The 71,897-nt window shown below is 53.0% G+C and overlaps 1 protein-coding gene across 1 annotated transcript; it reads right to left on the reverse strand.

Annotated features, from left to right (window-relative positions):
* Positions 1-4,936: 4,936 nt before the first annotated feature.
* LOC144951396 (cAMP-regulated phosphoprotein 21-like) lies at positions 4,937-32,613 on the reverse strand. The gene is made up of 18 exons (XM_078881635.1): positions 31,760-32,613; positions 28,986-29,027; positions 27,262-27,354; positions 26,135-26,276; positions 25,079-25,157; positions 24,033-24,092; positions 19,273-19,410; positions 18,958-19,069; positions 18,004-18,041; positions 17,194-17,247; positions 16,523-16,806; positions 14,306-14,569; positions 11,636-11,796; positions 10,661-10,750; positions 9,125-9,451; positions 7,659-7,803; positions 5,897-6,048; positions 4,937-5,407 (listed from the first exon to the last, which is right to left on the reverse strand). The coding sequence occupies exons 1-18, from the start codon at positions 31,922-31,924 to the stop codon at positions 5,009-5,011; spliced, it is 2,745 nt and encodes a 914-aa protein (XP_078737761.1). The 5' UTR covers positions 31,925-32,613; the 3' UTR covers positions 4,937-5,008.
* Between the last annotated feature and the right edge of the window lie 39,284 nt (positions 32,614-71,897).

A 71,897-nucleotide genomic window follows, 5' to 3' on the forward strand; every position in this document is an offset into this window, starting at 1 on the left:
TATTGTGGTCTATGTAAACATGACTCCTTGTAAAAAAGGTGTCAGTCTGTTGCCAGATAGAAGGGTAAAAAAACAATTATCATTTTTACTGGCAAATGAGGTTCTAATGGTGTAAAATTATTTTATCGGTACCGAGGCTCCCACAATGCCATGCGCGGGAGGGCGTGCGGCAGATTGGCGCCAGCTATCGTAAAGTCCGGTCGTGTCGCTGCGGTTCTTTGCGGCGAGTACAACGGCGCTACGCCTCTCTAAATAAAATTAACGCTGGACCGCTCGCGCGTTCCGAGATCTGGCGATGACCGGGACACCCACCACCCTGCCAACTTGCAGACGTCTCGGAGCGGAAAAGGGACAGGCTTCCACCCTCCACGCGCGTATTGTACAGTGAACATCTTTCGCGACGTGTGTAGCCAAAGCGTTGCTAATCGGAGGGTGCGATCGATCGTCCGCAGCCTACGCGACGTCAGACGGCCGCGGAGGGACGAGTCAATAAAATAAACCCCGCTGTCTGAACCCCGACGTTTTACGGCTTCCTAAAAACGTGCAAAATCCACCGGCGTGTGGGACCGCCACTCGGCACGCACCCTCGGTTGTACGTGCCGCCGTCTCAGCGTGGACGTGTGTGCGTAGAGCATCCTATCCCGCTCAAGCTTTATCTTCTTGATTCTTTCGGTAAAGTCACGTAGAAGGGAAGTAAAAAAATAATACAAATAAAACATAATAAAATACAATTCTCACGACGTTTCGGCCACAACGCAAGCAGCCGTCCTCAGGTGGAGAATCATTCTTCACCTGATGACGGCTGCTTGCGTTGTGGTCGAAACGTCGTTCTTCACCTGAGGACAGCTGCTTGCGTTGTGGCCGAAACGTCGTGAGAATTATTTTATCATGTTTTATTTTTATTATTTTATTACTTCCCTTCTACGTGACTTAACCGAAAGAATCAAGAAGATGAATCCCTGCAGTCACGAAAGCTTTAAATCGAAATTCAAGCTTTATCGTCGCATTGTTTTTTTGGGGGTTGGGGAAATTGTCGTCGCTTTAACGCAGAACTTTTTTCAGGAGCATCTACCGCGACCGCTAGGAGTGCCGAGCTCGGGGCGCCGCGGTGGTGAGATGTTAACTACCTCGCCTGGTATGCGGGAGGTCGTGGGTTCGATCCCGACCCTGACGCCTGCTGCTGTATATTTGGAGTTTGCGTGTCTCTTTCCGTTGTGAGATGTTAACTACCTCGCCTGGTACGCGGGAGGTCGTGGGTTCGATCCCGATCCCGACGCCTGCTGTACGTGGAGTTGGCGTGTATCTCTCTCCCCGTGGCTTTTTACTTCCCTGGGTCCTCCGGTTTTTACCCTCCACATTGAGAGCCAACATCATGCGTTCAAGAGTATTTGGCTATTGCTATACATTTCCACTTGACGATGACGACGATAAGCCATTTCGTTGCGCTATCGTTTGCAACAGCCGGGCCGATTCTGACAAAAGAGCTATAGAGCAGCCTTACGCCGGGTGAACTGAAACCGTTGTTTTAGTTTTAATCTCCGCTTCATAACCCGCCACCGTTTCCGCTCCATCTTCATATTCGCAATACACGGCTACCGCTCATTAACCGCCGTTAATGAGCCATGCCTACCACCGCCGTTCGTTCCGTGGGTCTCTGTGTGAGTCTGTGGGTCTCTGTGTGAGTTTGCGGGTTCCTGTGTGAGTCTATGGGTCTCTGTGTGAGTCTGTGACTCTGTGGGAGTCTATGGGTCTCTGTGTGAGTCTGTGGGTCTCTGTGTGAGTATGGTTATCTGTGTGAGTCTATGGGTCTCTGTGTGAGTCTGTGGGTCTCTGTGTGAGTCTATGTGTGTGTGTGAGTCTATGGTCCTCTGTGTGAGTCTATGGGTCTCTGTGTGAGTCTGTGGGTCTCTGTGTGAGTCTGTGGGTCTCTGTGTGAGTCTGTGGGTCTCTGTGTGAGTATGTGGGTCTCTGTGTGAGTCTGTGGGTCTCTGTGTGAGTCTGTGGGTCTCTGTGTGAGTCTGTGGGTCTCTGTGTGAGTCTGTGGGTCTCTGTGTGAGGCTATGAGTCTCTGTGTGAGTATGTACATATGTTTGTTGAACTTCTTTCGTACCGTACAAAGCCAACTGTGTTAATCGGAGGTACGGGCGGGGGGGGGATGACAACAAGCTAATGCACCCAAAAAAATGTAATCCGTTTTAAAATAAATAAATACGCATCTCTCATCGATAAACAACAAAACCCACAGTTTAAAAATGAGAATTACACTCTTTTTAAATCGGACTCGTGCGGGGTAAACGTACGCGTCTGCGCGCTGTGCCCACGTTACGCTCGAGCGGCGTTAATTCTCCACGCCGAGGGTTTTTTTGCGGCCTACCCCGAGCGAAGTCGCGTTTTTTTTGTTCCAACGCTCCGGCACGCGCACCTCGCGCGCAACCGGTGCGGCGATTTGCGTGGGAGGAGCGCGCTCCGGGAGGCGCGGGAAACGACGCCGTCAGACGCGCGATGAGCGAGCTGGGAGGGATGGGGGGGCGGGTGGGGGGAAACGCTCCCGGTGTCCGGATTAATCCAAAATTGGGGCCCAGATGTGAACATTAGGACGATCTCCGAAAGTGAAAACGTCGCGTGGAGGTGACCTCGTCCCTTGTGCCGACTCCTACCAAACGCGGTGTCAGTGGGCGCCCGTCACCGCCGGCGAGATGGCAAATTAAATGCGGCGCGCAAATGATTCTAAATAAATACAAATTGGGGAAAAAAATACGTGAAATTGTTCTTAAATCTCCAAACTCTTTAAAAGTGCCACTCATCCCAAACACAAAACAAAGATCCCCCCCCTCCTGCCGCGTGGAGCCTTTGACTGCCGGTGCAAGTGCCATCAGCGAAGTGGCAGCACCGATGAAAGGCCGGCACGGCACACCAAGAGGGCGGGTGGCCACCTTTGCCGCCAGATAGTGCCGATGTTTACACGAAGCACGAGGTGCTCATCCGAGGGCGCGTCGACCTACGAGGGGAAGGCGCGAGCGGGAATCGAACTCGGGTCACCAGGTTCGTAGCGCAACGTACGACCGCTCCCCAACACACGTGCGTGTATCTCTCCCTATCTCTCTCTCTCCCCATGGATTTTTTCACGGGGAGAGAGCCAACATCACGCGTTCAAGAGTATTTGGCTACTGCTATAAATGTCCACGTGACGACGATGACGACGATAAGCCACTTCGTTGCGCTATCGTTTGCGACAGCCGGGCCTAAACTGACAAAAGAGCTATAGAGCAGCCTTACGCCTTGCGAACTAAAACCGTTGTTTTAGTTTTAATCTCCGCTTCATAACCCGCCACCGTTTCCACTCCATCTTCATATTCGCAATACACGGCTACCGCTCATTAACCGCCGTTAATGAGCCAAAGAAGTTCAACGTACGAACATACATGAACATGTATGTTCGTACGTTGAACTTCTTTCGCACCGTACGTAGCCAGCCGTGCTAATCGGAGGTGCGGTGTGTGTACGTGTGTTGAACTTCTTTCACGCCGTACGTAGCCAACAGCGCTAATCGGAGGTACGGGGGAAGCACAACAAACTAAACACGACAAAAAGCAGTTCTAAAGAAATTAGTTGTCAACTTAAGATTTTAAAAGTGCATAGCTCACCAGTGGCTTCCTAATATCGGACAGAAGAGCGGCGTTCCAGACGGCCCGGAGAAGCAGCGCCTGAAAGTGCCGCGTGACGCTGGTGACAACCGTCTTTGTTCGGCGGTTAGCCGGAATCCCTCGCCGCCACCCGCTGCTGCGAGGACGACCGGAGTTTGCGCGATGAAACAAGAGCTTCCCACCCTCACCCCCCTTGCCCTCCTCGAGTGTGCGCGCTGCCGACGCATGTACGTACGCCGAACTTCTTTCGCGCCGTACGTAGCCAACTGGTTGCTGAATCGGAGAACGACAGGACGCAGAAATGGCTCAAGTCCGAAGCCTAAACCCGCAGGCCCAATGCCCGTCACCGACCGATATGGCCCTATTTTCGCAACGACAACAACAACAAAAAACGCGCAGAAAACAGTCCAGCTTCCGTAAAGTGCAATTTTTACGTGTGTGTGTGTAAAAAAAAAATATCTATACGGAGCTGAAATAAAATAAACGTACTCGATAATTTATAACCACTGACCCTGTCCCCCCCCCCTCCACCACCAATGACGTGTGGTCGGCATGCAACATCATCGGACATGCAAGCAGAACCCCGGGGAGAGACCCGAGCGGGTAGCTGAGGCGCATGCAGTCTACGAGGGGAGAACCGCCGGGCGACCCAGGGGCACCGAGGTCCCTTGCCGAGCCCCGCCGAGAGGGAGGGGCGGCGGCAAAAGCCGCGGCGGGCAAAACGAGAGGGGCAGCAACTTGTACCGCGCGGGGATGAGCGCGTCCTGCACGTCCGTCGAGCAGCACTTAAAAAAAAGTGCATCCAAATCACCGGGTGTAAAAGCACGGGCCCCAAAACGCGATCGCGGGGTGTGAAAAGATTTTTTTTAAAGAATTAAAATTAACCCCGGTTTGAACGTCGCTGCGGACGCCGATACACGTTGTGGTGTAACACGCGGGAAACGTGCAACCCGTATCCTACATAAAATACGTAACAACCTCGGCCCGCGGTTTGCAAATTGGTTGTGCGTCAACGGCGACCCGCAGAAGGGTGCCGCGGACAACGGCGTCGCTCGGGGCTGGAAGGGGGGGGGTGGGGGCGGGGGAGAAATAAATAAACTTACGCGAAGCGCAACCCGGCCGATCGTGACACCTTGAACCGACAGCATCCGCGAGTCACCGCCGCCGCTGCCGTAAACATTTTCGTTCGTTTTTGTTGTTGTTGACTCCACCGCACGTGACGGAGGAGCGCCCGCGGTCGCGCCGCGCGAGTGCCGAAAACTCAAGGGGAAACACATTCGGGAGAGGTGACGTTCATATCAAAATCTGGTGGTGTGGTGGGGGCGGTGGGGGGGGGAGCGAACCTCAGGTCCCTACCGAGCGTGTCAGTATCTGAGCTGAGTCCACGGCACACACACGGCCGTCGTGTAGTTGGCCCTGCAGCCGCCGGGCAGAGGGACGCCCGCGGAGTACGACGACGGGGGCGCGCCGCCGCCGCCGACGGAGCCGGTGGTCCCCGGGCAGGCCTGCTGGAGGCCCGCCGGGACCCGGGCTCCGCCGTGTCCCGGCACGGCCGCCGACGCCAGGCTGCAGAACATCGGCATCGTGCGGCCGGCGTCGTCCGAGGAGCCGGGGTGGGGCCCGCCGTCTCTGGACGGGCCGCGCGGGGCGGGCGGCTGCTGGATGTGCTGCTGCTGGTGCTGCTGCTGCTGGTGGTGCTGGTGGTGCTGCTGGTGCTGGTGGTGGTGCTGGGAGTGCGAAGCGGCCTGAAGCTGGTAAGGGACCTTGGGCGAAAGGAAAAGCAGAACGGGGCAGGAGCGGAGAACGGGGGGCCAGGTCAGGTGGTGGCGAGGCCCCCAGGCAGCCCCGCAGGGTACCCCCCCCCCTTCCTGGTTCACCCCCCCCGCCCCCCCCCCCCAAGAGAGAGAACTCCTTTGCAGCGGCTGTCAATCTGACGCGACCCAGAGGAGGCGCGCGTTCGGATTAATCGCTTAAAATCGACATTAATTCATTGAACAGCTGCATGACGTGCAGACCGTTAAAGCGGTGCCAGAGTTAATTTCTCACACCGCTGCCACCAAAGGTTTTTTTGTTTCTCTTTTTTCCCTCCCGCGACCGAGCTGCACGGCTCTCCGGCGAGCGCTCCCCGTTCGCGCCGCCCTTTCGCTCGGCACAACGCCTCGCCGCGACGTGCCTCGCCCCGACGTGCCTTCGGGCTCCCGGAAGCTCCCGCGCGGCAACGGCGGGCCCCGTAACATCGGGAGCGTCAGTACCTGGTACGATGGCATCGCCGCTGCCGGGTACTGGAGCAGCAAGCCCTGCAGCTGGGCGCCGTCGTTGGCGTGCTGGGCGCCCGCCGACTGTTGGTGGATGCTCATCACGCCTTGAAACTGCTGCTGGCTCGGAGGAGGGGGACCCTGGAAACCTGCCGGGCCACGAGGCGAAATACGGTTGAATAAAAAATGAATCGGCGGCAATGCGTCGCGAGAACGTCGTTCTTTCCATTCGGGAATGCTTTTCGCAACAACGCGGAACGCGCAGCCGTTATAACGCAGAACTCTCAACCGTTACAACGTTGAAAGTGCAACCGTTATAATGCAGAACGTGCAATCATTACAAAGTTGAAAGTGCAACCGTTATAACGCAGAACGCTCAACCATTATAACGCAGAACGCTCAACCGTTATAACGTTGAAAGTGCAACCGTTATAACATTGAAAGTGCAACCGTTATAACGCAGAACGCTCAACCGTTATAACGTTGAAAGTGCAACCGTTATAATGCAGAACGTGCAATCATTACAAAGTTGAAAGTGCAACCGTTATAACGCAGAACGCTCAACCATTATAACGCAGAACGCTCAACCGTTATAACGTTGAAAGTGCAACCGTTATAACATTGAAAGTGCAACCGTTATAACGCAGAACGCTCAACCGTTATAACGTTGAAAGTGCAACCGTTATAACGATGAACGCGTAACCCTTACACCGGTGCTCCGGCGAGCACCAATTTACACGCAACTTTTCGCCGGATCGCCACTGTGCCATAAGTTCTGTTTTTATTACCGCAATTATTAGTCGTGAAAAATGTATACAGTGCAGTCATTTCATTGTTTACGTCGTTGTATATAGCGTACTGTATATATATATAATATTTGACACAAATCAAGCATGGCTACTGTGCCGATCGCCGGACTGGGTTACAGCCTTTGGAGCGGTTTCGCCGGTTTCGCTGGATCAGCCCGGGTCCGCCGGATAAAGTCGGAAGCAGCCGGATATTAGCGCCGGTGCCGATTAATCGGTGATCAACCGCGTGCAGGCGGTACAGCGGCGTCGTCGAACGGGAGCGCCACCGCGGGGCGGAGGCTACAACGGGACGTGGCGTGCGATCTCTTCCTTTTAGCGTCGGACGAGAGCGTGGTGCCGGGGAAAGAGACCGGTTCACTGTGAGAGGAAGCAACGCACACTCACAGACAGTGGCACGGCCCCCTGCCCCGGAGGCACGGTGATCCCTTGGTGGGGGGGTGGGGGGGGGAGGATTTCATTGCGGACAAAAGAGGCTCGTGGTTAAAACTCCACAACCGCCGGCCCTGGTTCATACCGCCGGGTCGAGTGAACCGGTAATACTGGTTGCCGCGTGGCGAGCTTTGCGCGTTGAAAGATTCCCGTGACGGTGGCTAGGAGATGTTAACTGCCTCGCCTGGTATACAGGAGGTCGTGGGTTCGATCCCGACCCTGACGCCTGCTGCTGTATATTTGGAGTTTGCGTGTAACTGGAAAGCGCAAACTTGTTGTCCTCCCCTCCGAAACGAGGTAAAGCTTTTTTGTGTAAACAACTGTAATCATTGCAGCCCCCCCCTCCCGTCCTTAACCTCCCCCCTCCATTCCTTTCAGACGGCCGCAAGAAGCTGCATCTGAGAGCATCTCTGTTCCCTAAAAGCCGCCGCTGCTGCTGCTGCAGCTGCGAGGATGACCGCCGGAGTTCGCGTTGTGCGGACGTGTGGAAGCGTGCGCGCGGCGCGGGTATCTCGCCAGACCGTGTGTCTGCGACGGATGCTGCCCGTGCTGCCCTCGCTGCCCTCCGTACTGCGTGGGGGTCGCGGGGCGGCACGACTGCTGCCCCACGAGGCCGAGCTGCCCCGGGGCGTAGACGAAGACAGGAATCTGCAACGGCAGCGAGCGGCGGCGTTAGCGTGCTCCCCCCGTCCGCGACGCGAGCGATGGTGGCAAAGCCGCCGTTTGCTTTCGTGAAGACGGGGCCACGTGCCCGTTGGGACGACACGTTAACGTACGTGCGTCGTCATCGTCGTCGTCATCGTCATCGTCGCTGAACTTATTTCGCACCGTACGTAGCCGACCGTGCCAATCGGAGGTGCGGTAAGGTCCCTCCCCGTCTCTTTGACTGGAGACCTCCGTCACGGCGGCAGGCAGAGTCCACGCGTGATAAAAATATGAACAGATTTGTCACGTGTACAACACAAAACGCCCCCCGCCCCACCCCCCCCCACCACCACCGTTAGCAACAGGGCATGGACTGTGAAGGCTAAACCCCTCACCTTGAACCCCCCCCTCACCTTGATTTCCCTGGAACTCTTTCATGGTTACTCTCAAATGAGCTCTCTCTCTCTCTCTGAAAGATGTCAACGATCACGGCCTCACTTCCATTCGGCTCTGTCCGTGATACAGGGGGTCCTTAAACAAAAATGCCAACACTTCTGAGAAATTGCAACGACACCACAAGAAATGTGACTTCAGGCTCTGGAGACCACCTGGAGAAGATTCCAGGCAATGTGTTGACAACGCTGGTGAACATTACATTTGTTATCATGTTACAGTGTATTATGCCTTCTTTTTCCATTAAAAACTATAGTCTCATATAAGTGTTAACGTTTTTTTGAAGCACCCTGCATTCACTCACCAATTTCGCCATTGCCTCCAATTGTTTCAGCTTGCTAACCCTTTCCCGTTCGGAGACGTCTGCAAGTCGCAGGGTAGGTGGTGTGCCTCCTCGCCGCTGAATCTCGGAAAGCGCGAGCGGTTCGCCGTTAATTTTATTTAGCGGCGCGTATCCGCAGCGTCGTCGTTTTTTTAAAGACGTTGGTGCTCACCGCCGCACTCCACGATAGCCGGCGCCAACACCGTACCACACGCCTCTGCCGCATGGCCTTGTGGGAGCCTTGTGGTACCGATAAAGTTTCTTGATTTTTTTTTTACGGTTTTGTCTTCACCGTGTACACCTACGTCTGTCATCGGATCGGGATCGGAATCGGAAGAAAAGCCGATGACGCACGCACGCACGTCATCGGAAACGGGTCAACTCGCCGTCTCTCCTGCCTTCGTCTGGGTACCCCGTATCGTTCCCCGTCAAAAAACCACGCTGCTACGAGGAGTCGAGGGCTTTCGTCACACGGCCGGCGGTAGGCGCATGACTGCAAAGCCAGAGGCGGCGCTCCTGAGCCGCGCCCGCCGGGGGCTCTCTCTCCTTAGGGCGCGAGGCCCTCACCTGCTGCTGCTGCTGGTGCTGCTGGTGCTGCTGCTGGTGCTGCTGGTGCTGCTGCTGGTGCTGCTGCTGGTGCTGCTGCTGCTGCTGCTGCTGCTGCAGCGCGTACACCTGCGGTTGCGCCACGGACGGGTAGGACGACCCGGCGCCGCCATAGCCGTTGGGGGTCACAGGCAGCCCCGCGGACGGCGACGCTCCGTAGCCCGTCGGGTGCTGCTGCTGCTGGTGCATTATGGGAGGCGGGTAGGGGGCAGCCGTGGACTCTGGGATTTCGCCGGCAGCAGAGTGGTGGCTCAGGGCGACGTGGCCAAAGTGCAGGCCCAGTTCGTCCTAATTGAAGCAGAGCGATCGATTTAACGACTCGTTCCAGCGTATATGCGTACGGCACAACAGTACATCGCAGTGGCGCCACGGAGCCAAGATGTTAACTACCTCGCCTGGTGTACAGGAGGTCGTGGGTTCGATCCCGACCCAAACAATGCTTGAATGCTATGAGACCTCTTTTACCAGTGGCAAAATATAGTAGTAGGTTTTTACCCTTTTAAACTGGTACAAAACTGACACCTTTATACAAGGCATCATGTTTGCAATAACCACAACACAAGTAGTCAAAAATGCAAACAAAAAGAAGCAACTCTGATAATGATAATAATATGCACTGCCCTTGAAGTTGATTGGTGTCATCTGGTCCAACACCAATGGGGACTAGGCTCTAAAGAAAGCCATCTCGGGTGTGGACCAATCAACTTCAAGGTCAGTGCATATTATTATGATTATCAGAGTTGCTTCTTTTTGTTTGAATTTTTGACTGCTTGTGTTGTGGTTATTGCAAACATGATGCCTTGTATAAAGGTGTCAGTTTTGTACCAGTTTAAAAGGGTAAAAACCTACTACTACAATGCTTGTATGTTTAGAGTTTGCGTGTTCTCCCCGTGGTCACATGGATTCCCTCCACATTTGGAATGAACATCACGCGTTTAGAGTATTTGGCTGCTGTACATTTCCACGCGATTGTAAGCCAATTAGTTGAGCTATCATTTGTGATAGCCAGCTCGCTTCTGAAAAAGACCTAGACAGCTCAGTGGGCCTTACCTGGCAAAACGTAAATAGTACTTTTTTTTCGTAAGTTCGGTTTACAATAAGTTTCATCGTAACTCCGAGTAAGCAAGGCAGTTACGGCTCGTAAAGTGGCTACGGGATAATCTCACGAGTTGGTCAGCGCCGCTTCTAAGTGAACTGTAACCGGTGATAATTAGGAACGGACAAGAACAACACTAACATCACGCACACCGTCAGGAACGTTAATAACGTCAGCACCGGCAAAGGCCAAGGCATCAAAATCCATTGTCGGACTGCACTTCTGTGCTCCCACGCGCATCTAAGCGTTCAGCACCATCGCCAACGCGCGCGTGGAGAAGTACGGCCAAATAAACCCCCAATTGGTGCGAACGGAACTTGTCCCGACAGCCCGTCGAGGCTGTGCGGGGGACCTTTGTCTGCCTTGCAACGTGAGCGTGCGAGCGTGCGAGCGTGTCGTACCACGCTGTACTGCTGCGGAGGGGAGAAGGACACCACGTGCTGAGGGTAAGGGTGCTGAGCCGACGTTGGAGAAGACGCTTGCCCGTGACTCTGCGAGGCAGACACACTTAAGGTCAATCAACGAGCAACAATCATCACGAATCTGACTGCGACGATGAAAACGTTCCGCAGGGCGTCGCCGTTCATGCAAAATTGCACCTCAAGGCGCGGTAACGCTCGGGCGTGCCCTCCGATTCTTTACAGCCCAGAGTCGTTCTCCTCTCTTATTCAGAAAGACCATGGGGCCGAAAAAGTTGCTTAGTGTGTAGATTTATTACTGGTAGAAACCTCCTGGTTACACCAGCCCACAGGGGATTATTGTGTCCGTCCGTCCTGCAGGGAGGGGCTGGGTGGGGAGGGAGGGGCTGGGTGGGGAGGGTGGGGCTGGGTAGGGAGGGGAGGGTGGGGAGGGGCTGGATTATTGTGTCCGTCCGTCGTGCAGGGAGGGTCTGGGTGGGGAGGGAGGGGCTAGGTAGGGAGGGGAGTGTGGGGAGGGGCTGGGTAGGGAGGGTGGGGCTGGGTGGGGAGGGGAGGGTGGGGAGGGGCTGGGTGGGGAGGGTGGGGAGGGGCTGGGTAGGGAGGGTGGGGAGGATGGGGCTGGGTGGGGGGTGGGAGGGAGTGGGGCTGGGTGGGGAGGGGCTGGTCACCCCGTGGTGCCCTTATAAAACTCAACGTTTAACCTACTCACGCCGGCTTGTGCCCGCCCTCACAGTCGGGCATATTTGCGGAATACACCACGCCGCCGTTGACCCTGGCCATTGACCGAGCAACCCAACGTTCCTACCAGCTCCCTCCGCAGTGACATGTGGTGGTAGTGGTGATGGTTGCCCAGGGGCTGATGGCAGTAGCATCCAGTAGGATGACCTCACCAGTGACATGTGGTGGTGGTGGTTGCCCAGGGGCTGATGGCAGTAGCATCCAGTAGGATGACCTCACCAGTGACATGTGGTGGTGGTGGTGGTGGTTGCCCAGAGGCTGTTGGTGGGCTGTGGCGAGAATCAGCTGTGACGATTCAGACAGCTGACCCCTGGCTTGCTGCTGCACGGCCGGGGGATTGTAAACCGCTGGGGTACCGTCGGGGTTCAGGAACGGTTGGCCTGGGGGGAAGAGGGAGATGCGGTCGAGAAGTTAGCGACGCACAAAAGAGACAAAGATCCCCCGTATAGCCTGTAACAGACGGTTGGGGCAAGTGTTGTCAGCGAGCAGCACCAATGAAGGCCGGCACGGCACACGAGGGGGTGGGTGGCCAGCACCACTCCTGGTCACCTTTGCCTCCCTAGTGCCGATACCAGGTACCCATTTGAGGCTAAGTCGACCTAGGGGAGGCCCTGAACCGATTCAGATAATCGTCACTGCGTGTTGGCCATGAGCGGGAATCGACCTCGGTTTGCCGAGTTCGTAGCGCAGCGCACTAACCACAACATGACTAGCGACACACACACACACACATACACACACACATACACACACACATACACACACACACAGATACACACACACATACACACACATACACACACATACACACACACACAGATACACACACACATACACACACATACACACACACATACACACACATACACACACACATACACACACACATACACACACATACACACACATACACACACATACACACACATACACACACATACACACACACATACACACACACATACACACACATACACACACACACATACACACACACATACACACACATACACACACATACACACACATACACACACACAGATACACACACATACACACACATACACACACACACATACACACACACAGATACACACACATACACACACATACACACACACATACACACACACATACACACACATACACACACATACACACACATACACACACACATACACACACACACACACATACACACACATACACACACATACACACACATACACACACACATACACACACACAGATACACACACATACACACACATACACACACATACACACACATACACACACATACACACACATACACACACATACACACACATACACACACATACACACACATACACACACATACACACACATACACACACATACACACACACACATACACACACACACATACACACACACACACACATACACACACATACACACACACATACACACACATACACACACATACACACACACACACACACACACACATACACACACATACACACACATACACACACATACACACACATACACACACACATACACACACATACACACACACACATACACACACATACATACACACACATACACACACATACACACACACACATACATACACACACATACACACACATACACACACAGATACACACATACACACACACATACACACACATACACACAGATACACACACACATACACACACATACACACACACACGGGAGCGTTAACCCAAGCACGACAATGGCGAAGACCGCCCAACACCGAGAAGACAAAGACCCCCCATATAGCCTTAAGAGGCTGTTGGGGCAAGTGCTGTTATTGAGCACCTATTAAGGCAGGCGCCGGCGCACGAGGGGTGGGTGGCCAACACCACGCCCGGCCGCCTTTGTCTCCCCAGCGGCGATGTCTACACACCGCACCAGGTACTCATTTTAGGCTGAGTGGACCTAGGGGAAGAGACCCAGGACTGGTTCAGATATTCGTCACTGGTGTTAGCCGTGAGCGGGAATCGAACTCGGGTCGCCGGGTTCATAGTGCAGCGCGCTATCCGCTACACTACCGCTCCCCAACGATGCACGCTCACACACACACACACGCAACAGTTAATTTCGTCAATTAAACCAGCCATGAATGTTTTCGTCAACCCACCAATACTACGAACACCATCACCACTAGACTTTGACTACCCACCAATACCATGACCACCATCGAAGTGGCTCATCATCAAGTTGAAACTTATAGCAGCCAAATACTCTAAACGCACGTAGTTGGAGGGAAAAACTGGAGGACCCAGAGAAAAATCCACGCAACCACGGAGAGAGAGATGCTTCTCCAAATATACAGCAGGTGTCAGGGTCGAGATCGAACCCACGACCTCCTGCATACCAGACGAGGTAGTTAACATCTGCTAGCCATCGTGATGATGATGAGAGAGAGAGGCACGCAAACTCCAAATATAAAACAGGCGTCAGGGTCAGGATCGAACCCACGACCTCCTGTATACCAGGCGAGGCAGTTAACATCTCCAAGCCACCGTGATGATGATGAGAGAGAGAGACACGCAAACTCCAAATATACAGCAGGCATCAGGGTCAGGATTGAACCGACGACCTCCTGCATACCAGGTGAGGTAGTTAACATCTCCTCACCACCGTGATCATGATGAGAGAGAGAGGCACGCAAACTCCAAATATAAAACAGGCGTCAGGGTCAGGATCGAACCGACGACCTCCTGCATACCAGGCGAGGCAGTTAACATCTCTTGACCCACGTGGCGCCTGGTCCTCTCAAAAAACATTTGGAGGCAAAACAAACAAAACGAGGAAGACCGCCCACGCCACCCACCGCGGATACGAGCGAGCGCGAGCAACGCCCACCTGTCTGCGGATTGACGAGGATGCTCCCAGGAGGGATGCCCATGCTCTCAAGTGGCAGCAGGCAGTAGCTGGGGCCCGCCGGGCAGACCTGCGCTGCTGCCGATGCTGCGGCGGTGACGGAGTACGAGGGCACGGCGGGAGCGGCGGGTGACCTACGCGGCTGCTGCTGCGGCTGCTGCTGCTGCGGCTGCTGCTGCTGCCCGTGCCGAGTCCGAGCGGGGCACGCCGTGGGGGACGTCCCCACGCTGTTCGGCGAGTCCGAGCCTGGGGACAGCAGTGGCCGGGGCGGGGGGGGGGCAAGGCCGATCGCGAGAATTCGTGACTCTGACGCCACGGTGTTAGGGGCTAACGCGGTCGCGCCCAACGGCTGTCCATCAACTCATCTTCTTGGTTCTTTCGGTAAAGTCACGTGACTTTACCGAAAGAACCAAGAAGATGAATCCCTGCAGTCACGAAAGCTTTCAATCGATGTCCATGAACTGTTTTAACGAGGGCTTCGCGACCGGCATTATCCATCAGAGGTGTTTTGGGTTAGATCGCGTGGATATGAATGTGTCGTTAAACCCGCCACCAACCGACACAGCCAATTAGTGAGGTTTGTCACATGACACAACGAATTGGCCTGCTTTGTTCTACGTGGCAAACCTCACCCCAAAAACCTCTATTATATCAATATTGATTTGTAGCTTTCGTGACTGCAGGAATCCATACTCTTTGGTTCTTTCGGTATTTTATACCTACGTGACTTTACCGAAAGAACTCGATTGTATCGATAAACTATTTTTCATTTTACCAAGTAATCCCCACTGAGCAGCTCCATGGCAAATGATAGTTCGACGAAGTGGGCTTATTACCACGTGTGGACATGCACAGCAGCCAATTGCTCTCACGTCGAGCGTAACTGTCGAGGGAAAAACCCGGAGGACCCGGGGAAAAATCCACGTGACATTGGGCGGCGAAACGTACTACAACACAGCGGCAAACCACGCGGTAGCAGCGCTACGCAGAGGAAACTTCAGAAGCGGTTTATTTATTGACACTGCAGGAGGAATCCGATGAGCTATGAAAAGCTCTTTTTTCACAGATGTCCAGTAAAGGGGCACGGGCTAAGAACCTTCCAACAACAAACAGTAGAAAAACACGCTAGCAGTGCAGAATATAAGGTCAACAAATCAGTTTAACACGTAGGCTTTCGCGACCAATATTATTCATAATAAAGGTGTTTGGGTTAGATCGCGTTATTTATAAATGTGTCGTAACCCTCCACCACCCGACACGGCCAAACACACCGGTGGGGCTAAAGCAGTGAACTATTTTGTTCTTTGTAAACGTGACACATTTTTTTACCGTTTGGCCATGTCGGGTGGTGGAGGGTTACGACACATTGATAAATAACGCGATCTAAACCCAAAAACCTTTATTATGAGTAAACAAATCACCCTACGTGACTTTACCGAAAAAAACCAAGAAGATGAATTCCTGCAGTCACGAAAGCTTTAAATCGAAAATTAAATCACCCAAACACACACAAATACATCACTACACCATCCCCACCCTACCAGGCACAGCCCACTGAGCTATTAACTTATTTTTCAGAAGCAACCTGCCCACAAAGCATAGCTCAACAAAGTGGCTTTTCACTTGGACATTTATAACCTATAAAAGCTCTTTCTCACACATGTCCAACAACAAGGAACGCAACAAAAACACACGATAGCAGTGCAACGGATAGGGAAGGTAAACAAATCACTCGCTAAAAATTGTACACGAATAAAAACTGAACTTTCGATTTAAAGCTTTCGTGACTGCAGGGATTAATCTTCTTGGTTCTTTCGGTAAAGTCACGTCGAATGGAAATAATAAAATAATAAAAATAAAACATAATAAAATAAAATAATTCTCAGAGAATTATTTTATTTTGTGTTATTTTTATTCTTATATATATAAGAATAGAATTATTTTATTTTATTATGTTTTATTTTTATTATTTTATTATTTCCATTCTACGTGACTTTTCCGGAAAGAACCAATAAGAAAAAACTGAACTATTTTTGTTTTAATCTTACCAAGCAAAGCCCGCTGAGATATCAACTTATTTTTCAGAAGTGCCCACAAATGAACAGCAGCTCACCAAAAGTGCCACATTACTTGGACATTCAAAGCATTGGGGTCGAGGGGAGGTCGAGGCGCAGGGGGGCGGGGGGGGCCCTCTCTCACCCGCGTTGGCCAGACCCCCGTGGCTGTCTCCGCGCATCAGCACGGCGGAGATGCCGCTGAAGCTGCTGGCCTTGACGACGGCGGGCCGGCGGGCCGGCGCGGGCCCGCCGTGCGAGCTCTCCGAGTCGGTGCTGCTCCACGGCCGAGGCCCCCAGCGGCGAGGCGGGGTGCCGCCGCCGCCACCGCCGCAGTCCGTCTCCGTGCTGCTCTGCCAGCTGCCCGAGCCGCCAAGCCCGCCGCCTTCGCCGCTGCTGCTGCCGCCGCCGCTGCCGTCTCGGTGGCTCCTAAGGCCCGTGGTGGGGTGGGGAGGGGGGGAGCGCCGTTGTCGTTGCGGCGTTAGAGAGAGCTAGAGAGCGTTAGAGAGCGATAGAGAGCGATAGAGAGAGCGCTAGAGAGCGCTAGAGAGAGGTAGAGAGCGATAGAGAAAGGGAAAGAGAGAGGTAGAGAGAGCTAGAGAGCGCTAGAGAAAGGGATAGAGAGTGATAGAGAGTGCTAGAGAGTGCTAGAGAGAGCGCTAGAGAGCGTTAGAGAGCGCTAGAGAGTGCTAGAGAGAGTGCTAGAGAGCGCTAGAGAGTGCTAGAGAGAGTGCTAGAGAGAGCGCTAGAGAGGGCGCTAGAGAGCGTCAACACAAGGGACCGGCAACACACGGGACCGACAACACCAAGGCTCACCGGAACATCTGCCTCCGCTTCTGCGTGCTGGATAAAGGCGACGGCTCTTGGATCCTGGTCACAAAGGGCACGGGGGGGGGGGGGGGACACGACGATTGCCGGTTCAGCGGACCGACCGACCGACCGACCGATCTCCGCGTCGACTGCAAACACCCCCCCAGCGTTATTTCGCATAGTCAAGATCCAACCTTTTGTATGAACGCAACTCGTGGGTGGGGTGGGCGGGGGGGGGGGGGCGATGATTTGCTGCCGTGGGCAATCCCGACAGAGCGTCAATTAATCGAATTTGCTGTAAAACGCGTGACGTTCATTCTAAATGTGGAGGGAAAAACCGGAGGACCTGGAGAAAAATCCATGCAACCCCAGGAAGAGAGAGACATGCAAACTCCAAATATACAGCAGCAGGCGTCAAGGTCAGGATCAAACCCACGACCTCCTGTATACCAAGCGAGGCAGTTAACATCTCACCACGGAGAGAGAGAGACACGCAAACTCCAAGTATAAGGCAAGCGTCAAGGTCAGGATCGAACCCACGACCTCCTGTATCTCTATGGATCTCTGGAACTCTGTGGATCTCTACGAATCTCTACGTAACTCGCAGCCAAATGATCGAAAGCGTTCCTCGGAAACCAGAAAGCCTCCGAGACGACCGTGCCCCCCACGCGCCCCCAGGGTCCCCCACGCCCCCCCCCCACCGTGCCCCCCACCGGCTCTGCGACCACGGGAGGTGCGGATTCGGTGAAGTGAAACGAAGCGCCGTGCGCGCGCCGGCGGCACGAAAGCTCCAAAACGACCGACGGCGAGACTCACCTGATCTCCGCGAGACGATACTCCGGAGCCGAGGGCTGCTGCGGCGACACACACACACACATCCCGAGAAGAAGAAAAAAATTACACGCGCGCATTGAGTCAACGCAACACATGACCCGGGCACACCACGCCACGCTCACATTATGATACGGCCTGCATCAAGCAGTGGCTAGAACATGGCCGATGGTGATAAGCCCTTCATACAGTGGTGGCTAGACCATGGACGGTGATGATGACGATGATGATGATGATTATGACACAGCCTTCATCATGGCCTTCCATGGCTGATGATGACGATGACAATAATGACGATCATGATAACACCTTCATCTAGCAGTGGCTAGCCCATGGCTCAAAATGATATGGCACTCATTTAGCAATTAACAGAGCATGGCTAATGAAGCTAAGCCCTTCGTCTGCTCATGGATGATGATGCTGTTCACGACCGTGATCATGATTATGATGAACAGTGGCTTCATGATTGATGATGACGTTCGTGACGACGGCGACGACAATTTGCAGCGTACTTGCGGCGGGGTGGGGGGGGATGGGGGGCCCATGCCGATGCTGCCGGCATTATCCACCGCTGTCCCCGCGGCACCGGGACGGCGCCACGGCAGAGGTCACAAACGGGTTTTGATTCCTTACCCGTACCCGGCCGCATCAGGGTCGCAAACGGGTACCCGTACCCTACCCGATACCCGGCTACCCGTACCCGGCCGGATGAAGCCATGTTGCAGGCGCAGGTGGGTTGATTCTAGGAACTTGAATTGTGAGAAGAGACAAGACGTTGGGAAATGAGTGACAAACGGTTACTCACTAGTGACTCACGGCCTACCCGTACCCGTACCCGGTCGCACCAGGGTCGCAAACGGGTACCCGTACCCGGCCGGGTATCGGGTAGGGTACGGGTATCGGGTACCCGGTTGCGACCTCTGCGCCAAGGCGGCTCACCTGCCTCTCCTCCTGCTCCGCGCCGTCTCCGTCGCGCTTCGGCGTCATCCGCTTGGGGACCTCCACGCTGGGGCCCTCCTCCGTGAAGTGCTCGTTAAACGCCTGCTCCGGACTGAGACGCACGGACGCGTGTTGCGATCGAAACGTCGTGATCTATTATTTTGCTATCCACGTGACTTTACCGAAAGACCCAAAAAATTGTTGAGGTTAAGCAGTTGCAGTAAAAAAAATAAACAGCGAACGTCGCCACCACCACCGCCACCCGCCACTCTACCCGCCACCGCTCCGTGACGCGTCACGACGCGTCAAGCTCACATGCGTGTGCCGGGCGTCTTGTTGACCACGACGGCCTTCCCCGTCTGGTCCACGTTGTGGTCCATGCCGAAGTACGCGGCCACGCGGTGCACTAGCATGCGGTGGTACGACGTCATCTGCGGGAACTTCTTGTACTGGCTGTTGGGTGGGTGGGGGAGGGGGGGGTGAGTTAGGGTGGGATGGGGGGCAGGGTGGGGGGTTAGGGTAGGGGGGTTTGAGTGGGGGGCAGGGTGGGGGCCAGGGTGGGGGGTTAGGGTGGGGGGTTAGGGTGGGGGGGTTAGGGTGGGGGGTTTGAGTGGGGGGCACGGTGGGGGGCAGGGTGGGGGGCAGGATGGGGGCCAGGGTGGGGGGGTTAGAGTGGGGGCTTAGGATGGGGGGTTAGGGTGGGGGGCAGTGTGGTGGGGAGTGAGGGTGGGGGTAGGGAGGGTGGACAGCAAGGTTCAAAGGGCACCATGATTGGCGCGAGTCACAAACGACTTTCCCCAGCGCCAAGAGGTAACGACGGTAAAGGTACAGCCCTGCAACTGCTTTGCTCACGCCACTGCCGGCGGAAGGGGCCTCCAGTGGAGTGGCGAGTGTGCGACCCGCACCTTGCTACACCACACGCGACGTGACGGACGCGGTCGGCTTGAATTTTGAAGGGCCCTGAATTTTGAACGGACCGCTAAAGTCCCCTTTGTCAGCGTAACGGCACAGCGCTGGCTGCTGGCGGAAAAGGGTATCTGCAGTGTACGTCAGCACTGACGTCAGCAGGCCACGATAGACACGAGAGGGGGACAATCTAGGGGATGGGTCACAGACAGAAGTCGCAAACGGGTTTTGATTCCTTACCCGTACACGTACCCGGCCGCACCAGGGTCGCAAACGGGTACTCGTACCCGTACCCGGTCGTACTCGTACCCTACCCGTATCCGGCCAGGTACGGGTAGGGTACGGGTATCGGGTACCTGATTGCGACCTCTGGGATGAAGCCATGTTGCAGGTGCGGGTGGGTTGATTCTAGGAACTTGAATTGTGAGAAGAGACAAGACGTTGGGAAATGAGTGACAAACGGTGACTCACCAGTGACTCACGGTCTACCCGTACCCGGCCGCACCAGGGTCGCAAACGGGTACCCGTACCCGACCGGGTACGGGTAGCCGGGTATCGGGTAGGGTACGGGTATCGGGTACCCGGTTGCCACCTCTGGTCACAGAGGGGGGCCCATCGGGAAGCCTCGGAAACCTACTAGGAGGTTCCAGAGAGGGGCGCGTGGCCGGCACTGGTGGAGCCAGTGGAGAGGGGTGGGGTGGCACGTGTCCCCACAATGATACGATCGAAATCCCTCATTTCGATCGGATCATTGGGGTTTTTTAGTAATAAATCGGCATTTTGCGACCCCCACTGCCACTGTGTAGCATATTATTACGTGCCAGGGACTCTATGAGATGATAGGACAATAGTCTGAGTCCATAATTGGCAATAAGTAACGACAAAGCGGTTATAAGCGACTCACAGAATTGTGCGCAGTTGCGTCTACAGGACACGACTTCCCTGAAGGCATCAGCACCTTCAGCGAGCGCGATGCCGATCACACGACGCGGTAAGAATTCGACCCTCGATCGATGGCCGCGCCATCGCCGCACACGCGTCGAATGAAAAGCAAGGCACAACTCCTTACTCACTAACAACTCCTCTATAATTTTTCATTGCTGGAGGGGTTGCCCCCCCCCCCCCGTGCCTGAAAATCCTGACTCCGACATTGGTGACCGGGGTGGAGCGAGGCCACGCTATGAGTATAAGAGGGGTCCCAGTGAGGGATCTCGTCGCTGGTGCTGTTCAAGATCATCGCCATCGTCTCTGCCGTCTGCGCTCGACACTGCGCTGCGCGATAGTTGTTGGCGGTCTCCGCTCAACGCCGTCGGTGTTAGACGGTTCGTGTTGTGTACAGGCTAGCGACAGGAATGGTGTGTGCCCACCGAGGGTGTGCTGTTATACCGATGGCGCTCGTTAAATAAAAGTGCCTCCAAGTCTTACCGTCTCCGAGTTAAGCCACTACATCAGGATGACTCGCGCGTAGACTCCGATTCACATGTACGTGTGTGCGTGTGTTAGTGCGGTCGGGCGTGGTGCTGGCCACCCACCCCCTCGTGTACCGTTGCGGCATTCGTAGGTGCTCGCTAACAGCACTTGCCCCTACAGTCTGTTAAGGCTACATGGGGGATCTTTATCTTTATCTTTGTGGGGTAGTGCAGTGGTTAGCGTGCTGCGCTACGAATCTGGAAACCCGGGTTCGATTCCCGCTCACGGCCTACACCGGTAACGATTATCTGAACCGGTCCTGGGCCTCCCCTAGGTCGACTCAGCCTCAAATGAGTACCTAGTGCGGTGTGTAAACATCGCCACTGGGGAGACAAAGGCGGCCGGGCGTGGTGTTGGCCACCTACCCCCTCGTGTGCCGTGTCGGCCTTCATAGGTGCTGCTCGCTAACAGCACTTGCCCCTAACAGTCTGTTAAGGCTACACGGGGGACCTTTGTCTCTGTGTATCTTGCCGGCAGGGAAGAGTTTGCCACGAGGGCCAGGCATCGGGGAATGTGATAAGTCTCTTGTCTTTTCTAGAATCTGATCGATTACATGGGGCCCATGGTATCCGATACGGGCAACGATATTCACATTAATTATTGACGGGGACCGACTCTCAACTTTTGCGTTCCCTCCACCACCGTTCATGTCGACCCGTGCAGAAACACAACACGTTGAAGAGATTATTATTTTTGTCTTCTTCAACATTCCGTGGCTACACTCGCACGCTACGCCTCTACACGACAACATCACGGTGTCGACACACCCATCCCCTCCGCGCTATTCTCATAGGCCATGCGTGCTATGTGGGGTGGGGGGGGATTGAGTCATTTGTGTCATCAACTTTTCACAACTTTTCTAAATTTGGCCCGCAAAGGCAGCGCAAAACGTCCCGACTCTTGCGTGCCCCCGTAGGTTAAGGGCGCCACGGTGACTAGGAGATGTTAACTGCCTCGCCTGGTATGCAGGAGGTCGTGTGTCCGTTCCAGACCCTGACGCTGCCTGTATATTTGGAGTTTGTGTGTTCTTCACGTGGTAGCGTGGATTTTTCTCTGGGTCCTCGAAAATGTTAACTACCTCGCCTGATATGCAGGAGGTCGTGTGTTCGTTCCCGACCCTGACGCCTGCTGTATATTTGGAGTTGTGCGTGTCTCTCCTCCCGTGGTCTCGTGGATTTTTCTCCGGGTCCTCCGGCTTTCCCTCCACATTTAGAAACAAGCGTACAGAGTATTTAGCGGCCATAAATTTCCAGGTAATAGGCCACATCGTTGAGCTGTCATTTGTGATTGCCAGGTCGCTTCTGAAAAAGAGCTGCTGAGCTCAGTGGACCTTACCTGGCAAAATAAAACATAGTTGAGACGAGGCTCAAAAGAAAGCTGTCTCTGGTGTGGACCAATCAGTTTCAAGGACAATGCCAATATATTATCAGAGTGTGTGTTTTTGTTTGCATTTTGACCACAAGCATTGTGGTTAATGCAGACATGATTCCTCGCAAAAAAGTTTCAGTTTTGTTGCCAGAAAAAAGGGGGAAAACCCTATTATTATATTTTGGTACTGGCAAAGAAGGTCTAATTATGAAGATAAAAAATTGTTATTTTAATACACCGCGCAGTAATAACCGGGGCCACATCCCCGATTCTAACCGCGAACCTCTGCCACGATATCTTTTCCTTCCGATATTAGGAAGCCATGGGGAGCTACGCACTTATAAATCTAGATTTAAAAAAAAAACTCAATTTCTTTAGAACTGCTTTTTGTGTGTTCATTTTGTTGTCCTTCCCCCGGCACCTCCGATCAGCACAATTGGTTACGTGCGGTGCGAAAGAAGTTCAACATACATACATAGACTCACACAGAGACCCACAGACTCACACAGAGACCCATAGACACAGAGACCCATAGACTCACAAAGAGACCCATAGACATAGAGACCCATAGACTAACACAGAGACCCATAGACTCACAAAGAGACCCATAGACACAGATACACATAGACTCACACAGAGACCCATAGACTCACACAGAGACCCACAGACTCACACAGAGACCCATAGACACAGAGACCCATAGACTCACAAAGAGACCCATAGACTCACAAAGAGACCCATAGACATAGAGACCCATAGACTAACACAGAGACCCATAGACTCACAAAGAGACCCATAGACACAGATACACATAGACTCACACAGAGACCCATAGACTCACACAGAGACCCATAGACACAGAGACCCATAGACTCACAAAGAGACCCATAGACATAGAGACCCATAGACTCACACAGAGACCCATAGACTCACAAAGAGACCCATAGACACAGATACACATAGACTCACACAGAGACCCATAGACTCACACAGAGACCCATAGACTCACAAAGAGACCCATAGACACAGATACACATAGACTCACACAGAGACCCATAGACTCACACAGAGATGTACGTACATACAACGAGCTGAGCCAAGCCACGTCCTGAGTTCAGTGGTCCCCTGCAATCGGCACGAATGGGCCGAGACGAACCTGCCTCTGCACGGGTCTGTGTGTGTGTGTATGTCGGACCTCTTTCGCACCGTACGTAGCCGACCGTGCGAATTGGAGGTCTTGCGTGTCGCCGGCGTGGGGCTCGGTAAAAAGGGTGAAAAAAAATGCAAAGCACCGCACGGACGGATTGCTCGCGCCGCATGTCAGAACTCACGTCGCGTCGTGAATGAAGTCCATCAGCTCCTGCTCCAGCTTCAGCAACATGATTCTGTCCCTGGGGGCGGAGGAGAGATGGAGTCACAGCTGTGAGCTTCAACGGGTATGGAGTATAATCTTGATTTGAAGCTTTCGTGACTGCAGGAATCCATACTCTTTGGTTCTTTCGGTAAAGTCACGTAGCAAGAAAAAAAAAATTGCTGTGGTTTTCCCACCTGATGATGATTGCTTGTGTTGCAATCGAAACGTCGTGATTTGTTTTGATTTTATTTTATTTCTAACTACGTGACTTTACCGAAAGAACCAACGAGTATGGGAATGGAGTATTTTTTGTTAATTTAGCAGGTAAGGCCCATTAAGCTATGCAGCTCTTATAACAGAGGTGGCCTGGCAACAAATGGCAGTGCAACAAAGTGGCTGACAGTGTGGAAATTCACAGCAGCCAAATCATCTAAAGCGCACGTTGATTCTAAAGGGTGGAAGAGAAAACCGGAGGACCCGGAGAAAAATTCACGTGGCCACGGGCATAGAGAGAGGGAGAGAACACGTCAACTCCAAATATACAGCAGTAGGCGTCAGGGTCGGGATCGAACCCACGACCTCCTGCATACCAGGCGAGGTAGTTAACATCTTGGAGGACTTGGAGAAAAATCCACGCGACCACGGGGAGAACATGCCAACTCCACATATACAACAGGCATCATCAGGGTCGGGATCGAACCCACGACCTCCTTCATACCAGGCTAGTTAGTTAACTCTTTCGTGACTGCAGGAATTCATATTCGTTGAGTCTTTCGGTAAAGCCACGTAAGATAGAAAAAATAATAAAAATATCACGACGTTTCGATCGCAACACAAGCAATCGTCTTCAGGTGAAACGTCGTGATATTTTATTATTACTTTTTCTACCTACGTGGCTTTACCGAATGACCCAAAGAACATAAGGCAGTTAACATTTCGCCACCGCGGCGCCACCGTAACTCGAGTGGGGGGGCATCTGCACCGGCGGAAGGGGGGGGGGGGGGGTCGTGCGGTGGTTCTCACCTCGGGCTGCTCTTGAGCGTGTTCACCAGGAACTCGTGAACATCGATCCCCGTCGAGTCCGTGTAGTCCTGGCTCGAATCTGCGGAGAGGAGAATGAAGACTCAAGACTTTGTTTCAGTCGGTGGAGGCCGCGTCGGCCTAAGCAGCTCCGTCGCGAGGCCGTCAGCAGTGGCGGCAGTTATGTAGAGTTTCATCGAGATCCAGAGTTATGTAGATTCATAAAGATCCACAGAGTTACACAGAGACTCAAGAGACCACAGGCCAAGACAGTGGCGTTAGTTACGTAGATTCATAAAGATCCACAGGCCACGATTTGCTCGTCCTGAAATCAATGCCGATTGATTTCAACTATTTTCTTTTTATGTTACCAGTTAAGGCCCACTGAGCTAGACAGATCTTTTTTTCAGAAGCGACCTGGCTATAACGCAAACGATTTGGAAATGTATAGCAGCCAAATACTCTAAACGCGTGACGTCGATTCGAAATGTGGAGGGAAAAACCGGAGGACCCGGAAAAAAATCCATGCGACCATAGGGAGAGAGACACGCAAACTCCAAATACACAGCAGGTGTCAGGGTCGGGATCGAACCCATGACCTACTGCATACAAGGCAAGATAGTTAACATCTCCTAGCCACCGTGATGATGATGAGAGAGAGAAACCGCAAACTCCAAAGACACAACAGGTGTCAGGGTCGGGATCGAACCCACGACCTACTGCATACAAGGCGAGATAGTTAACATCTCCTAGCCACCGTGATGATGATGAGAAAGAGAAACCGCAAACTCCAAATACACAGCAGGCGTCAGGGTCGGGATCGAACCCACGACCTACTGTATACCAGGCGAGATAGTTAACATCTCCTAGCCACCGTAACGCCCCAAGTTATGCACTCCCAGAAGGCCGTGCGGCCGATGAGTTGTGAAAGAAATCGCTTCTTTTTTTTTTTACTACGCAGAGAGACGGACACGGGAAAGGAGATGTATTGCCCACTTAATTATTTTGTCATTTTCCGAGGGAACCGGCCGGCCGTGAACGTTCAGGCCAAGCGCTCACCGCGGGAGAGCAACTTCGTCGCCTTGCCATCCAAACCCGGTTTCTCATTTTCAACGCTGGCCTCCTCCTCCTCCCTCGCGGGCGTCACCTCCTCCTCCTCCTCGACGCTCAGCGAGCTGGCGACTCTCGCTTGAGGCTCCTCCTAAAGGGCACGCGAGCGCACAAAGACAGAGATGCCCCCCCCTCCGTGTAGCCTCAACAGACTTTTGGGGCAAGTGCTGTTAGCGAGTAGCATCCATGAAGGTCGACACCATAACCACAAAAGACAAAAGTCCCCCGTATGGCCTTAACAGACTATTGGGCCAAGTGCTGGTAGCGAGCACCTACAAAGGCCGGCGTGGCACACGAGGGGGTGGGTGGCCAGTACCACGCACATCTTCTTCTGTTTCCTAAGTACTGATGATGAATGTTGAACTTCTTTCGCACCGTACGTAGCCAACAGTGCGAATCGGAGCCGAGGGAGAAGGACAACGAACTAACACACAGAAAGCAATTCTAGATTTGAAGTTTTCGTGACCGCAAGGATCCATACTCTTGTTTTTTTTCCGGTAAAGTCACGTAGGTAAAAAAAGAAAACAAATAAATGAAATCACGACGTTTAGGAGGCAACACAGGCTTCCGTCTTCAGGTGGAACCGTCATAGCAAAATTACTGTATCATCTTGAAGACGGAAGCTTGTGTTGCCTCTGAAACGTCGTGATTTAATTGATTTGTTTTCTTTCTTTACCTTCGTGACTTCACCGGAAAAAAAACCAAGAGCACACAAAAAGCAGTTCGAAAGAAATTAGTTCGTCGATCTAAATGATTTAAAAGTTGCACAGCTCCCAGTGGCTTCCACACAACGGAAGGCGGAGCGTTCCAGACGGCCGCAGAAGCGCATCTGAATGCGCGCGATGCAGTGACCGTCTTTGTTCGATGGCTAGCCAGAAGCCGCCACTGCCGCTGCTGCTGCGAGGAATGACCGGAGTCCGCGCGATGGTGGTTTATGCTCCTACACGCCGCACCAGGTAGTCACTTTAGACGGGCTACCCCTGCCCGTTCAACACGTGGTACCTGAGCGGGCCACTCTTAACAGAAGGGGGGGCGGAGGACTGTGGGGGGGGGGGGGGGGGGGCACGACGTCTTACGCCGCTCTCGTGAGGTCCGTCGCCGGGGCTGCAGGCCGGCGGGGACTCCTCGCACACCGCCATGCTCCGCACGAGCCTCATCTTCCCCGACGCCTGCGACGAGAGGTCAGAGGGGTCGCGCGGGGTGGGGGGGGGGGATAAAGGTGCAGCCCCAGCAATGGCTTTGCTCGCAGCTGCCGTCGCCGGAGGTGAGATCCACGAGCGGCAGCTGCCGAGCGACGGTTTCGTTGGCCCAACGGGGAAATTCCACGGCGGAAGAGGTGGAGTTCCCACACTTTACCCCACCGCACGAGACCTGTTGATTGACTAACTGCACCGAACCCCATTTAGACAACCCAACAAGATCCCTCAGATCCTCTGGTCCCGGTCCTTTTGGTCGTCCCAAACGCCAGGGACCAAACCCTGGGGAGAAGCAGCCCTGCCAGAGGATCTGAGGGCTTCAGAACCATTAAGCATTTTGAAAATAAATCTAAAAACGTACTTTAAAAAAAAATTTGCTTTTAATTAGGATGTTCTTAATGCGTTGTTAATTTTATTACGTCTTGGCTAGAAATTTGTCACAACCTGATTTTATTTTGCCGACAATTTCACTTGCATTTTTCATGCCTGTAACGCACTATGATTTGCATTTTTTTTTTTGCACGAATATTGCTACAGAAATGAAGTTTGATCGACTGATTGACTGCTGGCCAGGCAGAAGCTGCGTGATAGGCAGTGGTGGGGGGGTGGATTAAAGAAACAATAACAATAATTTCATGCCCGTAGCAATATAATAATTATTCCAATTGCATTTTACATTCCTCTTCCACAAGGTCTTGTGGCCAGTGTGGAGAGGCAGGATAACATAACACGCAAGGTTCAGGAATAATGACGAAAGGGAGTTTTAGGGCTACACGAGGGCATTGACGCTGCTGCCGCTGCTGCTGCACAGAGCAGAGTCTGTTTCCACAGCGGGCGGCGGGGAGAGGGGAGAGGGTTCAAAGTGGGGGTGGCCACACGCAGAGGTCACGTGGTGTACAGGAGGCTTGAGCTGGTTTAGATGGAGGGACAGAGATCTATAGATGAGAGCGGAGAGGATTCAGAGTGTGGGTGGCCACACAGAGGTCACGTGGTGTACGGGAGGCTTGAGCTGATTCAGAGAATTAGTGGGCGACGCGGTGGCTAGGAGATGTTAACTACCTCGCCTGGTGTACAGGAGATTGTGAGTTCGATCCCGACCCCGACGCCTGCTGAAAATTTGAAGTTTACGTATTCTCGCCTTGGCCGTGTGGATTTTTCTCAGGTCTTCCTGTTTTGCCCTCCACAATTAGAATCAACGTCACGCATTTTAGAGTTATTTGGCTACTATAAATTCCCACAAGATAAGCCCACTAAGTTGAGCTATCATTTGTGACAGCCAGATGGCTTCTGAAAAAGCGCTACATAGCTCAGTGAAGCCCTTACCTGGTTAAAATGAAAATGTTCAGTTTATAATTGAGAAAGACAATAGATTATTTGGCGACGCCGCTGCAATTGCACAAGCACACCGAACAATGAAGACGAAACACATTCGCCAATAACACATGTGGGCCCTTGCACGATAGAAAGTGTGCGTAGTCAGCGATGTTTCAGCGAAGGTCGGGCCTTAGATATCGCTCATATATATCTCTTAGATATCTCTTCTCTCTTTCAGCGCGAGGGTAATTGACTCGGGGTGCACGTGCGACGGTTTAAATAGCTGTCACCTTGGACTTTTTCCTGCCCAATCCAGTCGCCTGGCTTCGATTCTGCAACAAAGGGGCAAATTGAAATAAATGCCGTGCACAATCGTCGTTACACACAACAACAACAGCAGCAGCAGCGGCGGCGGCGACGGCAGCTGCCGCCAAGAGGCGGTGATGACACCAGAGTGCTGGTGCCAAGCTAGGTGCACTTAAAGGTTGTCGCGTGGAGTGTGGAAGGCTCGCTTCCTGGCAGGAGATCACGGGACGGACCCCAGGTGTTACAGGTTGACTGACTGAGATGAGTGACAGATGCACCACCTGTGCTCCCCACTGTGTCATACATACATATACGAAGACAAAGATCCCCCATCTAGCCTTAACAGACTGTTGGGGCAAGTGCTGTTAGCGATTGACACCGATGAAGGCCGGCACGGCACACGAGGGGGTGGTTGGCCAGCACCACACTCAACCGCTTTTGTCTTCCCAGTGGCGATGTTTATTGCACACCGCTCCAGGTACTCAATCGAGACTGAGTCGACCTAGGGAAGGCCCAAGATCGGTTCCGATCATCGCTATCACCGGTGTTGGCCGTGAGCGGGAATTGAACTCGGGTCGCTGGTTTCGTAGCGCAGCGCACTCGCCGCTACACCACCGCTCCCCCCACCAAACAAAGATACAGATCCCCCGTATAGCCTTTGCAGACTGCTGGGGCAAGTGCTGTTAGCTCCCCCACCGCACAAACACAAACACACACCACATCAATATACACACATCGCGCACAAACACCGTACACGCCAAAAGCGCGCGCGCACACACACACACCGTAGAGACATAGAGCATCGACGTCACGTGGCAGGAAACCGGAGAGGCCGGAGAAGACCCACGACGTGTACGAGGGGGGCGACGCCGAACAAGCACTGCCATCTTTGGAGCCTCCAGCCCACAACAGCCGGCAAGCCCCGGGTGGTACACCCATTGCAGTAGCACGCAGGCTAACACCGGCTTGGCTCACGTGACCAAAACAACGAGCGCGGTTTAGCGCTCACCACTGGCACAGCAGGCAATGAATCGCGTGAGTTTAACGCGTGGCAGGCTTTCGCGACCAATGTCATCCATAATAGAGGTTTTGTTTGGGGGTTAGATCGCGTGAATATGTAAATGTGTCGTTGAAACCCGCCATCACCCGACACGGCCAAGTAGTAAGGGGTTGTCACGTAAACAAAACGTGGCCGTCACTAGCACAGCACTAACCGGTGTTGTTGGAGAGCCAAGCCACAACAGCGCAGAAGCGTGGTCACCACATCTACCCCTCTATATAAGGAACGAAACAGGTGGACTTCTCCACAAATCTGGCTGTCGCCTGATGAAGCTGGTTGTAATTACTGGCGAAATGTCGTACTCAGATTGTAAATGTTATGGATTTGCTCTCCAACACACAACCAGTGGTGCTGTACTAGTGACGAATTAGCCACCTCCTGTTTAGGTGACAACCCCTTACTCATTGGCTGTGTCGGGTGGTGGCGGGTTTCAACGACACATTTATATATTTACGCGATCTAACCCACGAAAAAAGCCTCTATTATGAACGAATCACGTCTTTCAAAAACAACAAACGCTCCTACAATACACGGAATATGTTTCCTCTCTCGCCCCGTTAGTTTCAGCGAAATATTGCACCCGGACGATCCCTCGAGAGGGAACAGTCGCGCTCGCTCGAGGGGGGGGGGGTGGTGGGGGGGGCTTGTCCATCGTTGTCACGTGGCGGGCAGGTCCACGGACGACGCGTGACGGATCACGCGTCATGGAATTCGCTTGTTCGTTTCCGGCCTCTCCTCTTGATGTAACAATTAATAAAAAAAAATTTGTCGTCCGATCGGATTACTCTGCAATTATTATCGTTGTTTTTCTTGGTTTTTTCGGTAAAGTCACGTAGAATTTAAATAATAAAATAATTCAAATAAAACATAATATTATCACGATGTTTCGGCGACAACGCAAACAGCCGTCCTCAGGTGGATAACAGGTCTGTCGAGGAAACAGAGTCTGAATTTATTTATTATGTTTTATTTTTATTATTTTATTATTTCAATTTTACGTGACTTTACCAAAAAAACCAAGAAGATGAATCCCTGCAGTCACGAAAGCTTTAAATCGAAATATTATTGTTGTTGTTGATTGCGTTTTATCAGTTGCTTCATTTCATTGGGATTTCGAGAGGAGTCACCGACGCTGTTATTGCCGACTTTCTATTTCGCTGAAGATTTTATCTGTACTTGTGAGTACAGGTATATATTTTTACGTTACAGCGCTTTGAGACACTTCAACATGAAAGGCGCTTTATAAAGCAGAGGTTGTTGTTGTTATTATTCTAATGCTTGCAACGACTGATATCGTTCTCATTAGGGCTTCGAAGCGAGGCTCATGTGCCGCTTACAACCCTGAGCCAGTGGCAAAAAATTCCACGTTCCTATGGCAGGGGGCGGGTCAACCCAGATGACAACCACTGTTGGCGTCCCCACGTAGCGGTGCTCATTTCAACAAGCCCAGCGGGATGATCGTGGTGGCGACGATGGCGACGTGTGTACGTGCGTTGAACTTCCTTCGCACCGTAAGTAGTCCACCGTGCTAATCGAAGGTGCGGGGGGCGAAGGACAACAAACTAAACACGATGGTCCGACTCAAAACGCACCCAAGCGGTATTCGAACTCGCAACCTTCCGACCCACGAGCCGCAGCGACACCGAACATTTCCACTTTCACTTCACCGCCCGCAGCGCGCCGTCGACCGCACGTCACCTGTGGCTCCGCCGTGCCCGCCTCGGCCGCGCTCCCGTCCATCTCCTTCCTCCTCCGCGCCTCCTCCTCCTTGTCCTCGGCGGGGCGGCCTTCCCGCTTGCGCGGCCACTCGGCGAGGACGGCCGCGGCGGGGTCCTCCTCGGGGACGGCTCCGTCGAGCTCCATCGCTCGTTCCCGTCGAGCGTCCGCCGGGTTCCGGCGCGCGGACGCGCGTGGCGACGGCAGCGGATCTGCGACGGGAAACCAGCGGCGGCGGCGTCGGCCCGGTGGGCGGGTGGGAGGTGGACGGGAGGGAGCCGGACGGCCGTCTCCGACCCGGCGCTAACCGCGTGCCGTGGCCGCCAATTAAGCCGGCGATCGGCAAACCGCCCCCGCCGCCCCGACACCACCCGGCTCGATTCCAAGATGCGACGACGGAGAGCGGAGGATCCTCGGGGGCCCGCGCGCTCGCGGCGTCGATAATAAAAACAACGAAAAATGGAGCGAGTGGAAAAAAACCAAGAGAGGCGAGTGGAGGAGGAGGAGGAGAGGGAAGGCGACCGATGGCGAAGTCGCGGCTGCCCGGCAGGCGCTCCTCGCCGCAGCCCTAATTGTGCAGCGGAGGCGCGTGGGTGGATGCCGCGCACTTCAAAGTAGGCGGTTGGTGATACGAAAGGGACAAAAACGACTAAGGAGCCCCTGATTGGGATGACTCACGCGAGCCATCATCCGCCGACGCACGCGCGTGCGTGCGTGCGCGCTGTGCCGCGTGTGTGCGCACGGAGGCTCAAAATAACTCATCAGCTGCTGCTGCCGCCGCCCGTGGACGCGGGAACGGCGGTGCCAGGATCCTGCGCGGAAACCGAACGGGGGAGGGGGTCTCTCTCTCTCAACCCCCCCCCCCACACACACCCCCCACCCGATGCGCTCGTTATTCAGTCGACGTAAAATCTCGGCGATTGGCGCCTCGAGGCGTTGCCAAATAAGCGCCCCCCCCCCCTCTTCCCTCCACCGTCAATGTTTATAAGCGAGCGAGCGAGTAAGTCCGAGTTAAATTTTTGAAACGTTGACACGAGTGGCGGTGGTTCCCGTTCGGCCAGCGCCGTTTCACACGGGGGATTACGTGGTGCTGTGTGAGCCACAGCAAGCAGCCGCACCAGTAGCTGGCAGCAGCAGCAAGCAGCAGCAGAAGTAGCAGCAGTGGCAGCAGCAAGCTGGAGCTACCATTAGCAAGCAGCAGAAATAGCAGCAGCTGCACTAGTAGCTGCAGCAGCAAGCAAGCAGCAGCAAGCAGCAGCAGCAAGCAGCAGCAGAAGTAGCAGCAGCAAGCAGCAGCAGAAGTAGCAGCAGCAAGCAGCAGCAGCAGTGGCAGCAGCAAGCTGGAGCTACCAGTAGCAAGCAGCAGCAAGCAGCAGAAATAGCAGCAGCTGCACCAGTGGCTGCAGCAGCAGCAAGCAGCAAAAGCTATCTGCAGCAGTAGCAAGCTGCAGCAGCGGCAGCAGTCGCAAGCAGCAGCAGCAAGCAGCAGTAGCTAGCTGCAGCAGTAGCAAGCTGCAGCAGCAGCAAGCAGCAGCAGCTAGCTGCAGCAGTAGCAAGCTGCAGCAGCAGCAAGCAGCAGCAGCTAGCTGCAGCAGTAGCAAGCTGCAGCAGCAGCAAGCAGCAGTAGCTAGCTGCAGCAGTAGCAAGCTGCAGCAGTAGCAAACTGCAGCAGTAGCTAGCTGCAGCAGCAGCAAGCAGCAGCAGCTAGCTGCAGCAGTAGCAAGCTGCAGCAGTAGCTAGCTGCAGCAGTAGCTAGCTGCAGCAGTAGCTAGCTGCAGCAGTAGCTAGCTGCAGCAGTAGCAAGCTGCAGCAGCGGCAGCAGTCGCAAGCAGCAGCAGCAAGCAGCAGTAGCTAGCTGCAGCAGTAGCTAGCTGCAGCAGTAGCTAGCTGCAGCAGCAGCAAGCAGCAGCAGCTAGCTGCAGCAGTAGCAAGCTGCAGCAGTAGCTAGCTGCAGCAGCAGCAAGCAGCAAAAGCTATCTGCAGCAGTAGCAAGCTGCAGCAGTAGCAAGCTGCAGCAGCGGCAGCAGTCGCAAGCAGCAGCAGCAAGCAGCAGTAGCTAGCTGCAGCAGTAGCAAGCTGCAGCAGCAGCTAGCTGCAGCAGCAGCAAGCTGCAGCAGCAGCTAGCTGCAGCAAGCAGCAGGCAGCAAGCAGCGGCAATTAGCAGCAGCGACGGCAAAAACGTCGACATTGCAAAGAGAACGGAATACAGCAGCAGGGTCCTGAGGGAGGGATATCAACAAACGAGGTGTCGTCTAACGGTATGGGTGCGGACATTTACAAGACAGGAAATAATGTTCTGGAGAATGGTTCGTTTTTATAGGGCAACACATTTTTTTTGTATTTAGAAATCACCGATCAAAGGATTCGGAGATGAAGCCCGATTCCCAGACGGCCGCGACACACGGCACCAAAACGGCACGTGGGTCACCGCCGATTTGCATTCACCCCCCCCCCCGGCTCCCCACCGCCCCCCACCCCCCCCGCACCCATTAAACGAGGGCAAAACAAACGAGGTGGGAACGAACCCCGGCAGGAAACAATACGAACGAGACGGCCAAGAAAAAAGAATAACGAGGCTAAAAAAAAAAGAAACGATCGTCCGCATCGAATTGCACGACCACCCACCCAACCCAATCGTGACAAGCCACAAGGCAACACATCGTGGCGTTGAGAGGTGGGCACGGAGCGACGCAGGGGGTGGGGGTGCAGGTGGAGGGTGCTGTGGTTGGCGCTACGCTGCGCCACGAACCCAGCGACGCGGGGTTCCATTCGCGCTCACGGCCAACGTCAGTGACGATTATCTGAACCGGTCCTGGGCCTCCCCTAGGTCCACTCAGCCTCGAATGAGTAACTGGTGCGGGTGTGTAAACATGGCCACCGGGGAGACAAAGGCGGTCGGGCGTGGTGCTGACCCACCCCCCCTCGTGTGCTGTTTGGGGCCTTCAAACGGTGCTCGCGAACAGCACTTGCCCCAACAGTCTGTTACCGGCTATACGGGGGATCTTTGTCTTCTTTGGGAGTGGGGTGTAAAGTGAATCGTTACAAGCTTGCCACCAATGCCAGCTCACAAAACATCGTCACCCCGTACCACCGCTCCGACTCTTAGGCCTGATCGGTGCTTTTTTGTTCACCAACGACAAATGCTGCCCCCCCCCCCCCCGACGCCGCCACCCCCCTAAAAAGACCCCCACAGCTTGCGCAGTTTTGTCGACGACTGTTGCGCAGGAAAGCGGACACGTGGGTCAAGTGGGACAAGCCCTGCAAGTGCCTTGCTTACACCTCCCGCTTATGATGTTATAAAGGGGCCCTAAATAAAAAAAACACGTAAATATTAAAACACACATTTTTTTACTTGCATAGTAAAGTAATAGTATTTTTTCCACTTGCTATACAGCCAGATAATACGACAAATCGCTAACCCTAAACACCCGGTCGTTCATAAAAGTCCAAGGCGGTATAGTACTAGAGTAATAGAGCAAGTGCAGAATCACTGAACCGGAATTGACAGCTTGAAAGCATTTAGCGCGGAGCCCTTGAAAGTGCGGGGCCCGTAGCTACTACACGTGTAGTAGTAGTAGCTACTACACGTGTAGTAGTAGTAGCTACTACACGTGTAGTAGTAGTAGCTACTACACGTGTAGTAGTAGTGGCTACTACACGTGTAGTAGCTACTACTACTAAACGTGTAGTAGTAGTAGTAGCTACTACTACTAAACGTGTAGTAGTAGTAGCTTCCCATGCCAAAGGTCGCGTAGTAGTAGTAGCTACTACTACTACACGTGTAGTAGTAGTAGCTACTACACATGTAGCTACTTTTGCTACTACGATAATCCAGCACTGCCGCCGCCAGGAGGGCCGTCATGAGTGTTGTTGGTCAGCGCAGCGGAAACTTGCGATTCTAGAGGTCGCCGGTTAGAGTCTATTCATTTCGCAATTAAACTTTTTTTAAATCCTTTATATTAAGTTCGCGTGCTTGCTTGCGTGCTTGCTTGCTTAGGACCGTGCAAATCTTTCGGTCGTTTTTTAACCCACTTCCCGTGATCCAATCGAGCTGACATTTTCCACACAGACTCGTTGTGCCAGACAAATATTGTTCGTGAAAAAAAATTCCCAAAATGTTACACTTTTTAGGCAAATTTTTTTTATTTTACATATATTCAAATAGAACGCATTCATGGCTTTGGCTGAACGTCAGAGTGTAAGAGCCCAGAGCGTAACCCCTCCACAGGCCGTGGCGGAGTAGCGCAGTTGGTAGCGCCCTCGCTTCCCATGCCAAAGGTCGCGGGATCGATCCCCGCGTCCTCCACAGGCGAATATATTTTTAAATCCTTTATATTAAGTTCGCTTGCTTGCTTGCGTGCTTGCTTGCGTGCTTGCGTGCTTGCTTACGACCGTGCAAATCTTTCGGTCGTTTTTTAACCCACTTTCCGTGATCCAATCGAGCTGACATTTTCCACACAGACTCGTTGTGCGAGACAATTAATGTTCGTGAAAAAAAATTCCCCAAATTTTACACTGTTTAGGGAAAACAAATTAAATATTTAATTACCAATTGCTTAATACTGGCAGACAATCATCTGACCCATAGGTGCCAGAGGACGAGAAGACTCTAGCCGCCACGCATATAAAGGATTTATAGTGAAAAACTTTGTTTTTACGGGTTTACTTGTAACCAGGTAAGGCCCACACTGGGCTGCCGCAAAGCTCTTCATTCCGAAGCGACCTGGCGCTCACAAATGATAGCTCAACGAAGTGGCTTATCAAATGGAAATAGATCGCAGCCAAACACTCTTAAGCGCGTGCTGATTGTAAATGTGGAGTGAAAAACCCAGAGGTCCCGGAGAAAAATGCACACGACCATGGGGAAAACACGCAGGCATCAAGGTCGGGATCGAACCCACGACGTCCTGTACACCAGGCGAAGGAATTAACATCTCACCTCCATGGAGAGATGTTAACAATGCAGTAAATTTTTTATACCAATTTGAAGATGTATTTGCAAAACAATTCAATGAGCATGCAGGGGACAGGAAAGGAAGGAGGACTTCTGGGTAAAATGCTACGCGCGAGCGAGCGTGCGGCATTCCGCTTGGAATCTCACGAGGATTCCAGCGGTGGATATTTTTAAGTGCCCGTCGACGCATCCCCAAGACCGAGTTCCGCCGGTGCCCTCGCTGGAGTCGCCGGGACGCGGAGCGAGCTTTACTCTCTCCGCCAAACGGGCCGCGAGAGATCCCGGCCCGCCCACGTCGGAACGCCCGCGACCGGCAACCGCTACCGTACGCGGCGAAGACAGCACGGGCCACCGTCATCTGCCGGGCAGGTGCGCTTCGCGAAGCATCGCGGGAAGGTGCTCTCGAAGAAGCCCTCTTCGGGGGCATTTTTCTCCCGTCCAACTCCACCGTCTAGGAAGAGGGGAGGAGTTAACGAGCTAGATGCGTCGCACGCTATAGGGCAACGCATGAATAAATAAACAATGTCAATTTCAATCCCGTGTGCACGATAAAAAAAATCAGTCGGCGGCCTTGACGTCGCTGAACAGAGAATCGAGATGAGGGTACGCCGCCGCGTACCGTGTCACGCCACGCGTATACCCAGAATTCCCGCGCCGCTCAGCCCCACAGCTCAAGAAAGTCGTTTGCCGTCGAGCGCTCATTAATAACGAGGGGCGGAGGGGGGGGAGCGGTGGTGAGGGCGAATTTTGCGTTATAACGGTGCGCGGCGCGTTAAGCGACGGTTCGCCGCGTTCGTGATATCAGCGTCGGAAGTCAACGAGAGGTCGCGTCGATTTGCGTCAATTGCCGCGACCAACCGTAGGAATCTGGGCCGCTCAACCGCACGCTTCCCGTCCACACGCGGCCAGTCGCGACGCTACTCGGAGAACACGGCGCGCCGGGAGTTGCCTTCCCAGCGAGCCCGGCGCACAGATGAATTTACAGCGGTTTATTGGCATTTATTTTGTATTCACTTTCTTTTTTATTATTCTTTTTCTCTCGACGTGACTTTACCGAAAGAAGCAAAGAATATTTACATCCTGTAGCCATGACCACCAACTTGTTTGCACTTGCATCAGCAACCGCTGAAGCGCTTAAACCTCGGAGGGAGGCTTCGGCGCTCAGCGGTGTGTACGACGCGCCCTGCACGGCGATTCCACGACAGTCGTCGCCTGCCCGGCTAAAGTTGTCGCGTACGACGTTATTTTTGTTGTTGTTGTTGTCGTTGCAGTCGATCAATCGGTGCCACGATCCTGCGGCAAAGAATCGGAAGCAGAATCTTTCTTTCCACTGGAGGAATCCGATGAGCTATGAAGCAGTTTTTTTTTTGTCTACCGATGTCCAGTTAGAGGCAGGTCAGCAAGCTACGATAACAAACAATACAAACGACAGGAGGGCGAAATAGAGAAAAGGAAAGCAAGTCACTGAATATACAAATACATAAATAAGACGAGACCCCCCAACCTCCACCCGCCCAATCTGAGTCAATAATAACAGTGGTCAACAAAAAAAAAATTCTGGCCTGGACTTTCGCAGCTGTTTTAGACTACGAATTTCGGAGGAGGCGGAAAAGCGGCCGTCCTGACCGACTAGGCCTCGGCACGGCAGACGCACGACGGAGGAACCTACAACGGAGGAACAAACGACGGAGGAGCCTATGACGGAGGAGCCCACGACGGAGGAGCCCACGACGGAGGAGCCCACGACGGAGGAGCCTACGACGGAGGAGCCCACGACGGAGCCGGACGACGAAGAGCTCTTCCGCGAGGCACCAGGCATCGTCTAACGACTTGACGACCGCCCTCTCTCGACGGTCCTTGTCGCCGACCAGTTCACTCTAACGCGTTATTTGAATTTCCGCCGTCAATATTGACCGTTTTGCGCACCTCCGTGTTGTCCCGTGTGGAACGAGTCATGGGGAGGGGGGGGGGGGGACGCTGCCGCGGTTGAATGGATCGCACTTGCGGCTCAATCTCCCGGGGAGGCAGGTTTCCGAAGTTCCACCCTTGCCCCCCCATAGACTCACACAGAGAGACCCACAGACTCACGCAGAGACCAACAGACACAGATATAGACCCACCCAGAGACCCACAGAGAGACCCACAGACTCACGCATAGACCCACAGACTAACGCAGAGGCCCACAGGCACAGAGATAGACCCACCCATAGACACACAGAGAGACCCACAGACTCACGCAGAGACCCACAGACTAACGCAGAGACCAACAGACACAGAGATAGACCCACCCATAGACACACAGAGAGACCCACAGACTCACGCAGAGACCCACAGACTAACGCAGAGACCCACAGACACAGAGATAGACCCACTCATAGACACACAGAGAGACCCACAGACTCACGCAGAGACCCACAGACTAACGCAGAGACCCACAGACACAGAGATAGACCCACCCATAGACACACAGAGAGACCCACAGACTCACGCAGAGACCCACAGACTAACGCAGAGGCCCACAGGCACACGTAGAGACCAACAGACACACAGACACGCAGAGACCCATAGACACATAGAGACCCATAGGCACACAGAAACCCAGACACACATAGATACCCACAGACACACAGAGACACACAGACACGCAGAGACCCATAGACACACAGAGACCCACAGACACACAGAGACCCACAGACTCACACGGAGACCCACAGACTCACACAGAGACCCACAGACTCACGTAGAGACCCACAGACACACGGAGACCCACAAACACACACAGGGACACACAGACACACGTAGAGACCCACAGTTCACGCACAGAGACCTACGACAAACTGCCTCCCTCCACACAAAACATTCTCCGCTGCTTCTGCACAGCGTCTCGGGATGCAGCCGCATTGCAGCGGCACACGTGGTGTTGTTGTTGTTTTTGTGCGTCCGCAAAGCAATTGCCATTTCGAGAGACATTTGCCGCACGTTGCGGTGCCTGTGAGCGTTTTGCCGGCGTTCCACACACACACACCAGATTGAACATTTCCCCTGCACGGTATCCACGCCGCAGCCTGCTCCCTCCCACCCCACCCCACCCACCATTCTCCCCGCAACGCAGGGATGAGAAGCACCGATTCAAGCATTACACCCCGTTTAATTGGAGTGGCATGTGATAGCTGCTGCGTCTACTGCGGCTGCAAACCTGCCTCCTCCTCCTCCTCGCAGTGGTTATTAATAAAGTGCTCCCGTGGTGCGATGGAGGGGCCGGGGTTGGCACTCGTAGCGAGAACACGGGGAGGGAGAGAGATGGGGAGAGGCGAGAGGTGGGAGAGAGAGGGGAGGAGAGAGGAGGGGGAAGAGGAGAGAGGAGGGGGGGAGGAGAGAAGAGGCAGCAGCCCGAACGAGGTCCCCAGCGTGCACCGCGCTTGGCGCGAGGAAACTAAAAATACCGCCGTGCAAGGGAGAAGCGCACAGCGGCGCTCCGCTCGCCCTCCTTCTTCGTTTAACTCCGGCTCGCGAGCGGAGGGGCCGATGATCGTGGGGGAATTAAGTATCTGCTGGTAATTAGCCGGCTAGGCACAGCAGACAATCGTGGGGGGGGGGGGGGGTGGAAGGGGGGGCCACGGTGTGGGAGCGGCGGGGGCAAGGGGGGGAGGTCGGTGTAAACAGACCGGCGGTAACAGAGCGATGGAGATCAAAAGGTCAAAGTGATGTCCGGGGTCAAAAATGGGCAGAAGCATTGCAACGTGCGTGCTGGTCTCTCCTTGTTATTGCACAGCCCTGCAGAGACACTGGTGGAAATTCCACATTGCCATGGCGGTGGGGTTGGGGTAGGAGTCGAGTCTAACCGCAGGACTACCACGGTTGACTTGCCCAGAAAGCGGTGCTCATTTTACGTACCCCCGGACGGAGTGATGATGATGATGGGCGGCTTGAGATGAGAAGGAAGAGGCAGGAGAGTGCGTGGAGGGGAGTAGAGTGAGATGAGATGGGAGAAGTAGGAAAGTGCGTGGAGGGGAGTGGAGTGAAATGAGAGGGGAGGGGAGAGGCAGGACAGTGCGTGGAGGTGAGTGGAGTGAGAATGGAGAGGTAGGAGAGTGCGTGGAGGGGAGTGGAGTGAGATGGGAGAGGCAGGAGAGTGCGTGGAGGTGAGCAGAGTGAGATGGGAGGGGATAGGTAGGAGAGTGCGTGGAGGGGAGTAGAGTGAGATGAGAGGGGAGAGGCAGGAGAGTGCGTGGAGGGGAGTAGAGTGAGATGAGAGGGGAGAGGCAGGAGAGTGCGTGGAGGGGAGTAGAGTGAAATGGGAGGGGATAGGTAGGAGAGTGCGTGGAGGGGAGTAGAGTGAGATGAGAGGGGAGAGGCAGGAGAGTGCGTGGAGGTGAGTGGAGTGAGATGAGAGGGGAGAGGTAGGAGAGTGCGTGGAGGAAAGTTGAGTGAGATGAGAGGGGAGAGGTAGGAAAGTGCGTGGAGGGGAGTAGAGTGAGATGAGAGGGGAGAGGCAGGAGAGTGCGTGGAGGGGAGTTGAGTGAGATGAGAGGGGAGAGGCAGGAGAGTGCGTGGAGGGGAGTTGAGTGAGATGAGAGGGGAGAGGCAGGAGAGTGCGTGGAGGGGAGTGGAGTGAGATGAGAGGGGAGAGGTAGGAGAGTGCGTGGAGGGGAGTAGAGTGAGATGACAGGGGAGAGGTAGGAGAGTGCGTGGAGGGGAGTAGAGTGAGATGACAGGGGAGAGGTAGGAGAGTGCGTGGAGGGGAGTAGAGTGAGATGAGAGGGGAGAGGTAGGAGAGTGCGTGGAGGGGAGTAGAGTGAAATGGGAGGGGATAGGTAGGAGAGTGCGTGGAGGGGAGTAGAGTGAGATGACAGGGGAGAGGCAGGAGAGTGCGTGGAGGGGAGTAGAGTGAGATGAGAAGGGAGAGGTATGAGAGTGCGTGGAGGGGAGTAGAGTGAGATGAGAGGGGAGAGGCAGGAGAGTGCGTGGAGGGGAGTAGAGTGAGATGACAGGGGAGAGGCAGGAGAGCGCGTGGAGGGGAGTAGAGTGAGATGAGAGGGGAGAGGTAGGAGAGTGCGTGGAGGGGAGTAGAGTGAGATGACAGGGGAGAGGCAGGAGAGTGCGTGGAGGGGAGTAGAGTGAGATGAAAGGGGAGAGGTAGGAGAGTGCGTGGAGGGGAGTGAAGTGAGATGAGAGGGGAGAGGTAGGAGAGTGCGTGGAGGGGAGTAGAGTGAAATGGGAGGGGATAGGTAGGAGAGTGCGTGGAGGGGAGTAGAGTGAGATGACAGGGGAGAGGCAGGAGAGTGCGTGGAGGGGAGTAGAGTGAGATGAGAGGGGAGAGGTAGGAGAGTGCGTGGAGGGGAGTGAAGTGAGATGAGAGGGGAGAGGTAGGAGAGTGCGTGGAGGGGAGTAGAGTGAAATGGGAGGGGATAGGTAGGAGAGTGCGTGGAGGGGAGTAGAGTGAGATGAGAGGGGAGAGGTAGGAAAGTGCGTGGAGGGGAGTGGAGTGAGATGAGAGGGGAGAGGCAGGAGAGTGCGTGGAGGGGAGTAGAGTGAAATGGGAGGGGATAGGTAGGAGAGTGCGTGGAGGGGAGTGGAGTGAGATGAGAGGGGAGAGGTAGGAGAGTGTGTGGAGGTGAGTGGAGTGAGATGAGAGGGGAAAGGGGAGAGGCAGGAGAGTGCGTGGAGGGGAGTAGAGTGAGATGGGAGGGGAGAGGTACGAGAGAGCTTGGAGGGGAATAAAGTGAGATGAGAGGGGGAGTAGAGTGAGATGGGAAGGGAGAGGCAGGAGAGTGCGTGGTGGAGTCTGGACGTGGTGACAACGTGGATGCGGGTCTCAGCGGCTAACAGCTGTGGCAAGGAAAGGGCGCGGTGCAGGAGACGCTGGGGCCCTGTGGAGTTGAGATGCGCGGGAAGAGACCGAGAGTTCGGGGATCAGCGAGACAACTCCAAGCAGGGCCGTCCATGGGGGGCAGGGTGGGGGGGGTTTGGGTCCCCAGAAATATCACGTCCCCCCCCCCCCCCAAAGCGCGGGGCCCGGGGCAGTCGCCCCCCCGATTGGCCGTCCACACCTAGGGACGGCTCCGACTCTGTTTTCCACGCACGAGCGGGGAGGAGGAGGAGGAGGGGGGGCACGGAAATTGATAGATGGAGGTCTCCCTCAAGGTAAGGCTGCGGTGGTTGTATTCAGCCATACTTGACCACGGCAAGAAATGCCGGCCGGTTCAAGGGGGAGGAAATGAACTCGGGTCTCCAGGGCTTGGAGGGCAGCGTGCTAACCGCGGCGCCACCGCTCCAGGTTCGATGGCGTTTGCTGTGCGTGGGACGAATCCTATCGATGTCCGGATTCGGTTACTCGCGCTCGCGCCTCCACTGGATTAAGCCGAGCCAATGAACGCGACGCTCGCCAATAATCAATTATCCGACACGCGCACACACACACAGACACACGTGCACAAGACGCTAAGCACCGAACGGGGAGCGTGGCAAGGTGATTGTATATTTACAAAGAACGGCGGTCACCGCATCGCGCGGCGCTTGCAGACACGCTTCTGCGGCGGTCTGGAACGCTCTTCCGTCTGATAGTAGGAAGCCACTGGAGCTGTGGACTTTTAAATCATCATTTAGATCGATAAACTCATTTCATTACAAGTGCTTTGTGCGTGTTAATTTGTTGTCCCCCCCCCCCCGCACCTCCTATTAGCGCGTTTGGCTACGTACGGTTCGAAAGAAGTTCAACATACAGTAAAACCTTCGATTGCGAGTTACTTGATCTGCGAGTGTTTTGCAAGACGAGCAATTTTTTTAAGTAAATATTAACTTGATAAACGAGCGAGGTCTTGCAATACGAGCAGTACGTGCATACACTTTGTCTGCCGAGCGTCACGTGATCACAACTGATGTACGAGTGCTTTGATATACGAGTGCTTTGATGTACGAGTGCTTTGATATACGAGTGCTTTGATATACGAGTGCTTTGATATACGAGTGCTTTGGATCACAAACACGATTCCGGAACGAATTATGCTCGCAATGCAAGTTTTTACTGGAAATACATTTATTATCTCTAGCACGCTTGTTCACCCGCCGAGTCTCTAAACTCTTTGCCGGGAGGCTCCTGCTAAGCGTCTGTAGAGGGGGGGGGGGGGTTCAAGGGGCGATGCTGCTGCTCCCGCTGTGCGAACGTTTGAGTGATGTCGTCCGTCAAAGCTGTGAATGTTTTCCCCAACCCCGGTTGGCATGGGCGGGGGGGGGGGGCCTTAGCTATGGGAGGAAAGAGGATAACCCGGAGGAAACCCATTGCAGAATAGGGGGAGCGATTGGCATGTTTAACACGCAGGTTTTCGCGACTAAAATCTAGATATATATAACAGGGAAATTTGTGAATATGTGTGTCTGTTCGAAATGTTTAGAATACTTCCCAACATGCAACAAACTTGAAATTGGGCATGTGGGTAGCTTCCTGACTGTACACAATGCAAAAAGTATAAAAATAGACTTTTGTATTTTGGGGGGGGGGGGGGGAGCGCAATAATGGATATATTTTGCACGGCAGGTGAACGGTGACGTCACATCTGTGATGTCACCCGCATGCGGCAGCGTCACGCAGTGTGCCTGCTGACGTCACGCAGTGTGCCCGCTGACGTCACGCAGTGTGCCCGCTGACGTCACGCAGTGTGCCTGCTGACGTCACGCAGTGTGCCTGCTGACGTCACGCAGTGTGCCCGCTGACGTCACGCAGTGTGCCTGCTGACGTCACCCCCCCCCACCCTCCACGTAGGCTGTGTATCAATCCAAGACAAGAATCCAAGTCCCGGGCGAAGCTGGGTAGTCAAGCTAGTTATCCATAAGAGCTTTTTGGGTCAGATCGCGTAAACATTAATGTGTCGTCAAACCCGCCACCACCCGACACGGCCAATTAGTAAGCTTTGTCACGTGAACAGAACGTGTAAATTCGCGAGTAGTTCAGCGCACCAGTGTGTTGGAAAGTAAACCCAAAAATTGTAGATGTGGTGGGTTCACTCTCCAACACACAACCGGTGGCGCTGCACTAGTAAGGAGTCGGCACGTTGTGTGCACGTGATGCAACCTTACTAATTGGCCGCGTCGGGTGGTGGCGGGCTAACCTCGAAAAAAAAACTCTATTGTGGGAAATAATAAAAGAATAAAAATAAAACATAATAAAATATTATTTTATTTCGATTTAAAGCTTTCGTGACTGCAGGGATTCATCTTCTTGGTTCTTTCGGTAAAGTCACGTAGAAGGGAAATAAAAAAAATAAAACATAATAAAATATAATTTTATTATTTCCCTTCTACGTGGACTTTACCGAAAGAACCAAGAAGATGAATCCCTGCAGTCACGAAAGCTTTAAATCGAAATCTATTGTGGAGATTAGCATGGTTGCCTACGTACGATGCAAAAGAAGTTCAACACACACACACACACCTACGCACGTACAGACAGAACGCGCAAACTGCGCACAGAAGGGTGCCCCCGATTCGGGGAGTCGAACCCCGGAACTTTCTTGCGAGCGAGGGGGGGGGGGGCGCGAGCCCGCTACCAAACCCCTGCCTCACCGTCGACCTACAAAGCAGCTGTGACCTCACGCGCCAGCCATCCCCGTTCCCGACGTCGCGCGCTCTCGACCCCCCCCCCCCCCCCGTCAGGTGACTTAAACCCCATCACGTCGAACGCGGAGTGCGCGCGCTCTCTGCATTATTCATCCGCGCCCCGCGAAGGCCGTTGCCAAGCAGCGCGGGCAAGACGCAGGGCCTCATTGTGTTGCTGGTGTCCGCGCCTTCATCTCGGCAGCGTTAAGAGGTGGTGGGGGGGGGGCGGGAACTGTTTTAATGGTACAATTACATTATTATTATTATTATTCATCATCGTCGTCATCGTCGTCGTGATCCCGTGGGTGGATAGCAACCCCGGCGCATTTCCTCATTTGTTTCCACCGTTTTCCTCTCTGTCCCGCCAGTGCCAATACGTTCGAGTTGGTGCGCGCGTCTTTTCTTGCACCAATGCCTTCATGTCGTCGTCAAGCCGTTCTCTGTTAAATATAATATCGATAATATACGGGGTTGTCCCGTGAGTCTGGAATCACAGAAAAAAGAATACAAAGAAGGCAACGATAAAGCCTTCATCTTCTTGGTTCTTTCGGTAAAGTCACGTAGACGGGAAGTAATAAAATTTTTTTTTAAAAACATAATAAAATAATTATCACGACGTTTCGGCCACAACGCAAGCAGCCGTCTTTAGGTGAAGAACAGGTCTGTCGAGGCGTCGTGAGAATTTTTTTTATTATGTTTTATTTTTATTATTTTATTACTTCCCTTCTACGTGACTTTACCGAAAGAACCAAGAAGATGAATCCCTGCAGTCACGAAAGCTTTAAATCGAAAGATAGCGCTTTTGTTCAGAGCATGTGCTCTACGTGTCCACCGTTGTTCCTGATACACAAGTCCAGACGAGATAGCCGGCCAGCAAGCGCACGGTAAATGGTATCGGGGGGGGGGGGGGGGGCGACGGTGTTACGCGCGTCAATAAAGCGCCGCCGCAGATGTTCAACGCTCTGAATTTTCTCCGCCTTGGCCCAGCGCCGCCTTCAAGTGAGATTTTAAAAAAATCCGGTGGCGTGAGATCGGGGCTTCTCGCTGGCCATTCCGCAGGCCCTCGACGCCTGATCCAATGACCGAGGAAATATGAATTAGTTATTTTTCCCTGTGATTTCAGACTTATCGGACACCCTGTATAATAAAATCATGTAGTCACACACACTCACACTCAAGTAAGTCAGGGCAGCCGACACGCTGAGGCAGAGTACGTAATTTAAGAAATACATAAAAAATATATATATGGGCAAGGTGGTAAGGGCTACATCACATTGCCAAATGGGGGGGGGGGAAGGGGGTCACATGGTGCTGCTCCATACAATAAAATGCAAACATCAATGGGCGTGACCACAATCAAGAAATGAATAACAATCAATAGAAAGCATACGAATGATAAAGTGCTGGTCTCCTTGCAGAGGTCTTCCTCTCTTTCCTCGTGATTATTATCCTGACGGTATCGATGGTTCATCGCTAGGGCGGAGAGTTGAGTCGAGCTCTCGGCTGTGTCTCCGCGTGGTCGTTAAGGAGAGGCGCCGTGACCGACGTTTCGCTCTACGTGCCGCGAGAGAGCGTCTTCCTTCGTCCGTGCGATGTGTCCTGGCCACGCTGCCTTTGCTCTCTTAACCGCCACGGCCTAGCGGTCTCTCCGTAGCTGCACGGAGAACAGCAGCCGCGGCCGTCTGGAACTCTCTCCCACTGCTGCGTTTGCAAGCAGTAGCGGCAGCAGCAAGGCACCATCGTCCACCTTCAAGCAGCAGCTCAAGGCTCTCACCTAGTTCAGGCTCTCACCTGTTTCAGGCTGTCATCTGGTTCAGGCTCTCACCTGGTTCAGGCTCTCACCTGGTCCAGGCTCTCATCTGGTCCAGGCTCTAATCTGGTTCAGGCTCTCACCTGTTTCAGGCTCTCATCTGGTTCAGGCTCTCACCTGGTTCAAGCTCTCACCTGGTCCAGGCTCTCATCTGGTCCAGGCTCTAATCTGGTTCAGGCTCTCACCTGTTTCAGGCTCTCATCTGGTTCAGGCTCTCACCTGGTTCAGGCTCTCACCTGGTCCAGGCTCTCATCTGGTCCAGGCTCTAATCTGGTTCAGGCTCTCACCTGTTTCAGGCTCTCATCTGGTTCAGGCTCTCACCTGGTTCAGGCTCTCACCTGGTCCAGGCTCTCATCTGGTCCAGGCTCTCATCTGGTTCAGGCTCTCACCTGTTATGGCTCTCATCTGGTCCAGGCTCTTATCTGGTCCAGGCTCTTTCGGTAAAGTCACCTTCTACGTGACTTTACCTAAAGAACCAAGAAGCTGTTTCAGACTCTCATCTGTTTCAGGCTCTCATCTGGTTCAGGCTCTCATCTGGTTCAGGCTCTCATCTGGTTCAGGCTCTCATCTGGTTCAGGCTCTCACCTGTTTCTGGCTCTCATCTGGTCCAGGCTCTCATCTGGTCCAGGCTCTTTCGGTAAAGTCACCTTCTACGTGACTTTACGGAAAGAACCAAGAAGCTGTTTCAGACTCTCGCCTGTTTCAGGCTCTCACCTGTTTCAGGCTCTCACCTGTTTCAGGCTCTCATCTGGTTCAGGCTCTCATCTGGTCCAGGCTCTCACCTGTTTCAGGCTCTCATCTGGGTCAGGCTCTCACCAGTTCATGTGCCAGCTTTGCAGCGCAGCGCGCTAACCCCTACGCCGCCACTCCACCATAAATAACACACACGCACACACACGGAGTAGCCGGTATTGTCCAAACATCCCAATGCTGAATAATCACCCGCAAATTACTCAATCGGGATTGAGACGTCGCAACACCGCCGCCCCCACCCCATCCCAACCGTGTGAAAACTTGGCAGGGCCACTCCTGAAGACGAGTCTTGAGACTCACTGAAGCTTTGCGAGGTAAACAGGCGCAACACAAACGACGCGGCGGCGATAGCTCGATTACACCGCGGCTCGGGACGCCGTGGTGTATTCGGACCTAACCACGGGTCAAAGTCACGCCCTCCCACACCTCCCGCCATGCAACCTCTGTTGGCCCGTGGGGCAGCAGCGCGGGCAGCAGCAGCGGGCAGCAGCAGCGGGCAGCAGCAGCCCACGCCCCTCTCAACTCCCGCAACTCACACCCAGTCGGGCAAGCGGGACGCGCAAAAACCGGCGCAGCGTACAGCAAACGTACGGTGACGTGCGGTGCCCCTGCGTACAATCCGGGGGGGATGCGGGTGGAGGGGAAGCGGGGGGGGGGAAGCGGGGGGGGAATGCAGGGGGGGGATGCGGGGTGGGGGGATGCGGGGGGGGATGCGGGGGGGGGGAAGCGGGGGGGGGAATGCAGGGGGGGGATGCGGGGGAGGGGAAGCGGGGGGGGGGATGCGGGGTGGGGGGATGCGGGGGGGGGGGATGCGGGGTGGGGGGATGTGGGGGGAGGGGAAGCGGGGGGGGGGGATGCGGGGTGGAGGGATGCGGGGGGGGGGATGCGGGGGGGGGGATGCGGGGGGGGGAGCAGGGGGGGAGGGGGCAAGGTGAAACGGCGCGCGGCAGAAAAGTGAAGCCAACAAAACCACGGCTGGACCCCGGCGTCGGCTAAAAAACCGTTGCTATGGCAACTTCCTCCTTGCTACCACGGTGATGACATTTCCTGCTGCAAATTAGCACCGTGGTGGTGGTTGTGGTGGTTGTGGTGGTTGTGTGTGTGGGGGGGGGGGTGGTTTGTCGTGTTCATCATCGCAGTCAGCGTGTGCCGCTGCTCACACCGTGCTCCCCCGCCGCTACTTTTGCCAAGCTCCTAGACACCCCCCCCCCCCCCCCCAAGAAATGAAAAAAAAAACTTTGCTGCAGAGAATAAACGATGCGAGATTGCTCTCCTACTCCTTCTCCAACGACGACGACGCTGAAGCAGCGATACGCTGTTGGCGACGTTCGATTCGCGCGACGCGTTGGGAAAAAAAAAGTATATAGGTTGTTTTTTTTTAGGGGTTAGATCGTGTAAAAATATAAATGTGTCGTCAAACCCGCCACCACCCGACCACGGCGGATTAGTAAAGGTTTGTCACGCGAACAGAACGTGGTCAATTCGTCACTAGTACAGCACCACCGGTTGTGTGTTGGAGAGCAAATCCACAACAATTACAATCGTGAGTACGACGTTTCGCCAGAGATTACAACTAGCATTATCAGGCGGACAGCAGATTAATGATAAACCTTATTAATCGGTTGTGTCGGGCGGTGGCGGGTTTAACGACATTTATATTCACGCGATTTAACCCCAAAAAAACCTCTATTATTGATGATATTGGTTCTTGAAAGCCGAGTACGTGTTAAAGTGCCTTTAAAAACAATTGGCTCCGTGCCGGGTGGGTGGTGGAGGGGTTTTACGACACAACGGTTTTTAGTTACGCGATGACCAAACACAAAAAGAAAGAAAAATTACGAAACCGTGACAAAAATATATTCGGTTATTCGCTGATTTAAAATATATGAACGTATAGAATGAAAACGCTTAACTAACAGCAGTTAAATAACCTCTTGAGACAACGACCATGACTGACGCTGGCCCACACGAAGGCAAAACTGTGAGCACGTTCAGGGGAGGTGTAAAAAAATAAAACTAAAATTACAAACTAAACTATTTTTATTTGACCAGGTAAGGCCCACTGAGCTATGTAGCTCTTCTCTAAAAGCGACCTGGCCACAAATGAACAAAGTTTCTCAAGCGTGTGGAATGTATAGAGGCCAAACATTCTAAACGTGGACAGAAAAAAACGGAGGCATCTCAACAAACTCATCGGCATCTCCCGATTCCCGTACCTCCTAACAAGCACGGTTGGCCACGTAAGGTGCGAAAGAAGTTCAACGGACATACGCACACACGCACACACGCAACGTTAGTTGACGTTGTCACTTCAACCTCGATTTGAATCGCGGCGTTGCTATTTGCTATCCGTGCCGTGCCACGAGCATCAAACCTCGGGTCACGGTGCAGCGCTCTGCGTGCGGAGAGAACGAGGCGCGGAAGCGGCCGCCGAGGAGCTACCTCTTAAACCGCTCGTCGTGATTTGTAAAACTGTCCCTGAAAATGCCAAACGTATGTACGGGTACGCACGTACGTTGAATTGCTTTGGCACCGTACGTAGCCGACCGCGCAAAATCGGAGGTGCAAATTATTTCAACTGCACCCCCCGCCGCCAACGCCCCAAACAAGTATACAGTGGACACGTGGGCAGGACATGTGGACGAGGAGCGCTGTGGTGGCGAGATGTTAACTACCTCTAGATTTGAAGCTTTCGTGACTGCAAGGATTCATACTCTTAGTTCTTTCGGTAAAGTCACGTAGGTAAAAAATGAAATTAAAATTGTTTTCATTTTTTATTAATTTTAATTTCATTTTTTACCTACGTGACTTTACCGAAAGAACTAAGAGTATGTTAACTACCTCGCTTGGTATACAGGAGGTCATGATGGGTTCAATCCCGACCCTCACGCCTGCTGTATATTTGGAGTTTGCGTGTTCTCCCCGGGGTGGTGTGGATTTTTCTCCGGGTCCTCCGGTTTTCCCCTCCATATTTAGAATCAACGTGAGTTTATAGAGTACAGTCGATCCTTCCACATCGCGGGGGTTAGGGGCGCAGGCCCCCCGCGATCTGGAAAAAACGCGTAAACATTTTTTGTCCCTTGGTCCCCTTGGTGAGCGAAGCGAGCACCTCCAGCCGGGGGTTCGGGGGGGCGCTGTGAGCCTTTGTGTGTCGTCTGCTGACTTTCGAGTTATTTTCGCAAACTTCTACTTTTTAGAAAATTGAACTTAAAAAAAAATGTGTGTATATTCATGGTATTAAAAGACAAAATACATTAATATTATAGAGTCCTGTACATATATTTTATGCATTTATGAGTTACTCAACTTCGTGTGTGGCGTCTGGTGGCCTTTGCGTGTCGTCTGCGGCTTTCGCAAAACTCCCCAAAAACTCCACAAAGAAATTCCCATTTCATTTCTTACGCCGACTCCGCGATGCGTCGAAACCGCGATGGGGAAGAGTCGCGATGCAGTAGGGGTCGACTGTATTTGGCTGCTCACATAGAAGCCACTTCTCGTTTGAGCCGTCATTTTCGATGGCCAGGGTGCGCTTCTGAAAAAGAACTACGTAGCAACTCAGTGGGGTCTTACCTGGTCAAATAAAATCAAATGAATAGGCACAGCGAGAAGGGGGGCTTTGGCTTGGAAAGCTGCCACTTTGGCTCCTTCCCGGACTTACTTCACCGCGGCGTAAGACGAGGTTATTTATCACGACCGATACATCGGCGGGTTTTACGTCAGAGGTCGCAACCGGGTACCCGATACCCGTACCCTACCCGATACCCAGCTACCCGTACCCGGCCGGGTAAGGGTACCCGTTTGCGACCCTGGTTCGGCCGGGTACGGGTAGGCCGTGAGTCACTGGTGAGTAACCGTTTGTCACTCATTTCCCAACGTCTTGTCTTTTCTCACAATTCAAGTTCCTAGAATCAACCCACCCGCGCCTGCAACATGGCTTCATCCCAGAGGTCGCAATCGGGTACCCGTACCCTACCCGATACCCGGCCGGGTACGGGTAGCCGGGTATCGGGTAGGGTACGGGTATCGGGTACCCAATTGCGACCTCTGGCCCACGCGACTGACGTGTGTGCGGAGCGGTGGTGCAGCGGTTAGCGCTAAGCCGCGCTACGAACCTGGCGACCCGAGTTCGATTCCCGCTCACAGCCAACACCGCTGGCGATTATCTGAACCGGTCACGGGCATCCCCTAGGTCGACTCAGCCTCAAATGAGTGCCTGGTGCGATGTGTAAACATCGCCACTGGGGAGACAAAGGCGGCCGGGCGTGGTGCTGGCCACCCACTGCCTCGTGTCCTGTGTCGGCCGTCATAGGTGCTGCTCGCTAACAGCACTTGCCCCAACAGTCTGTTACAGGCTATACGGGGGATCTTTGTTTGGCCGTTGTTACACTGCATTTACAATAAACTTTAGGTTTGATTCAAATGGGTCGAAACGTCAACAGGTGAAAAGTGTGTTCCTCATTCAAATTGAGCATCGAGGCATGTGGTGGTCATCTCTCTTTTTTTTACTGCCCTTGCAAGAACCCACAGTGGAAATTCCACATTCCTATGATGGGGGGCCGAGGCTATCCAAATATCCAAAGGATAATCACAGTTGAGTTGCCAAAACCAAGTTGGCCACTCGTTTTATCGACTCCAGAGTGATCCGAATCAGACTTTTTTTTATTTAGTCTGGGAAAATCCGATGAGCTATGAAGCTCTTTATCACAGATGTTCAGTAAGAGGTCGGGCCAGAAAGTCAGAATGATGATGAGGCCGAGTCAACCCCGCCCCACCCAACCGGAGGTGCGGTGTATGTACGTGCGTTGAAATTCTTTCACGCCGTACGTAGCCAACCGTGTCAATCGGAGGTGCGGTGTGTGTACGTGCGTTGAACTTCTTTCACGCCGTACGTAACCGACCGTGCTAATCGCAGGTGCGGTGTGTGTACGTGCGTTGAACTTCTTTCACGCCGTACGTAACCGACCGTGCTAATCGCAGGTGCGGTGTGTGTACGTGCGTTGAACTTCTTTCGCGCCGTACGTAGCCCACCGTGCCAATCGGAGGTGCGGTGTGTGTACGTGCGTTGAACTTCTTTCGCGCCATACGTAGCCCACCGTGCCAATCGGAGGTTCGGTGTGTGTACGTGCGTTGAACTTCTTTCGCGCCGTACGTAGCCCACCGTGCCAATCGGAGGTGCGAGGGAAGCAATGCATCTCTGTGCGTTGACCTCTGTGTTTACCGGGTCCTTCGGTTTTTCCCTCCACGTTTAGAAACGTACGTGCTGGGTATTTGGCTGCTAGAATTTTTCGACGTGACGAAAAGCGACTTCTTATTTGCTTTTTTTCGGTTAAGTCACGTCTAAAGATAAAATAATAAATTAAATTAAATAATAGAATACGACGTTTCGATTGCAACACAAGCAATCATCATCAGGTATAATGAAATAGCGACATAAAATCTAACCAGAAAACTATAGACAGACATATTAGCAGACAGATATCACCAAGATACATACATAGAGAGAGCAACACAGGTAACAGAGAGAGGTGGTCGTCTCTGTGGGGTGGCCTTAAATAGACAGAGGAGGGCGGACGCAGAGAGAGGGAGGGGGGTTAGAGAAAAAATTAGCATATCAATGAGTGGACAACAAAACGTGGTGCTGCAAGTGCGATGACACGGCAAGCAAGCCTGAAAATCAGGAGGACACACTAAAATTAAATAACCTAGTAAAATATCGAAATGTAATGTAATACAACACAGAGGGTCGGTCAACACACAATTAACGCATAGCCTGGTTGATTACGTATTTCAAAGATTGCTAAGTTAGAATTTAAGTGTGAACATTCCAAAGAGAGGACACAGGCAGAGAGAACAAGTAGTCAGAGAGAGAGAAAAAAGAAGATAAGTTTAAAACTTCCCCGTAGAAGTGGTTCAATCTTAATATTAGAACTTTCGTGACTGCAGGAATTATTATTTGGTTTTTTCGGTTAAGTCACGTCTAAAGATAAAATAATAAATTAAATTAAATAATAGAATACGACGTTTCGATTGCAACACAAGCAATCATCATCAGGTATAATGAAATAGCGACATAAAATCTAACCAGAAAACTATAGACAGACATATTAGCAGACAGATATCACCAATTTATTATTTTATCTTTAGACGTGACTTAACCGAAAAAACCAAATAATAATTCCCAGGGGGTGCGGCGTGCACCCCAGGTGAAGGAGAACCACCGCCGTAAAGGGTCGAGATCTGCTCTGTCTCAGGCTTCGGATTTCAAACCGAATTGTCAACGCACCTCAACGTTTCCACCTTTGATTTAACACGGGGGGGGGGGGGGGGCTGGCCCGCCCCCGCCCCCCCCATTTGAGCCACTATTACACTGCCCTCTTATGTGCAATACAGCACGTGTGTAATGACTCTGGAGGAACAGAACATAACATCCCGGCTGAAGGTGCAGCTGCAAGCGATTTGGAATCTTGGCATCGCGGCATTGAATCACGCGTGCGAGCCGCCATTTTTTTTCAGCCCCCCCCCCAACTCGCCCCCATCTCATCCCAACGGCACCGCCGACGCCCACGACGATGATGACGATGGTGACGATGACGATGATGATGATGCGTCGCGTTGCCACCAGACGCCGCGTCCCGTTCGATCTCTCGCCGGGGCGGGGGGAAGCGCCGACTTCCTCCGCATTGGGGCGAGAGAGTTGGGCCGCGGGAAGGTGGATTTTGGATTTTTCTCGGCGGAGCTGCACAACGCCTTCGAAACCAACTCAACGGTCCGTCTGGTGAAAACCGCGGTGGGCCGGCCGGCGGCTCGGCCTGCCCACTCGGCGATTCTTTCGTTTGTTTCTGTTTCGTGAAATGTGCGCGCGTTACAAATTGTCACGTTATAATAATTCCGATATTAGAAGGCACTGGCGCTTTGCTTAGAACTGCTTTTTGTGTTTAATCCATTGTCCTTCCACCCGCACCTCCGATCAGCGCGGTTGGTTTGCGTACAGGGTGCGAGAGAAGTTCAACACACACGCAGACATCTTCGGATGCGCTCCGGAGAACACGACGCTTCTCCACGCGAGAGAAACGTTCTTGGCAAGACTGTCAAAGGCTGTTAATGAAATTTTAAGAGTTCGAATTTTAGCCAAATTAAGTGTAGATGGGATATTCCATGGCCCCAACTCTCCCGACCCACCACCCCTCGTCCTCCCCTCCAAAGCCCTGGGTGAATCGAGGAATTCCACGATCCCGAGTGGCGATTCCATGCCACGTCTAGCATCGTCGTGAACGGTAGCACCTCCAGTGGCTGCAGGGGCTGATGCAAGCCAATTAGTATAGATGTAATAACAGCCATAGAGGGGGTTCACGTGGGGATTGGCTTGCCGGTCCTGCTTTGTAGCCAATAAGGGTTGAGATAGGGAGCATGGCCCCGGCGTGATCACGGCATGTCATCAGGAGTGATTGGCCTAGCCCAGGGGTTGGCAACCTACGGCTCCGGAGCCGCATGCGGCTCTTTACGGGCTGCTTCTTGACGATATGTACGTATGTACAGTATGTACTCAGATGCATTGCGGCTCTTGAAATACTGAATTTTGTACCGAATTGGAAAGAAATGGCTCTTCTTGTTATTTTGGTTGCCGACCCCTGGCCTAGCCATTCGGGGCCCCAGCTAATGGGGAGCCGGATGAGAGGCGTGGTCCCGGGATTGACAGGGAACCATCGAGAACAGTCAAGGCTGTCCATGGAGGATTGGCTGGGGGGACCACGTGACGAAGGGATTAAGAGAGAGAGAGGGAGAACGATCGGGAGCAGACTGGGGAACGACAAGAGCAGGGTCACGCGCGGACGGGGGCTCTGGGTGCCACGTGCACGGTGGTGACTTAGTGCGTGGTCTGTCCTCTCTCCGTTGTCTGCCAGCAACGGTAGAGTGAGTGAGAAAAGTGTACTTGTGGAAGTGGAAATAAAAAGGACTGATTCCGAAGCCGTCTCAAGAATGATTATTACATATAAACCATGGATATGAATTACACCAAGAAACACGATTTCCACACGTGTGTTTCCGACCCACGCATCTAAACCTAAGCTTGACGACCGTGGGCCTCTAGGAGGTGCCGGATATGTGGGCGCCACGGTGGCGAGATGTTAACTACCTCGCCAGGTATGCTGGAGGTCGTGGGTTCGATCCTGACCATGATGCCTCCAGTAAAATTGGGAGCTTGTGTGTTCTCCCCGTGGTCACGTGGATTTTTCTCCGGGCCCTTCCGGGTTTTTCCTTCCACATTTAGAATCAACATCACGCGTTTGGAGTATTTGGCTGCTACACATTTCCACACGATGATGATAAGTCCACTTTGTTGAGCTATCATTTGTGGCCATGTCGCTTCTGAAAAATAAGTGAATAGCTCAGTTAGGTCGCTTCTACAAGAAAGCTACGATGCTCAGTGGGGGCCTTACCTGGTAAAATAAAATAAAAAATAGTTTCGTTTTATATCCAGGCTCGCCAGGAGAAGGCTGTACAGCAAGTGAACTACCCTCCATCTATTTCCATCTGCACGGGGATAGAGCGTTGCCCCCCCTCGCGCGAGGCGTCGTGGGTTATCTCCGGGTGCTCCAGTTTCCTCCCACACCCATTACATAAATAATAATTATAAACACTCATCGTTCATCGGCCAAAGACATTTAAAAATAAAAACCCAATCGAGGACCCTACCTGGGAAAAGATACTCCCCTCCTGGATGGCTATGTAAATAAATGTGCCGCACGGCCGCTAACTTTATTTATTTTTATTCCTCATTTTTGCTGCGTGGGAGAACTCAACGGGCTCCCCAGAGCCAGCGCGCGGTTTATAGCGAGTGCGGGGGTGGGGGGTGAATCACCAGCCCCCCACTCCCAGCCCTCCACTCTGGGGGGCTCCTACCCACGGCTCTCTCATCTCTCTCTCTCTCCTCTCTCGCCTCTCTCTCTGCCTAACGAGCACACCTCCCATCGGCAGCCGCTACCACCACCACCGCTACCACCACCATCACCACCACCACCGCTACCACCACCACTACCTCCACCACCACTGCTACAGCCACCACCACCGCTACCGCCAACACCACCATCACCACCACCACCGCTACCACCACCACTACCTCCACCACCACTGCTACAGCCACCACTGCTACCGCCACCACTACCACCACGGCTACCGCCACCGCCACCACCACCACCGTTACCGCCACCACCGTCATCGCCACCACCACCGCTACCACCACAACCACCGACGCTATGGCCACCTCCCCCACCGCTACCACCACCACCGTCACCACCACCACCGCGACCGCCACCACCACCGTCATCTCCACCGCCCAGTAGGCCGAGAGCGATTAGGAGGCGACTTGACCCGGTTACTTATACAAGTATCTCACAATCAAAATCTTTATACTGGTAGGAACCTCCTGGTTACACCAGCTCACAGGGGATTATTGTGTCCGTCCGTCGTGCAGGGAGGGGCTGGGTGGGGAGGGAAGGGTGGGAAGGGGCTGGGTGGGGAGGGTGGGGCTGGGTGAGGTAGGGCTGGGTAGGGAGGGGCTGGTCACCCCGTGGTGCCCTTATAAAACTCAACGTTTAACCTACTCACGCCGGCTTGTGCCCGCCCTCACAGTCGGGAATATTTGCGGAATACACCACGCCGCCGTTGACTCTGGCCATTGACCGAGCAACCCAACGTTCCTACCAGCTCCCTCCGCAGGAATGTGTTTTTGACTGCAGGAGGAATCCGATAAGCTATGAAGCGCTTTCCCACAGATGTCTAGTAGGGGCCACGGGGTCACACCGGCACAACAAACAATACAAAAACACGATAGGAGTGCAAAGTACAGTTTGGGAAAGGTAAGCAAATCACAATTTTTAAAAATAATTTTAACAGGCAAAGCCCACGGAGCTATTTAGCTTATTTTTCATAAGCAACCTGGCGATCACAAATGACAGCTCAACGAAGTGGCTTATCACGTGGAAATTAATCTCAGGAAAATAGTGTGAACCTGTCATGTTGATTCTAAATGTGGAGGAAAGAAAAACGGAGGACCCGGAAGAAACAAAAATCCACACGACCCAGGAGGAGCGAGAAGCAAACTCCAAATACACAGCAGGCATCAGGGTCGGGATCGAACCCACGACCTCCTACATACCAGGCGAGGCAGTTAACATCTCCTAGCCACCATGATGATGATGATGAGAAAGAGAGACACGCAAACTCCAAATATACAGCAGGCATCAGGGTCGGGATCGAACCCACGACCTCCCGTATACCAGGCGAGGCGGTTAACATCTCCTAGCCTCCGTGATGATGATGATGATGAGAGAGAGACACGCAAACTCCAAATATACAGCAGGCATCAGGGTCGGGATCAAACCCACGACCTCCTGTAGACCAGACGAGGTAGTTAACATCTCCTAGCCACCGTGATGATGAGTAAGAGGCACACGCAAACTCCAAATATACAGCAGGCGTCAGGGTTGGAATCGAACCCATGACCTCCTGTAGACCAGGCGAGGTAGTTAACATCTCCTAGCCACCGTGGCATCCTCGGGATTGCAAGCCCGGTGTGCTCGGGCGGAAGGGTGGCAGAGCGGCAACACATCAATTAGGATCTGGGTTCCATTCCCAAGTCGGGTGCCTTTCTCTGCGGAGTTCGTATGCATCCTCTCCGCCTGTTCTGCACGGGGTTAAAAACATACGTCAATGGTATCCGAGGTCCCATGATGTAGCTGCTAAGCCCCGAGCTATGAATGCTCTGATACCTGTGGCATTGCTCGTCTTTAGGTGTTAGTCTCCGGTCTGACACTGCTGGTGAGACTAGGCCATAAAGAAGGCCGCTGTCTCTGGTGTAGGCCAATCAGTTTCAAAGACAATGCAGACTGCCTTCAACAGGGCCGTTTGCTGCTGGCCGCTTGGCGTTTTGGATGTTTGGGGCCAGTGCTGAGCTTACCGTGCTATATCAATAAAAATAATTGTACTCATCATGGCATCGTGTGCCACACACCCACTGCAGACTCCGGATTTTTTCTGCTGGCACTCCTTAGCACAGTCCTAATTCGATATGCACGCCGTGTGAGTGCGCGCGTGTGAGTGTGCGTGTGTGTGCGTATGTGTGTGCGCTTGTGTGCGCGTGTGTGCGCGCGTGTGTGTGTGTGTGAGTGTGCGTTTGTGTGTGCGTTTGTGTGCACGTGTGTGCGCGCGCGTGTGTGCGCGTGAGTGCGCGCGCGTATGTGTGTGTATGTGCACGTGTGGCGCATTAGACGCCAGCTCTGAATTTACGACTCCCATAAGTAGCAGGGATCTGTAGCGTAGTGGTAAGCACGCTGCGCTACGAACCCGCCGACCCGAATTCCATTCCCGCTCACGGCCAACACCGGTGAAGATTATCTGAACCGGTCCTGTGCCTCCCCGAGGTCGACTCAGCCTCAATACGAGTACCTGGTGCGGTGTGTAAACATCGCCACTGGGAAGACAAAGGCGGCCGGGCGTGGTGCTGCCTACCCACCCCCTCGCGTGCCGTGCCGGCCTTCACAGGTGCTGCTCGCCAACAGCGCTTCCCCCATGCTACTGTCAAGGCGACACGGGGGGGGATCTTCGTCGACTTGTGTCTGCGAGTGGCGCATTCGACGCCGGCTCTGAATTGAAGACTCCCATAAGTAATGCCAGCCGAGTGTCATCAAAGAAGCCGCCCACCCATCCACCGCCACCTCTCTACCGTGAAGAGCCACCACAACCCCCACCAGACGGGAGTGCACAGCAGCCGGGCGCCCCCAGGAAACGTTTCCTGTCAATCACGTTCAGTGTGGCTGGCACGAGAGGATGGGAGAGAGCTCAGCTCACCCACCCGACCTCCTTCTCGGGAGCCCGGGAGGTGCTGATGCTGCTGCTGTTGCCTCCGTCTCTCTCGTTGCTGCTGTTGCTACTGCTGCTGCTGCTGCCGCTGCCTGTCTCTCTTGTTGTTGCTACTGCTGCTGTTGCTTGCTCTACTCATGCTACTGCTGCTGCTGCTGATGTTGCTTGCCGCTGCCTCCGTCTCTCTCGTTGCTGCTGTTGTTGCTACTGCTGCCGCTGCCTCCGTCTCTCTCGTTGCTGCTGTTGTTGCTACTGCTGCCGCTGCCTCCGTCTCTCTCGTTGCTGCTGTTGTTGCTACTGCTGCCGCTGCCTCCGTCTCTCTCGTTGCTGGTGTTGTTGCTACTGCTACTGCTGCCGCTGCCTCCGTCTCTCTCGTTGCTGCTGTTTTTGCTACTGCTGCCGCTGCCTCCGTCTCTCTCGTTGCTGCTGTTGTTGCTACTGCTGCCGCTGCCTCCGTCTCTCTCGTTGCTGCTGTTGTTGCTACTGCTGCCGCTGCCTCCGTCTCTCTCGTTGCTGCTGTTGTTGCTACTGCTGCCGCTGCCTCCGTCTCTCTCGTTGCTGCTGTTGTTGCTACTGCTGCCGCTGCCTCCGTCTCTCTCGTTGCTGCTGTTGTTGCTACTGCTGCCGCTGCCTCCGTCTCTCTCGTTGCTGGTGTTGTTGCTACTGCTGCTGTTGCTTGCTCTACTCATGCTACTGCTGCTGCTGATGTTGCTGCTGCTGCTGCTGATGATGTTGCTGCTGCTGAAGTTGCTGCCGCTGTCTCTCTTGTTTCTGCCGCTGTTGTTGCTACCCACTATCCCAGCAGCGATTGGATTTGTCCGGATTTAGTCTGCGAGCCCTGGCCCAAGATGTGTCACTTGTGTCGGTACCGTCCGACGTGGCGTTACTCGAGCGGTTGAAATTCACCTCCCGTGGCCAAAGGCGGTGAATTGCGCGACCACCGTTTGAAATGAATTCGCTCTCTCATCGGCCGTATAAAATACACGTCGTCGGCACTACTCAACGTTTTGCTCCCGAAGACGGTGGCGATGTTTTTCTGCCCTGGCCCACGGACAAAACTGGGGCACGTCGATTTTTCGCAACGGAGGGTGGCGCAGCAACAATGAACCGGCTTAGACTGCCAGGGGGCATTTGCCAAAAAAAAAAAAACATCAAGCGACAACGACAGAGGACCCGGGGGGGTTTAATAGTCGGCGGCTTTAAACCTCGGCAGTGACCGATCCGGCGCACCGACATCGGGATCCACCCGGGGCCCTGCATCCCCACGAAATATATTTCATGTAACCAGACACTGGTGCAGGATACAACCCACTCACGAACCAGAGATGTACAGACACTGGCGTGCAACCAGGATTTCCAGGAATTCAGATGAAGAGGGAAGAGGGTGGCCCGCCAGGTGGCACAGAGGTCAGAGCACTGAACCAGCGTCACTGACTCTAGCAGGACCCATAAAAGCCAGCATGGCTGAGACCCTGGGTTCAATATTTCATGTAACCAGACACTGGTGCAGGATATAATGCTGCGCGATCAGAAGCATTTCCAGGAATTCAGATGAAGAAGTAGGGGTGGCTGAAAGGTCAGAGCACTGAGCCAACGTGTGGTTGAGAACCTGGGTTCAAGTCAAGGTTTCTCAAACACTGCTGTGCGCCATCAGAACTTTCACAGTTCACATGATGAAGGGGAAGAAGCCGGAACAGAAGCCGAATCGTTATTCAAGCTGGAAGAATCCTGATAAGCTAAGCATCTCTTTTTCACGGATGTTCAGTAGGGTTTAGAGGTCACAGCGAAAACCCCAGGTTCACATCCGGGTCGCGGCCGCTTGTTATTAAACCGGGTTCCCAAGTGTCGTGGAGTCGATGTTCTCAGACCAGCTGGCAATGAATCACTGCGTACCAATATCTACATTTAAAAACCCTCCAGCAAATTGAATTGGGTTTTCACTTAATTCGGCGAATTCTAGCTCAAGCGAATGAAAAACGATCCGTGTGGCATTCGACGTTTTTATTTGCGGCAGGGCGGCGTGTGAATACGAGAGGTTACCCGGGGGGGTATATCAGAAGTACTTCTCTGATATCTCCTTTCCTATCACGTAAGGATTTGAACGTGAAAAAAACAAATTATTTGGTTATTTCGGTAAAGTCACGTCTAAAGAGAAAATAACAAATTGAATAATAGCATACGACGTTTTGATTGCAACACAAGCAATCATCGTCAGGTATAAATGAAATAGAAAACAAACCTAGTAAACTTAGAAATGCAATGCAATACAACACAGAGAGTCGGCTAACATAACAGTCAACACCCTACCTGGTTGATTACGTTCTTCCAGAGAATGCTACATTTGAGAGAGAGATCAAACACAGAACCGGAGACATATAGACAGACACACAAGCAGAGAGAGATAACACAGAGACACATAGACAGAGACACATACATAGGCACACAGAGAAACCACGCCTCTGTGTCGAGGCCTTAAATAGAGAGAGAGGGGGGGGCGGAGAGAGAGGGGGGGTAGAAAAATTAGCAAGTCAATGAGTGGCACGGAGCCTGCGACAAAAACGACAAAACGACAAAAATGAGGGGAAACAAAGAGAGAGAAACACACTACATCAAATAAACCTAGCAAAATTTCGAAATGTAATGCAGTGCAACAGAGAGTCGGTCAACACACAATTAACGCATAGCCTGGTTGATTACGTTTTTTATTGATTATTTTCTCTTTATACGTGACTTTACCGAAAGAACCAAAGAGTAATTGCTGCAGTCACGAAAGCTCCAAATAAAAAAAACATACGATTGCCCTACAATCCCAGCCGTTGTAAAACACAATAAGAATTGGACAAATTATTATGATCCTTATGATTCAGGCTTGTGATACAAATGCACTGATCTATTAATGTCTCACTTAACATTTTTCACACACGTCTAATTTGTACTGTTCGTTCACTCCGTTAGCCGAAGTGCATCGTGAACATATCACTTGCGTGATTTGTAAAAACAAAAAACAACCCAGTAACAGATATTTCTGTACATTGAACTTCTTTCGCACCGTACGTAGCCAACTGTGCTAATCGGAGGTGCGGGGGTGGGGAAGGACAACAAACCAAACAAACAAAAACCAATACAAATGAAGCCCGCCACACACCTGAATTTATGCCCTTGTTTTTCCTGTCTTGAACAGAGCTATTTTTGTACGGGCGAAGTGGATTGATTTAAAAGCTTTTGGCTATTTCATTATTTAATAGCGCAAGAGCCAAGAGGTACGGAGAGGCGGGGGGCGGTGCACCAAGATTTGTCTGGCAGCACGGAGCTCAGACCGGCTGCTGCACGGTGCGTGCACACAAAGACAAAGATCCCCCGTATAACCTTTACAGACGGTTGGGGCAAGTGCTGTTCGCGGCACGGCACACGAGGGAGTGGGTGGCCAGCAAAACACCCGTCAGCGTGTGCACGCGCGCGCACGCGCACACTGAACGAGCATAGGAGGACGGCTGTAGGTGGGTGGATGAGTGGAAGGATGAGTAGGGTTGGGAGGATGATGGGTGAGTTTGAGTAGAGGGGTGGATGAGTGGGTGGGTTTGGGTGGATGGATGGATGGGTGGGGGTGGGTGGGTGGGTTTCAGTAGATGGATGGGTGGATGGGTTTCGGTGGATGGGTGAGCGAGTGGGTTTGGGTGCGTGGGTGTGGGTGTGGATGGATGAGTGGGTGAGTGCGTGGGTTTGGCTGGGTGGATGGATTTCGGTAGATGGGTGAGCGTGTGGGTTTGGGTGCGTGGGAGTGGGTGGATGAGTGGGTGGATGAGTGGGTGAGTGCGTGGGTTTGGCTGGGTGGATGGGTTTCGGTAGATGGGTGAGCGAGTGGGTTTGGGTGCGTGGGAGTGGGTGGATGAGTGGGTGGGTTTGAGTGGATGGATGGGTCTGTTTGGGTGGATGGATGGGTTGGCGACTGGGTTTGGCTAGGTGGATGGGTAGGTGGATTTAGGTGGATAAGTGGGTGGATGGATGGATGTGGAGGTGGGTTTGAGTGGGTGAATATGACAGCAGCGGAGACGGTGGGGGGGGCGTTTGTGACAAATGGCTTTCATTTTACCTCTACCGAGCGCTGATCCAATTATCACCAGCCCTGTCCTGCCCTCCGTTCGCACAAATCCGGCAACTTAATGAGCAATTACAGGCAGCCAGGGGGCTGTTAGTCGCACAGAGTGAGTGAAGAAAATGGCAGCACGACTCGAGCTGTACACACCGCGCTCACGTGGCGTTCAAGGCCACGAGGCAGTCCTCGGCACGTGCCAATCCGCTGCTGGATGAGGGCCTATCCCCGCGCTGTGCGGTCACAGTCACGCGAATTACAATGACATCCGCATCATGTAACGTGTCGGCGTAACCGTCAGCCGCAACGGCACATCAACGGGCTGCATCAATGGAAAATTGAAGACGCAAGCCCCAGGAGCACGATCGTGGCCATGCAACCGAAACTGTAGGCCGTATCGTAAAACCCATAGAGACACAGAGACCCGAAGAGACCCATAGAGACTCAGAGATACATAGAAACATGTAGAAGTACATAGAGGCCTATGAGATAGGTAGACACCTTTTGAGATACATTAAAGACACGAGCCACAGCAAAGCGACTGCGGCTATGCAACCCAAACTCTGGACCCAAAAAGTAAACCCACTGTGTTCTGCACTCCGTCTACGGAGGAGGAAGAACAGCGACACCACACAAACTCTCTCTCTCTCTCTGCTGAAGCTCTCTGGTCGGGGCCAGCAGACCTCAACATTGGCATTCACCTCCTGAAGGGGCGCCACGGTGGCAAGATGTTAACAACCTCGCCTGGTATACAGGCGGTCGTGGGTTCGACCCCGACCCTAACAATGCCTGTATATTTGAGATTTCACCTTGCACCGGATCGCGTGGGCCGCTCCGTGCATACGCGGTGGCGCAGGGGGCGCGGAGGAAATTTTAACCGGTGGCATTTCCCACAAAAATAGAAAATAAAAAATTGGGTCGGGGGGAAAAAAATTGGAGAACGAGGTCTAAAATTCAGCGCAATCGGCTTCAGAGGTGCACACTGTTGTCCTCCGTTTGCCACAAAGGACGGACGATGAACGGCACGCAACCCCCCCACATCTCTGTTCCAGGGCCTTGTCCAAACGTGCATCGTCGTTGAGCACAATTACTTATTGTTTCGCGACTCGGAGACGGCCGGCAGTGGGGGCGGTTGATCACCCGAGCCGTTAAAAGTTTCTCTGGCTCGGAGAGCGTCAAGCGGTGGACTGGAGCAACGCTACGTGAGCCACCACTTCCACAAGCCCCAAGGCCGCGCGCGTTTTGCAAGAGCCTAACGGCCGCGTCCATCTGAAGGGCGGCAGCAGCACCCCAGACGAATCGATCACGGGAATGGTAGCGGTATCAGCGGTAGCAGCGGTAGCGTAACTAGCGTGGGTGCAGGGGTTGCCTTGGCCCCCCCCCTCCCCCTGGTGGACAAAGCTATGAGTTGGGGCCCCCTTGACAACCACCATGAGAGCTGTAGTGGCTGCATTTTGCTAACACACAGCGCCCCCACAGCGTTAAATGTTCGAGACCGTGAGCGTAACTGTGTGATGAGGCAAGAGGAGCCGTGATATGTGGCTTAGGTGCAACCGTGCGAGACAAATCAAATATTGGGGCCCCACCTGACCGATTTCCACACCCCCTGAGCTGATAATGTCGTTACTATGCCACTCAGTAGTAGTGAGGGGTGGCGGCACCTTAGGGGAGGCCTTTATCCAGCAGTGGATTGAGCATGGCTGATGATGATGACGATGATGGTGATGCACGAAACGTTAAGAGGCGGCATTTTTTGGAACAAGGCCCTCGCGCGTACCCGCCGGAAGTTTGAGGGAAAACCTACCGTGGCAGACCGCACGCGACTGCAGTTGAAACTCGCTAAATATTTGACTGCGACGAAAGAAAAAAACGCATCGGGCCCCAGCGATAAATGTATTACGTCAGCGCGCTCGGCCACGAGCGCCATTTTAAGCGAGAAATACCGCAAGACGGTAACGTAAGATTGCCTGCAGCAGGATTTCTGTGCAAAATAGGCGCATCCCCTCATTTCGGCACTCCACCTGCAACGGTGATATATATATATATATTTTTTAAAAACTGGGTTGCAAAGACGAACGGCAACCCCCAATGGCAAAACCCTGCACAAGGGAGCCGCTCATGCTCATTAGCTCCCTCTCCCTTAGAGAGGAGGAAACCCCAAGCGCAGGAAAACAGAGCACCGCGCTAGAGATTTGAAAAGCGTTAACGTTAGAGATCTCCCGAGATTGTTACAATCCATCGCGCAAACCTGTGACGCGGTCTGGCAGTAGAGCGGAGGTTCACGTCGGTCCAACCGATTCAACCAACGTTGGGCCAACGTTGGCATGTAATTGAACCAGTGGGATCAACGTTGACATGTAGTTGAAACGGTGGGACTAACGTTGGACCAACGTTGGCATGTGGATGTAACAGTCGGGCCAACGTTTTCGCTCCAAACTAAAAACTCAAGCAAATAACTTTAGATTTAAAGCTTTCATGACTGCAGGGATTCATCTTCTTGGTTCTTTCGGTAAAGTCACGTAGAAGGGAAATAATGAAATAATAAAAATAAAATAAAATTCTCACGACGTTGCGTTGTGGCCGAAACGTCGTGGGAATTGTATTTTATTATTATTTTTATTATTTTATTATTTTCCTTGTACGTGACTTTACCGAAAGAACCAGGACGATCAAGCAAATAACGTTTCGTCCGAATGAGTTGTGTCCCAGCCTCAAGATATGGGGATGTCCCGGCGGGTGTGGAGGAAGTCATCGATTTTTGATGGGATTCTTTTTTTGCCATTTTCCCCAATTTAATCCCGATCGCGCTATTGGCGTTGTGTCACCACACGACGCGTCTATTGTGAATCGACGCAGAGCAGCGCGCCGGGGGTGCTAAAAGCTTGAACCCGCAACACCTTGCTGATCTCGTCAAGGAGAATTAATCATCACGCGAACTCCAGTCATCCTCGCAGCAGCAGCAGCAGCAGCAGCAGCGGCGGTGGTGGCTTTTGGCTGGCCAACGAACAAAGACGGTCACAGCATCGTGCGCACACGCATGTTCAGATGCACTTCTGCGGCCGTCTGGAATGCTCTTCCTTCCGATATTGGGAAGCCACTGGGGAGCTACACACTTTTAAATCATCTACATTGGCAAACTCATTTCTTTAGAGCTGCTTTGTGTGTTTAGTTTGTTGTCTTTCCCCCGCACTTCCGATTAGCACGGTTTGCTACATACAGTGCGAAAGAAGTTCAACATACGTACAAACAAGATGCACGTGAAAGTAAATGAACTACTTCTGATACCAAATGACCTTTTGTATCGACACACCAAGGGGGCACACAAACACCATTCACAGACAACAAACTAGATAAGTAGACGACACCTTTCAATCACATCTCTCTCTCTCGACATAAAAATGTAACAAGGTAATTATAGTACCCAACCCACCGGCCGCACGGGATTTGGAAGTTAATAATTCTATTTCGATTTAAAGCTTTCGTGACTGCAGGGATTCATCTTCTTGGTTCTTTCGGTCATAAGTAGTACTAATCACATACCTGCATTTCCCATATCTCCTCCCTTTGATGCTGCTCATCCTGCATAATGCACGGGCATAAGTAGTACTAATCACATACCTGCATTTCCCATATCTCCTCCCTTTGATGCTGCTCATCCTGCATAATGCACGGGCATAAGTAGTACTAATCACATACCTGCATTTCCCATATCCCCTCCCTTTGATGCTGCTAATCCTGCATGATGCACGGGCATAAGTAGTACTAATCACATACCTGCATTTCCCATATCTCCTCCCTTTGATGCTGCTAATCCTGCATAATGCACGGGTATAAGTAGTACTAATCACATACCAGGATGTAGAGTGGAGTTTGTATGGTGCCAGGATGTAGAGTGGAGTTTGTCTGGTGCCAGGATGTAGAGTGGAGTTTGTCTGGTGCCAGGATGTAGAGTGGAGTTTGTCTGGTGCCAGGATGTAGAGTGGAGTTTGTCTGCTGCCAGGATGTAGTGTGGAGTTTGTCTGGTGCCAGGATGTAGAGTGGAGTTTGTCTGGTGCCAGGATGTTGAGTGGAGTTTGTCTGGTGCCAGGATGTAGTGTGGAGTTTGTCTGGTGCCAGGATGTAGAGTGGAGTTTGTCTGGTGCCAGGATGTAGTGTGGAGTTTGTCTGGTGCCAGGATGTAGAGTGGAGTTTGTCTGGTGCCAGGATGTAGAGTGGAGTTTGTCTGGTGCCAGGATGTTGAGTGGAGTTTGTCTGGTGCCAGGATGTAGAGTGGAGTTTGTCTGGTGCCAGGATGTTGAGTGGAGTTTGTCTGGTGCCAGGATGTAGTGTGGAGTTTGTCTGGTGCCAGGATGTAGAGTGGAGTTTGTCTGGTGCCAGGATGTAGAGTGGAGTTTGTCTGGTGCCAGGATGTTGAGTGGAGTTTGTCTGGTGCCAGGATGTAGAGTGGAGTTTGTCTGGTGCCAGGATGTAGAGTGGAGTTTGTCTGGTGCCAGGATGTAGTGTGGAGTTTGTCTGGTGCCAGGATGTAGAGTGGAGTTTGTCTGGTGCCAGGATGTAGAGTGGAGTTTGTCTGGTGCCAGGATGTAGAGTGGAGTTTGTCTGGTGCCAGGATGTAGAGTGGAGTTTGTCTGGTGCCAGGATGTAGAGTGGAGTTTGTCTGCTGCCAGGATGTAGTGTGGAGTTTGTCTGGTGCCAGGATGTAGAGTGGAGTTTGTCTGGTGCCAGGATGTTGAGTGGAGTTTGTCTGGTGCCAGGATGTAGTGTGGAGTTTGTCTGGTGCCAGGATGTAGAGTGGAGTTTGTCTGGTGCCAGGATGTAGTGTGGAGTTTGTCTGGTGCCAGGATGTAGAGTGGAGTTTGTCTGGTGCCAGGATGTAGAGTGGAGTTTGTCTGGTGCCAGGATGTTGAGTGGAGTTTGTCTGGTGCCAGGATGTAGAGTGGAGTTTGTCTGGTGCCAGGATGTTGAGTGGAGTTTGTCTGGTGCCAGGATGTAGAGTGGAGTTTGTCTGGTGCCAGGATGTAGAGTGGAGTTTGTCTGGTGCCAGGATGTAGAGTGGAGTTTGTCTGCTGCCAGGATGTTGTGTGGAGTTTGTCTGGTGCCAGGATGTAGAGTGGAGTTTGTCTGGTGCCAGGATGTTGAGTGGAGTTTGTCTGGTGCCAGGATGTAGTGTGGAGTTTGTCTGGTGCCAGGATGTAGAGTGGAGTTTGTCTGGTGCCAGGATGTAGTGTGGAGTTTGTCTGGTGCCAGGATGTAGAGTGGAGTTTGTCTGGTGCCAGGATGTAGAGTGGAGTTTGTCTGGTGCCAGGATGTTGAGTGGAGTTTGTCTGGTGCCAGGATGTTGAGTGGAGTTTGTCTGGTGCCAGGATGTTGAGTGGAGTTTGTCTGGTGCCAGGATGTTGAGTGGAGTTTGTCTGGTGCCAGGATGTAGAGTGGAGTTTGTCTGGTGCCAGGATGTAGAGTGGAGTTTGTCTGGTGCCAGGATGTTGAGTGGAGTTTGTCTGGTGCCAGGATGTAGAGTGGAGTTTGTCTGGTGCCAGGATGTTGAGTGGAGTTTGTCTGGTGCCAGGATGTAGAGTGGAGTTTGTCTGGTGCCAGGATGTAGAGTGGAGTTTGTCTGGTGCCAGGATGTAGAGTGGAGTTTGTCTAGTGCCAGGATGTAGAGTGGAGTTTGTCTGGTGCCAGGATGTAGAGTGGAGTTTTTCTGGTGCCAGGATGTAGAGTGGAGTTTGTCTGGTGCCAGGATGTAGAGTGGAGTTTGTCTGGTGCCAGGATGTAGAGTGGAGTTTGTCTGGTGCCAGGATGTAGAGTGGAGTTTGTCTGGTGCCAGGATGTAGAGTGGAGTTTGTCTGGTGCCAGGATGTAGAGTGGAGTTTGTCTGGTGCCAGGATGTAGAGTGGAGTTTGTCTGGTGCCAGGATGTAGAGTGGAGTTTGTCTAGTGCCAGGATGTAGAGTGGAGTTTGTCTGGTGCCAGGATGTAGAGTGGAGTTTTTCTGGTGCCAGGATGTAGAGTGGAGTTTGTCTGGTGCCAGGATGTAGAGTGGAGTTTGTCTGGTGCCAGGATGTAGAGTGGAGTTTGTCTGGTGCCAGGATGTAGAGTGGAGTTTGTCTGGTGCCAGGATGTAGAGTGGAGTTTGTCTGGTGCCAGGATGTAGAGTGGAGTTTGTCTGGTGCCAGGATGTTGAATGGAGTTTGTCTGGTGCCAGGATGTAGAGTGGAGTTTGTCTGGTGCCAGGATGTTGAGTGGAGTTTGCGTGGTTTATAGCAATACAGTATATAATTTAATGTTGGGTTTGTCTATGGCAGTATATAGTACGGTGTAGACTCGTGTTATGTAAGAGAATAAAGTTTAGATGGAAGCATATTGTATTTTTTACGACGTAGAATTGTAATGTATTACTAACTGTTAGTAACTCAGCTTACTGTAGAGTATATTTAGTATATTGATGATACTATGTAGTTTATACTTTAGTTGTTTACGTGGTGGTTTTAGTTACTGCAGCTACATACTATTAACACTCCTTCCGTTTATTAATGCTACCCCTATCTCCTCCTTTTGATGCTGCTAATCCTGCATAATGCACGGGCATAAGTAGTACTAATCACACACCTGCATTTCCCATATCCCCTCCCTTTGATGCTGCTAATCCTGCATAATGCACAGGCATAAGTAGTACTAATCACATACCTGCATTTCTCATATCCCCTCCCTTTGATGCTGCTAATCCTGCATAATGCACGGGCATAAGTAGTACTAATCACATACCTGCATTTCCCATAAATATGCTACATTCCTCTTGATATGCAAATTCTTTTGTCAAGGCGCCCTTTCCCCCCCTTCCAACCCAGATTAAATATACGCTCCAAGCATGGTGCTTTTTCATTCAGACGCTGTCTCCCCGACAGACCTGGTCTTCACCTGAGGACGGCTGCTTGCGTTGTGGCCGAAACGTCGTGAGAATTATTTTAATATGTTTTATTTTTATTCTTTTATTATTTCCATTCTACGTGACTTTACCAAAAGAACCAAGAAGACGCTTTATTCATATAGAATACTCTCAAATCGGGCGTTTAGGCTGTCGACAACACCGTCCTCCATAACCTCCTCGTCCCAGTCGTCTTGGTCGATGGCGATCTCATCAACAACCTGATCAAGTTCGTCATTGCCATCATCCTTGGACGGACGACAGGCAATAAGATCCTGCGCCGCTCCAGCCCAGTTAGACAGAACCTTCAGGCAGCCGGCCATGATCCATGAGCGCAATCACATGGACTTTATGAAGAGCGTCGTTGACAGCGACTGGCGAACGCATGTGAACTCCCGCCCGGCTCCGCTATTCGCACGTTCACAGGGAGTTGACGTCGCCGGCGCTCCCAAGTAGTCGCAGGCCATCTTGTAGTGGGCGGGGAGCAGCTCTTTGCGGAGAAACCACCACTGCATTACGTCAATGAAGGCGCTGGCGGTCGTGACGCCCATGCTCAGAAAACGATCGACTTCATCGCCGTCGTCTATGGAGTTGCCGACGTTGCTGAACAGGGTGCTGAACAGCGACCGCTCCTCCTTATGGGCAGCAACTGCCATCGGCGAGATCGTGAGCACGTCCGAGTAGCGATGCTGCAGGACAGAGCGGATTGTGGCCTTCAGTGTAGCCAGCTCGTCTTGGTCTGTCGTTTTCGGCAGCTGTGGATTCAAGTAGGATGCCACAATGGCGGGTTCCTGAACCAGTAGGTGGCAGTACCGCACCAGTTTGGCCTTCATCCCCGTCGCAGTCAAGGGCTCATCGATCGCTCTAAGGGCGGCTTCACCGTGATTGCAATGACGGACGAGGTGCTCCATCGTCACCGGCACGAGATCCAATGTCGAATTGTGGTCCGCCGACAACGAGGCCATGACCTGGCGCGGCATACGCAGGAATGCTGTCACGCTCTCGATGTTTGCCCACTGCAGTTCAGATTAAGCACCGACACCGATCACATCCTGGAAGCGCGCCATGATAATGTCCAATGGGGCACGCTTCTTGATGGCGTCGTCGCCCATGTCAAACGTCGAATGCCACCTGGTCG

The sequence above is a fragment of the Lampetra fluviatilis genome, chromosome 62 (assembly GCF_964198595.1).
Source record: "Lampetra fluviatilis chromosome 62, kcLamFluv1.1, whole genome shotgun sequence".
NCBI lineage: Eukaryota > Metazoa > Chordata > Hyperoartia > Petromyzontiformes > Petromyzontidae > Lampetra > Lampetra fluviatilis.

Excerpts from the sequence above, each read along its gene's own strand:
- LOC144951396 (XM_078881635.1), bottom strand. The coding sequence starts at position 31,924 with ATGGAGCTCGACGGAGCCGTCCCCGAGGAGGACCCCGCCGCGGCCGTC. Across the intron at positions 24,093-25,078 it reads ACGCTCAAGAGCAGCCCGAG|GGACAGAATCATGTTGCTGA; the intron begins GTGAGAACCACC and ends CTCCGCCCCCAG. Across the intron at positions 19,411-24,032 it reads GACTTCATTCACGACGCGAC|CCAGTACAAGAAGTTCCCGC; the intron begins GTGAGTTCTGAC and ends CCCACCCAACAG.